Source organism: Budorcas taxicolor, chromosome X, assembly GCF_023091745.1.
Source record: "Budorcas taxicolor isolate Tak-1 chromosome X, Takin1.1, whole genome shotgun sequence".
Taxonomy (NCBI): Eukaryota; Metazoa; Chordata; class Mammalia; order Artiodactyla; family Bovidae; genus Budorcas; species Budorcas taxicolor.
The window spans coordinates 86,338,000-86,410,088 of record NC_068935.1 but is presented as its reverse complement, the minus strand read 5'-3'; the positions used below and the strand labels follow the sequence as shown (position 1 = coordinate 86,410,088).

At 41.4% G+C, this 72,089-nt stretch overlaps 2 protein-coding genes across 2 annotated transcripts; one reads left to right on the top strand and one right to left on the bottom strand.

Moving 5' to 3' along the window:
* Nucleotides 1-16,775: 16,775 nt before the first annotated feature.
* LOC128070582 (sperm acrosome-associated protein 5) lies at nt 16,776-18,932 on the bottom strand. Its single transcript, XM_052663873.1, has 4 exons — nt 18,797-18,932; nt 18,210-18,368; nt 16,976-17,054; nt 16,776-16,872 (listed from the first exon to the last, which is right to left on the bottom strand). Exons 1-4 carry the CDS (start codon nt 18,930-18,932, stop codon nt 16,776-16,778), a joined length of 471 nt encoding a protein of 156 aa, XP_052519833.1.
* A 6,162-nt stretch (nt 18,933-25,094) lies between these two features.
* On the top strand, nt 25,095-47,923 carry ZNF182 (zinc finger protein 182). The gene is made up of 4 exons (XM_052662702.1): nt 25,095-25,271; nt 41,105-41,231; nt 41,545-41,637; nt 46,296-47,923. The coding sequence occupies exons 1-4, from the start codon at nt 25,095-25,097 to the stop codon at nt 47,921-47,923; spliced, it is 2,025 nt and encodes a 674-aa protein (XP_052518662.1).
* The last annotated feature ends 24,166 nt before the right edge of the window (nt 47,924-72,089 follow it).

Below are 72,089 nucleotides of genomic sequence, written 5' to 3'. Positions count from 1 at the left end.
CTCCCGGACTCTATAGCACAGGCTCAATAGTAGTGGCCCTCAGGCTAATTTGCTCCATGGCATGTAGGATGTTCCTGGACCAGGGATGAAACCTGTGTCTCCTGCACTGGCAGGCAGATTCTTTACCACTGAGCCACCAGGGAAGCCTTCGCTGGCTTTTCAATGTGACAGAGCCCATTCCAGGCTGTCACTCACAGTGCTAGTGTCACATTGTCACTGTCTCCTGAGCCTCCCATTGCCCCTTCAGTAGGGCAGAGTCAACTCCTGCTTGCCACTTATAGCCCAAGCATAATTGTCTTCCAGGCCTTCCATTGTCTTCCCAGTGTCTATCCTTGCCTGTCACTTTCAGCCACTGGCCCCTCAAATGGGTACAGTTCACCTCTGCCTGTCAATCACGGTACTAATATCCTCTCGGCCTCCCATTGGCTCCTCTGAGATCTGCCAAGGCCAATCTTTGCCTATCACTTACAATCTTTCTGGGCTTTCCTTGTGGCTCAGCTGGTAAAGAATCTGCCTGCAGTACGGGAGACCTGGGTTCCATCTCTGGGTTGGGAAAATCCCCCAGAGAAGGCAAAGGCTACCCACTCCAGTATTCTGGCCTGGAGAATTCCATGGGCTGTATAGTTCATGGGGTTGCAAAAAGTCGGACACGACTGAGCAACTTTCACTTTCACTTTACAATCTTTCTGCCCCTGGAATACCAAAGTCTCTGACAGAGTTAACAAAAGTCAGAATAGATTCAAGATACAGATTCAAGAGCACATTTGATCAATACTGATGGTGTAAAAGGGACTCATAATTTGAAACCCATACATTAATTACAAAAGAATTAACATAGTCACAGTTTTATGATCCATAGCAGAGTCATTGATTATGAAATGGTTGTATGAGATCTACCTTTGATACTCAGGCAAGAGGAACACTGCTGATAGAAGGGTTAAGAGAAACCTGGACACTCTGAATAGTCAGGAGGAGTAGTTAGAGGGAGTAGTTATATCAATACCAAAGATGCAGTTTAGACCTCAGGGATGTTGATCGTAGAAGTAGTAACAGATTCATGAGTCTAAGAAACAGAGAAGCATTGGTGGTGGAAGAATTAATAGCTAATTTGATTTAAGATCTAGATCAGATGGGCATTGGTATTGAAAAAATTAGCAGGAACATTATTTCTTTGTCACATGCAGTAAGTTTAAAATGGCCACAATCCTTTTCATTTTCTCCCATTCTTACATTGGGCTGGCCTGGTTATTTACTTTGACTAGAACAATGTCAGAGAAGGCACTGGCAACCCACTCCAGCACTCTTGCCTGGAAAATCCCATGGATGGAGGAGCCTGGTAGGCTGCAGTCCATGGGGTCACGAAGAGTTGGATGTGACTGAGCGACTTCACTTTCACTTTTGGAGAAGGAAATGTCAACCCACTCCAGTGCTCTTGCCTAGGGAATCTCAGGGATGGGGGTGCCTGGTGGGCTGCCGTCTATGGGGTCGCACAGAGTCGGACATGACTGATGTGACTTAGCAGCAGCAGCAGCAGTACAATGTCACAAAAGTGATGTTATGCTTGTTATAGCCCAAATCTAAAGAGTTTGAGATTTGCAGTTTCTGCCTTCCTCTTGCAGAATTCTTCCTCCATTATGCAAAGAAGTCTAGGATGGAAATCTAAGTGGAGCAGAGAGGCCCAGCCATTTTAGCCATTACAGTCACCCCAGGTAAGGCCCCTGACACGAGAGAGAGGCCTTCTTGGACATTCCAGCTGACTGCAGCTGCATATGTGAGCCCAGGTGAGAACAGCAGAGGAATCACCTGGGCAATCCTCAGACTCCTTAAAATAATACATGGTTGTTGTTGTAGGTCACTAAGGTTTGTGGTCATTTGTTACACAGCAATATATAACTGAAATCTCATATAAGTTCAGTTCAGTTCAGTCACTCAGTCATGTCCGACTCTTTGCAACCCCATGAATTGCAGCACGCCAGGCCTCTCTGTCCATCACCATCTCCCGGAGTTCACTCAAACTCACGTCCATCGAATTGGTGATGCCATCCAGCCATCTCATCCTCTGTCGTCCCCTTCTCCTCCTGCTCCCAATCCCTTCCAGCATCAGAGTCTTTTCCAATGAGTCAACTCTTCACATGAGGTGACCAAAGTATTGGAGTTTCAGCTTCAACATCAGTCCTTCCAATGAACACGCAGGACTGATCTCTTTTAGGATGGACTGGTTGGATCTCCTTGCAGTCCAAGGGACTCTCAAGAGTCTTCTCCAACACCACAGTTCAAAAGCATCAATTCTTCGGCACTCAGCTTTCTTTATAGTCCAACTCTCACATCCATACATGACCACTGGAAAAACCATAGCCTTGACTAGATGGACCTTTGTTGGCAGAGTAATGTCTCTGCTTTTGAATATGCTATCTAGGTTGGTCATAAGTTTCCTTCCAAGGAGTAAGCATCTTTTAATTTCCTGGCTGCAGTCACCATCTGCAGTGATTTTGGAGCCCCCCAAAATAAAGTCTGACACTGTTTCCACTGTTTCCCCATCTATTTCCCATGAAGTGATGGGACCGGATGCCATGATCTTTATTTTCTGAATGTTGAGCTTTAAGCCAACTTTTTCACTCTCCTCTTTCACTTTCATCAAGAGGCTTTTTAGTTCCTCTTCACTTTCTGCCATAAGGGTGGTGTCATCTGCATGTCTGAGGTTATTGATATTTCTCCCAGCAATCTTGATTCCAGCTTGTGCTTCTTCCAGCCTAGCGTTTCTCATAATGTACTCTGCATCTAAGTTAAATGAGTAGGGTGACAATATACAGCCTTGATGTACTCCTTTTCCTATTTGGAACCAGTCTGTTGTTCAATTCCAGTTCTAACTGTTGCTTCCTGACCTGCATACAGATTTCTCAAGAGTCAGGTCACGTGTTCTGGTATTCCCATCTCTTTCAGAATTTTCCACAGTTTATTGTGATCCACACAGTCAAAGGCTTTGGCATAGTCAATAAAGCAGAAGTAGACGTTTTTCTGGAACTCTCTTCCTTTTTCCATGGAGTTTTAATGGTGGAATAGTTATCAGAGGACAAGGACAAACCAGGGTCCATTGATGGTCCAGAAAGGCATCTGTAACAGTGATAAGAGCCTAAACTGAACAGCAAAGGTTTGATTTCAAGATCACAGGGGTAATGATTATGGATGAATTAACATACAACCAGGTTGAATTTCAACCAAGTGATCACCAACAGTGGAATAATTTTAAAAGGCTCAAGTTCAAGTTCAGACCAGAAGAGCAGATGGTAGAACATTTAGGAAAGCCCCAGGACTCAAGATCTCTACCAGTGAGATATTAATGTGGAAAACATAACAGTAGCCCTGACTCAAGGTGAAATCAGAAGGACCTTAATGGTAGAAGAGTTAATAAAAATCTAATTTCAAGGTCATTCCAGAGAGATTTTTATTTTAGATGATAGTTTAGATTTCTAATGTACAATGTGAAATAATTTTTAAAAATAAACACTTTGAGTATTTAACTTTTATACTGTAGTATAATGCTCTTCAACTTTTAAGCTTCAAAATAAATGGTAAATATAGTATTTACTTTAGAAAGTCCTGAAAAATGAAAGTTAAAGTGGCATAGAGAGTTTGGAGAAGGCCTTCTTTGAAAGTTTTGATTAGTAGCTACTATCCAAATAATAGGCTTCCCTGGTGGCTCAGCAGTAAAGAATCTGCCTTCAATTTAGGAGCCACAGGAGATGTGGGTTCAATCCCTACGTCGGGAAGATCCCCTGGAGAAGGAAATGGCAACCCACTCCAGGATTCTTGCGTGGAGAATCCCATGGATAGAGAAGCCTAGTGGGCTATAGTCCATGAGGTTGCAAAAAGTTGGATATAACTGAAGTGACTTAGCACATACACATGCATCCAAATAATGTCAAGAAGTTTTAAACAGGGCGAAAGATGAATAAACTAAGGGAACATATGCATAAAGCAAAGGGTTATGATTAGATATGCTGCTAAGCTGCTGCTAAGTCACTTCAGTCATGTCCGACTCTGTGCGACCCCATAGACAGCAGCCCACCAGGCTCCCCTGTCCCTGGGATTCTCCAGGCAAGAACACTGGAGTAGGTTGCCATTTCCTCCTCCAATGCATGAAAGTGAAAAGTGAAAGTGAAGTCGCTCAGTGGTATCCAACTCTTAGCGACCCTATGGACTGCAGCCTATCAGGCTCCTCCATCCATGGGATTTTCCAGGCAAGAGTACTGGAGCAGGGTTACATTGCCTTCTCCGGATTAGATATGAACAAGGCATTATTTGTAGGGAAGAACTAATTATAATACAATGGAACAGCAGCAACTTTATTTCACCTAATTTACGGTACCATCAGTTGTAAGATGTAACATTATTTCATGTACCACTGAGGATAAAAAAAGCCTTTGCCAATGGAGTCATTTCTTCCCATTAATAGTAAAACAACCTGATTTCACAGATGTTTCATTTTGAATAACAATGGATGTCCTTAATAGAATGAAACATGACATTTGTTGGGAACTTGTATAATGCAAATTTAGATGCATGGGTGAAGCTTGACTGTGTAAGGCTTTGTTTGTCAGGCTGATCACTGTAAAATTTTTCTCATTCAATATCATTTAGAGATATGAAAACTAAGATCTAAAAGTAGAGGTTAAAGTGTGGGGGATCTTTTAGTTTTGGCCATAATGGAGTAGCTTGTATCGGACTTACTCTCTTGGTGAAACAACTATATAGGCTGAATAAATATATATAAAACTTGTTTGAAGGCACTGGAAGCCTACTAATGCATACAGGACTTGAGGAGCTATAATTCTTGAAAGAAGGGAAGCACAGGGAGTTCTACTTTTACCTTGATATTTTCCAAATGGCAGTGCAAGACAATAAGAGGGAAGAGGGACCATTAGAAAGTGACTACCTTGCCAAAGCAGTTGGAAGTAGGAGTTAAAAAACCTCAGAGAAGAAGGGGCTGCAGACAGAGAGAGAGCCAAAGTGTCTGTGTACAAATACCCTTTTGTCTAAGTTCTATGTGTGCAGGGTAAGATTCCAAGAAACCCAACAGAAAACTATATCTTGGATAGTAAAGAGATGAGTGGAGCTTTTGGTAGCTATTTGGTGCTAGAGAAACAATGGAGTTCAAGCCCCATCAAGGTAGAGAGGCCCTGGCAAACACTCTAGGCTTTCAGTTGAGACTCAAAAGAGCCGTGTCCTTGGAGTAAGAGCTACAATTTAGTACTAAGGGTTACACCCTATGAGTGAGGGTGTAAGTGGAATAGACTAGCTTCAACAAAGCTAAAATCAAGTCTCAATGGGATCAGTGTGATTTCACCAGACTCTATATGCAGCCAGAAGAAACTATGATTAACAAGTTCAAGAATATGGAGGGACGGATGGACAAATAAATGTAAAGATATAAAAATTCAACAGAGAACTACAATCACTAAAAGAAAAAAGGATCAAATGGAACTGCTAGAGCTCCGAATTCTAATATCAGATGTTAAGAACTCATTGGAAGGGCTTAACTTTGTATTGAACACAGCAAAAGACAGGATTAATGAATTAGAAGATAGGACAATAGAAAAAAAAAGTAACACAAAGAGAAAAAAGTAAAGCATAACAATAATCATGATATAAATAATATAAGACCTGAACGGAAGAAAGCTATAGTGGAAGAGTTCCTCTACCATGTACTGGTGGCCTTGTATGTATCCACATGAGCCACATAGAGCAGGTTGGAATTAGAGCTGAGTTGATGTCTTGGCAGAATGCTGTGTTGTTCCTGGAAAATGAGAGCATGAGAGGCTTGTGAGGAGCTTCTATAGACTCATTTCCTACTTGCTTCCCTGTCACCTCTGGGAGACCACTTCTCTCTCCTCTGAGCTTCTAATGAGCTATGAGATTTTCTGCCTTATTCTCTTAAAGTAGAACTGCAGCCTATAAAACTTCTTAGCTGCAACGTGTTTCAGTATCAGAGGGTCCTATCATTTTTGTTGCATTCATCAGGCCCCTTTGTTTTGTTGCTGCCCTGCATAGGGTTTTAGGGAGCTGTAATCTTTGGTTGATCCTTTTGTTTGCTACTTAAGTCAGTAATAATAAACAGTCTGAATCTTAAAAAGGGTTCATTGTTTCTTTACCAGCTGAATCTGTCAAGCTTTGGCCTGGCCTTGCTTTGTGCTTGACAAGAGGATAGAGCGAATAGAGGAAGAAGTCTTAGGTTAGTGCAAGTAATTGCAGTTTCAGACTGTGAATTTTAAATCATTATAAGTAGGCTCAAACACATCTTTATTAGTAAAAAAAAAATAGGAACCAGTACAAGCAACACATTTTTGCCAATGAGAAATAAGTTTGTTTATTCCTGTAGCATAAAAATCTGTGCTTTGGGATTCAACTAACTCTTGGAAAGCATTTTCTTCATCCTGTTGGTTGTGGAAGTGTTTTCTCTGCAAAAAGTTGTTGAGATACTTGAATAAATGGTAGTTGATTGGTGAGAGGTCAAGTGAATATTGCAAATGAAGCAAAACTTTGTAGCCAAATTTGTTCAACTTTTGAAGCATTGGTTGTCTGATGTGCAATCGGGCATTGTTGTGGGAAAGAATTGGGCCTTTTCTGCTGACCAATACTGGCTGTAGGCATTTCAGTTTTCAGTGCATCTTATCAATTTGCTGAGCATACTTCTCAGATGTAATTGTTTTGCCAGGATTCAGAAAGCTATAGTGGATCAGACGGGCAGCAGATCACCAAACAATGACCATGACCCTTTTTTGGTGCAAGTTTGGCTTTGGAAAGTGCTTTGGAGCTTCTTCTGGTCTGATCACTGAGCTGGTTTTCACTGGTTGTAGTATATAATCCACTTTTTGTCACACATCACAATCTGATTGATAAATAGTTTGTTGTTGTTGCATAGAATAAGAGAGAATGACACTTCAAAATGACAATTTGTTTGATTTTCAGTCAGCTCATGAGGCATCCACTTATCGAGCTTTTTCACTTTCCCAATTTGCTTCAAATGCCGACTGACCATACAATGGTTGATATTGAGTTCTTCAGCAACTTCTCTTGTAGTTGGAAGAGGATCAGTTTTGATGATGGCTCTCAACTGGTCATTGCCAACTTCTGATGGCTGGCCACTACACTTCCCATCTTCAAGGCTCTCATCTCCTTTGCAAAACTTCTTGAACCACCAGTACACTCACTATACTTTCATTAGCAGTTTCTGGGCCAAATGCATTGTTGATGTTGCGAGTTGAGTCTGCTGCTTTACAACCCATTTTGAACTCAAGAAACTTGCTGCAATTTGCTCTTTGCCTAACATCATTTCCATAGTCTAAAATAAATATAAAATAAATAACAAGTAATAAGTCATTAGCAAAAAAAAAATTAAGTGAGAAATGCACATGAAAATGATGTATAATATAGCCACATTTATTTAAGAATGTATTCTAATATCAATGGCAAATTTCAACAATGCAAAAACCGCAGTTACTTTTGCACCAACCTAATTTGTAGAAGTACTGTTTGAGTATTTTACAACATTAATAGAAGTCATCAGGGAATAGTTTCAAGAACCACACCAAACTGTAAGTACTATAAACACAAATAATACCACATCTAAACACACCATACTCAAATTGATGAAACCCAAAGTTATAAAGAAAACCTTAGAAGTTGTCAGAGAAAAAAGGACAAAGGAAAAACAATAAAATGGATGGCTGGGTTTTCAAGAGAAATTCTGTTAATCAGAAAAAAAGGGAATGATATCTTTGAAGTGCTGAAAGGAAAAAAAAAATTGCCAACTGAGAATTCTACACCCAATTCTATACTGGTATTCCAAAACAGCAGGTGAAATAAATACAAATATTTATTACAAAATTTAATACAAAGCTAAGAGAATTCATCACCAGTAGACTTATACTACTAGAAATACTAAGTGGAGTTATTTTAATCTGATCCCAAATGAAAGCAAGAAATATAGAAAGGAATGAAGAGGCACAGAAAAGTTGAACATAAAAGGATGAAAAAATATATACAATGAAATCACTAATAGAAAGCTGTTGTAGCTATAATAATAGCAAAGCAAGTAGGCTGTAAGGTAGAAGTATTGGTAGAGATAAAGAGGGAAATTTCATAATGATAAAAGTGATAAAAGCTTCAGAAGATTCAGCAGTTCTCGAATTTTAATCTACCTGCATTATTAGTTTTTGTTGCTGCTGTAATAAATTATCACAAACTTAACAGCTTAAAGCAACACCCATTTATTAGTTCACAGTTTCCATGGGACAGATGCCCAGGCAAAAATGTGGCTCAGCTGGGTTCTCTTCTGAAGGTTTCATATAAGGTTGAAATTATGGTGTTGGCAGGGCTGTGTTCCTTTCTGGAGGCTCTAGGGAAGAATATACTTCCAAAGTCATACAGTTTGTTGTCATAATTCATTTATTTTTTCACATAGTCCCCTCCATCTTTAAGATGACAATAGCATGGCAACTTCTTTCTATGCTTTGAATCATTGACTTTCCCTTCTGCCTTCCTCTTCCACCAGTATCTGCTTTTAAGGGCTCATACAATTACACTGGGCCTATATGGATAATCTAGGATGATCTCTCTAAATTAAGATCAACTGATTAATAATCTTAATTACATCTGTAATGTCCTTTCTGTCATGTCAAAAACATTCATGTGCATGGTAACTCATCATATTCAGTTTCTGAGGATTAGGACGGGACATCTTTGGGGGTTCATTATTTTGCTTACTACATCACATAATAGCATAGGTTCAAAACATATAAAGTGAAAGTTGATAGAATTAAAAAGTGAAATAGACAAACCCATAACATAGCTACAGATTTGAACACACCTCTGTCAGGAATAGAACAAACAGAAGAAAATCAGAAGTGATATAGAAGAGCTGAACATCACAGTTAACCAACTTCATATAATTAGCACAAATTCATATAATTACTACGCCTAATAACTAAAGAATTCACAGTCCTTTCAGGTGCATGAGGACTATTTATCCAAATAGATCCCATGTTGGTCCATAAAGAAAGTCTCAACAAATTTCAAAGGATGAAGTTATACAGTGTAAATTCTCTGACCATGTGGAATTAAACTACATGTCTATAATAGATAACTAGAAAATCCTGAAATGTTTGAAAATAAGTCACACACTTATAAATAAGCCATAGATCAAGAGCAAATTACAACTGAAACTAGAAAATATCTCAGCCACATGATACCATCTCATTGATGCATTAAAAACCATTTGACAAAATCTAACATCCTTTCATGATTAAAAAAACACTCAACAAACCAGGAATAGAAGGCAACTTCCTCAACCTGTTAAAAGGCATTTATAGAAAACCCATAGCTAATCTCATTCTCAATAGTGAGACTGAAAATATCCTCCTAAGATGGAGAACAAGACAAGAAAGCCCAGTTTTGTCACTTCTGCTAAATATTGTACTTGAAGGTCTAGCCAGAGCGATTTTCAGTCAAGAAAAAGAAATAAAAGGCACCAAAATGGAAGCAAACCTATTTCTATTCCAAGATGATATGATCACACACACACACATTCCTAAAGAATCCACAAAAAACCTATTAGTGCTTATAACTAAATTCAGCAAAGTGGCAATGTACAAAATCAACATATAAGAATCACTTGTATTTCTATATACTGGCAATGAACAATCTGAAAAGGAAATTAAGAAAAACAATTCTATTTATAATCTATTTTATTCTATTTATATTAATTTATGATCCATTTTATAGGATCAAAAAGGATAAAATACTTATTAATAAATTTAACCAAACAGGTACAAGACTTGTACACTTAAAAATACAAAGCATCATTGAAAGAAATGAAAGACTTAAATAATGGAAAGACTTCCAGTGTTTACAGAATGGAAGACTTAACATTGTTAAGATGGCAATACTCCCCAAAGCAATCTATAGATTCAATGCAATTCCTATCAAAATTCCAAAGGCCTCTTTTTTTGCAGGAATGGAAACGCAGGTACCAAAATTTATATGAAATTACAAAGGACCCTGAATAGCTAAAACAATCTGAAAAAGAACAAATTGGAGAACTCACACTTCCTGGTTTCAAATCCTACTACAAAGCTACAGTGTGATACTGGCACAAAGATAGATGTACCTGTCAATGGAATATAATTGAAAATCCAGAAATAAACCCACACTTTTATGGTCAATTGATTTCAATAAGGGTGCCAAGACAATTCAATGGGGGAAAGAGAAGTCTCTTCAGCAGTGTGCGAGGACATCTGGATTTCCACATACAAAAGAAGGAAATTGGAACCTAACTTCATATCACATGTGAAAATTAATTCAAAATTTACCAAAGACATAAATATAAGAAGTAAAACATTCTTATATGAAGAAAACATAGGGGTAAATCATTGTGACCTTGAATTTGGCAATGGTCTCTGAGATATGACACTAAAACCATAAGCAATGAAAGACATATTAGAGAAATTAGACCACATCAAAATTTAAAACTTTTGAGAACTCACTGGTGGTCCAGTGGTTAGGACTCTGGGCTTTCACTGCCAAGGGCTTGGGTTCAATCCCTGGTGAGGGAACCAAGATCCTGCAAGCTGCACAGTGTGACCAGAAAATAAAAATAAAAACTTTGGTGCACCAAAGGACATTATCAGGAGAGTCAAAAGGCAACCTAGAGAATCAGAGGAAGTATTTGCTAATCATACATTAGATAAGTGTTTGGTGTCCATAATGTATAAAGAACTCTTACAATTGACAACAAAAATCCATTTACAAAGGACATTTTTTTCCAAAGACATTTCTCCAAAGAAGACATACACATGGCCATTAAGCACATGAAATATTCTCACTGTCTTCAGGCATTGCATGCATGCTAAGTCGCTTCAGTCATGTCTGACTTTATGGACTGTAGCCCTCCAGGCTCTTCTGTCCATGGGATTTGCCAGGCAAGAATACTGGAGTGGGTTGACATGCCTTCTTTCAAGGGATCTTTCTAACCCAGGGATTGAACCTGCATCTCTTATGTCTCCTGCATTGGCAGGCAGGTTCTTTACCACTAGCACCACCTGGAAAGACCTCACTAGTCATTAGGAAAATGTACATCAAAACCACAATGAGGTACCACTTCACAGCTACTAGGATGCCTATAATAAACACAAACAGAAAGTGACAAGTGTTTGGGAGAATGTGGAGAAATCGTACACCTATAGTGCTGGTGTGGAATGTAAAATAGTGCAGCAACAGCGGAAAATAGTTCCTCAAAAAGTTAAACATAGAAATACCATATGATCCAGCAATTCTACACTTAGGAATGTACCCAATAAAATTAAAAACAGAAATTCAAACACAATTTGTACACAAATGTTCATAGCAGCACTATTCACAACAGCTAAAAGGTGGAAGCAACTCGAATGTCTATCAGCTGATGAGTGGATAAACCAAATGTGGTATAGCTGTACAATTTTTCCATGAAAAGGAATAATTACAGATACCATACCACCACATGGATGAATCTTGAAGACATGCTAAGTGAAATAAACCAGATACAAAAAGCCACATAGTGTATGATTCTATTTGCATGCAATATCCAGAATAGGCAAATCCATAGAGACATAAAGTAGATTAGTAGTAACCATGGGCTGGGAGTAGGAGGGAATAGGAAATGGGTAAGCACTTTTTTGGGGGGTGATGAAGATGGTCTGGAACTAGATAGTGGCAATGGTTGCACAGCATTGTGAATGTACTAAATGACACTGAATTGTACACTTTAAAATGATTAAAATAGTAAATTTCATGTTATGTGTATTCTACCACAGTAAAAGAGATGTTGACTGCCTCTCCCTTTCTCCACAGTTGTGGTGTGTGTTCGATTGATTCTGCTCCTCACTATGACTTTCTTCTCATAAGACTTTCAGGATCAAGTGATTCCTGGCCAAGAAACAAAAGCAGAATAGTCCCATTCCCTAATGGATTGGGAATAAACTGGTAATAAAATCAGGTACAACTCCAAGAGGAGACATTGGAGACTAACAAACCTGGGTCTGTAAGGAATTGCACATGAGATGGCACACATATTTATGCTGTATCAGAGTCACTAGCATCTTACCATACCAAGCTGAAAACATTACTACTATCTGGACATTTGCACAGGTTTTATTAGAAAAGTGATTTTTTCCCCTTTGTTTCTATGTTCTCTTTGTTTCTTCACAAGCAGATTAGTTCAGTAATAAATATGTGAGAACATTGTTTGAAATAAAAAGGTATTAGTATGAGGTACAGGACTTCTCTGGTAGTCCACTGGTTAGGATTTTGCCTGCCAATGCAGGGGGCACGGGTTTGATCCCTGGTTGGGGAAGATTCCACACACCATGGGGCAGCTAAGCTCGTGCACCACAACTACTAAGCTTGTGCTCTTGAGTCCACGAGTCACAACTACTGAGCCCACCTGCCCTTCAGCCAGTGCTCTGATACAAGAGAAGCCACCACAATGAGAGGTCCGTGCTCTGCAACTGGAGAGTACCCTGACACTCACCACAACTAGAGAAAGCCTGCACGCAGCAATGAAGACCCAGTACAGCCAAAAGTAAATAAATAAAATTAATTTATTAAAAAATAGTTCACTTAAAAAAAATGAGGTACAGAGTGTGTGAATAGTAGCCATGAAGCAGAGTAAATGAAAGTGAATAAACAGTGGTACTGAATGGGGTAAATCTGGGGCACAGTGAGAAGGAGTAGATTTAAATGATTGCTAGAGTCAGGAGGAATGGGAGCCATGAGGGGCAGAGTGAGCAGGAACGGAGGTGACTGGAAGTGTTGGACTTTATACCTGAGGGAGGCCTGTGCTTCTGGAAAGTAGTGAAGAAATCCCCCAACCCTTTTGTGTTCCTGAAAAGGGAACTACAAAGTTCCCTGTTTTAATCAGCTCAGGTTGCCATAACAAAATACCATAGACTGGGGGTCTTAAACAACAGAAATTTATTTCTCACAGCTCTGGAGGCTGGGAATTCCAAGATAAAGGGATGGCTGATTTGGTTCCTGGGGAGGGCTCTTCTTCTGGCTTCTCACTGTGCCCCGACACAGCCTCTTCCTTTCTGCAGTTTTCTTATAAGGGCACTAATCCCATCTGACCTGAGTCCCATCTTCATGATATAACTGAATGCTAATTACTCCCTAAGACCCTATTTCCAAATAATAGCACCTTGAGGGTTAAGGATTTAACATATGAATTTTAGGAGGGACACAATTCAGTCCATAGCAGTCCCCCATACTTCTGCATATTCCAAGATAAACCCTGTCCTCGTCCTTCCTCATGACTCACATATGACTCTTTTTTTTTACCTGCTTCTTTAGATAGCATCACTGACTCGATGGACTCGAGTTTGAGCAAATTCTGGGAGATAGTGAGGATGGAAGCCTGGTGTGCTGCAGTTCATGGAGTCGCAAAGAGTTGGACATGAATGAGTGACTGAATGACTGAACAATAACAACATAAAACCCTAGATTCCTTTCCTTGCCATTGAGAAGTTTCTCTTTAAAGAAAGTCTTCCCTATTGCAAAAGCCTGGAAAAAACAATGTCCTTTAGTGTCCCATGCATTTTGCCTTTCACATGACTAAGTAGTAGAGTATGATTAATATAGAAAGTGAAAGTGAGGTCGCTCAGTCGTGTCTGACTCTTTGCGATCCCATGGACTATAGTCTACCAGGCTGTGGGCAAAGTTATACGTGTGAGTATGGGCTTTGTAAAGACGTGAATTTACTGGGTGATTACTTGGAGGGGTGCTCGGATATGACCAATAAAAGTCTCTGGGGATACGTGGTGAGAGGTCTGTAAGCTGAGTGACAGCATCTGTCGAATGCGTGACAGGGTATGTGGGGTGAGTGATAGGGTGTGTAGGGTGTTTTTTTTGGGGGGGGTGTGTGATGACACATTTGTGGGGTTTGTGATGGGAAGTCTCTAAAGTCAGTGATGGGGGAATCTGTAGAGTGAATGATGAGGGTATTTGGAGTGATGGGAGGGTCTGTAGGGTGTGAAATGGGGGGCGGGTCTCTGGAGTCAGTAATGGGTGAGAATGAGTGTTGGGAGGTCCCGTGAGGTCCCTGATAGGGTGGTGATGTTGAATGATGGATGGAGGTCTGTGGGGAAAACATGTTCTTTCCCATTTTTTGGCTACAGGTATGGCCATTTTAGCTGGCATTTATGGACTTCTAGCCTGATGATTTGGTGAACTTTCAATCTAACTTTTCCATGCCATCTCCAACTCTTCTGTTTCCTTCACTCAGCTGTTCTGCCTTTTTAGACCACTGCCCTCACTCCACAAGTCAGACATGACTAAGTTCCAGGCAAGTTGTTATTTGCTCCCCTCCCTGCGACCTGTTAGGACACTTAGAGGTAAGGAACCAACAGTGATTAAGAACACAGACTCTGGAGCCAAAGTGTCCTTTATAGCTTTCTAACTTTAGGCAAGTCTCCAACTTCTCTGTGCCTTAGTTTCCCCATCTGTGAAATGGGGATGATGATGAAGAGAGTGGTAATAATAATACCTACACCATTATGGTTGCTGTGAAAATCAATTGAGTGTTTAAACAATACCTGGCACACATATAATAAGCCTTATGTTTTTAGTATATTATTCTTAGTTAGGACTAGAAAAGTGGGGCAAAAACCAAAGCAAAATTGAAATTGTATATATGTGGATCATAGGATCTTTCATAATTATGTTGAGCTAGTTATTTTCTGAGCTTCTTGGAAGCCATGACATAAAGGGATGGAAAAACATTTGCTTTATTTATCTCAACCATATAGAGAAAGTGAGCCACTTCTCAGAAGCAAAGATTTCCTGGCATTGAGGTTTGAAGACATTTTTCTGATAGTTCAGCCTCATCTGCAATCTTGTGATAAATGCAGGGATAACATTGCTCTATGTGTGACTTAAAATGTCTTCATGTCAGTCAAAGGTGTCCTGCTGGGGCAAAACTAAAGAGATGCAACTCTTCAGGAAACCAAAGGCCTGCCAGCACAAGGGGCTCTCTTATGTTCTGGCTCAATTCAGGGAGCACACCTTGATGGTCAGGAAGAATCAGTAAACCCCATGATATAAAATTAGAGATCTAGAGATAACCACTAAAGGAATAACAATGATATACTATAAATGTAAATAAATATAAGGGATACATGATCAGAACAACGTGAAGGAAACAGTAGAGCATCAAATCCAGTTTTCAAAAGTAACAACAATTGATAATGCCCGTATTTCTTATTTAGTTGCGCTCAGTATTAGTTGCAGCACTTGCAGTCTTTGATCTTCCCTTGGGGCACGCGGGATCTTTTCATTTACCGCATGTGGCATCGAATTTCCTCATCAGGGATTGAACCCAGGCCCCCCGCATTGGGAGTGCAGAATCATAGCCACTGGACCACCATGGAAGTCCCAGTGCTAGTATATCTGCCCCGACCTATTCTGTGGTCAAGATTTTGGCTTTTTCTGTGTGTGGACCTTCCCCCTTTCTGAATTTGATCATGCAATCTTCCCAGAAATACTATGAGCTACCTGCTAGGGTTTTAGATCTGCTTTTTACTTAAATTCACCAGAGTTTATCTATGCTTCATTTGATAAATAAGTATCTCATTCAGAAATTGGTATCCAGGGTGATGGTACCTTTTATTGGACCCTCGAGGAAATGTGAAATTTGGTTATCTAGGCTGGTTGAGGCTGAAGGCAGGGGAAATCCAGGTGGCATTAAGGAAGGGGCTCTGGCATTTCTCAGCATGCAGTACAGATAGCTGCCTTAATGATCATCTGTGCTTATCTTGAATGAAGTCAGCACTGAAAACAAGGCTTTGGGTAGCTGAATATCCACTGCAACCTAAGAGTACAAAGAATGTGAGAGACTGTTTCCTCATGGGGGTGGCTGCTTCCAATGGGGCTGGCCATCATAAAGGGAAAGAATGGCAAGTTCAAATGCCTAAATTCTCTGCTCAAAATGGACTGTAAAAATAATTATTACCTTGTGCAGCTGTTGAATTCCTGGCCTAAATTTCCAGTTTGTCATTTGCAACTTTGGTTATAGATCATGAAAGAAGGAGTTGGGGGCTGAGAGTTAGAATGGTAATATGTGAGAGAATGTGAATGCTTCAAAATCCCAATTCCTACTGAGCTTCCTGTACAAGCTGAAACCAATTCCGTTTCCCCCTGAAGATTCTGTATTTGCCTTAATTAAACATTCTATAGTTACTTCAACCAGGAGTGATACTTTTTAAGGGAAGCCAATTTTCATACCTCCCTATTCCACTCTTCTACCTCCAGACTTAGAACTGTTTTGTGTACCACTTTATGTAACTTACAAACATTAATTCATTTAATTCTCTCAACAACCTCAGGAGATAGTTACTACCACTATCATCCTCGTTTTGCAGATGAGGAAACAGAGGCACAAAGAAATTAAGTGCCTTACACAAGGCAACCCAGCTAGTAAGTGGTAGAGATGGTATCTGAACCCAGGAGAACCTATATTCTTAATCACTACATTATCTTCCAGCCCCACCCCAAGTGATCTCATGTCCCCTGATTAGAGCTTTGAATATATGGAGGGAGTGATTGAATAGGGGGCACCTTCAAGCACTGGAAAAATGAAGAAAGCCAGACATCAGAGGTTGTTTGCATTGTTTATAGATATCATCCTTTATTATATCCACAGAAGAAAGACCAGAAAAGGAAAATAAAATCTCCATTCCTGGGAAGCTGACTCATGAAATAACTTTTTTGTTAGGTTTTGCATTCATATGACATCCCCTGAGCCATTCAGATAAATCATGGCCATAACAGTGTTGGTTCCAAGAATCCCTGGGAAATGAAGGGAGAGAGGGAGGATGAAGTGGACAGGCTGATGGGGTGACAGTGGCACTATCCCAGCTCCCCAGGGTCCAAGCCATCCCCATGAACGTACCAAGCACTCATGCCATTCTCTGAGGACACTACCTTCTTGGCACACATGATGTCATCCAGAATATGGCGGTTGAGCAGTTCTAAAGGGAAGAGGTGACAGAGTGATCTGGGGTACTAGGAACAGGGTGACAGTATATGAAGGGACCAGGGGTTCTAGGTTTCTTGGTACCTGAATATCTTCAACCACTATATTGTCTGATTCTAGATGACCTTGATTTACTTATCAGCCTGTTATGAATTACATCAACTACCATGTTGACTGGTTCTATAGAACCTTAACCCATTGACTGATCCTAGGTGATTTTGACTGTCATGTTGGCTGGTTATATATGACCTCACCCACCATATTGACTGGTCCTGGACAACCTCAGCCTCCATGTTGGCCAATTCTGTATGACTTCAACTGTCTGTCATTTTGTGTGGTTATGAATGATCTCAACTGCAGTGGATGTTGGCTTGTTAGGAAACCACTCAACTGCAAGGTTGGCCAGTCCTGGGGACTTCAAACACTATGTTGTCAGGTCCTGGATAACCTCAACACCCATTCTTACTGGCTACGAGTGACCTCAGTCTCCATGTTGAGTAGTCCTGTTCAGCTGCAGCTACCATGGTGCCTGGTCCTAAATGATCTTAACTGCTATGGTGGCTGGACGAGGACGACTTTAACTGTAATTCTGACTAGTTAATGATCTCAACCACCATGTTGACTAGTCCTGGATGACCTCAACCTTCAAGTGGACAAGTCCTGGGTAACCTCTTCTGTCACTGTGGCAGGACTTGGACAGCTTCAACCTCCATTTGGGCTGGTCCCAGATAACCTCAGTCTCCATTTTGGCCAACCCTGAACTTCAGTTTTGTCCTTAACAATACAACACTCTTGTCTGGAAAATTCTCTCCTTTCTGCACAGAGGTACCTTGTTTCTGTTCCTACAGACAGATAGCAGCTTCTTCCCTCCAGGCCTGGACAACCCCAATCCCAAATCAGAACAGTTTCCCCCTCCTGATTCCTAGTCCTAGAAAATGGCAGCCTCCATTCTAGGTGAGGGTTGGGAGCTCTGAGTCCTCCTGACCTAGACAGCACCTCAAGGCAGTCTGGGTAAGGATACAGGCTGGTTGGCATCTGCAACAGTCCAGGCAACTCTGCTCCTTTCCCTATAATTCTTCTGCTTGTTACTCAAGATTATGGCTTAGACAGTCTTGCCCTCTGCATGTTGGGGAGTGGTGCCAGGCCTCACCATGACAATCCATGTGGCAGAGGTTCTCGGTGGGTGTCACACCATTGTAACACCACCAGGCGGAATTCAGCTGAAAAATGCCATATTCACTGCTGCCATCAGGATTGTGGTTCATAAAGGAAGTGTCAAAGCCACTCTCATAGTGTGCCATGCACAGCCCTGGAGCAGGGAGGGAAAAGGTAGCAGAGAGGCATGAGTCCTGGGAAGAGGGAAGAGGGTAGGAGGAGGGAATGGGGCAGGCATGGTTTTCCTCTCAGTTGTGGGAGTGATGATCTTGGTTTGGTGGCAGTGGTGATGTTGGTGATTCTGGAAAGGTGTCAGTAATGGCAGTGGTGATGGCATTCATGGTGATTTAAGCAGTGGTGACATTGATGGTAATGATGGTGGTGTTAGTAGAGATGAGGGTAAATGGTTGGGAAGGCAATGATGATGAAACTAGAGTTAAACTACTCATAACAGTCGGAGGGTGACCAAGAGGATCATTCCCTAGCTTGGGGAGACAACAGATAGCAAGGGGGTGGGGTCTGGGTCTGAGTGTGGTGGGCAGCTCACTGCATGGGTAGGATTTGGGGCAACTGGGGTCTCACAGTCTCCAATGGTATAGCCGTTGAAGCCATTGAGGCCTGCCGCTTCCAGCTTCTTTGCCAGGTCACAGCGTTCGTAGATCTTGGCCTCCACATTGGCAGCCATGAGGATCACCACAATAGTGCCTGAGACCTGCATTATGACAGCCACAAGTCTTCCTAACTTACTCCCCTGGCTCCAGACTCACCTTGCAGTATGCAGAACTAGGGGTTACTGGAACTCTGGGCTTTATGAGCAAAGAGCTAGGTGATAGATTCTAGAACACAGAGGCCAGAGAGAGGTTTGGGCATCTCACCATCTTCCCCTGTGCCAGCTCTCTTAAAGACACACACAAAGAAAAAAGAAAGATACTGATTTATGCACAGAGGTGGAAGGAGACAGGGACAGGGAGAAACCCAGAGATGTCAGAAAGGGATGCAGGGAGAGAGGGGCTTGGAACACCCAAGGGACTGACAGGACCCAAGTGCTAGACCTCACACTCAGCACATATTCCCTGATGTTCCTTAACGCTGTCCCACTCTACTCCCACTAATCATGCTCTACCACTTGGTCACCTCCATTTCCCCCACTCCGCTGAGTAGCCGGCTCTAGTTACTGCACCATGCCTACTACTACCTCAGATTCCTCATGCCCTATAAAATATGACTACTGTGCCCTCACCCTCTGCTCCACATTACCTCCCTTTACTCATTCTCAGCACCTCCTTCACCTCTCTTCATTTAATGTGCTCTGTTCCACCCTCATTTACTGGAATCTGCCCTACATTACACCCGTTTAATCAGACTCTGCCCCACATTATATATTACATATGCATGTTCACTCTACTGCTTTTTCACCCCCATTCTCATTCTGCCTTTTATTCCCTTGTCTCCTTACACTGTCTTGTATCCACTTATATTCATTCACGCTGGGCCTTGTGTTACTGTAATTCCGTAACCCTCTACTTGCTATAACCCAAGCTCTCTCACATGCTTTCCTTCTCCACCTCCTTTCACTCCCACTCAGACTCTCATTTCCTACTTTAACCTTCACTGCCTGACACTGCATCAAATGACTCCCATCCACTCTCATGTGGCCCATCCTTCAGCTTTATTCATTGACTCTGGGTCTCATTCCCGCCTCATTCACTCTCTTTCTGCCCCTTCTTCACTTCTATTTTCCCAAGGGCTGCCCCCATATTACTTGCATTTCCTGGAACTGTATTACTCTCAAACACTAGCCCAAGTTATCCACACATACTCACTCTACGCTTGATCCCTTCTGTTCTTTCTCATTTTTCATTGCCTCTATCCTCATTGCCTCCATTTACTTACATACTGCCTCTCATTATCTCATTCATTTAAAGTCCCTCCCAATGTAACTCCTGTTTCCACTCATCACTCTTGTTCTGCTCCTGATTCATGTTGAGTTGCTCCCACTTCATCCCATAGTACCCTCATTGAGTCATACTCTGTCTCAGATATACCACTTTTTACTCACATTGGGCCTCATTTCCCCCACTTTACTCACCTTGGGCCAAGTGACCTGCACCCTCTCTCCTTTTGCTGTATAATAGCCAGTTCTTCACCTTCTTCTGCTCTTTAATTCCATCCTCTATCACTCTGACCATCTTCACCTCTATTCACATACATGCTTCAGCTCATTCACCTGGGCTGATTCTCACTGGGATCCCTACCCATTACTGGAATGCTACCCTGCATTATCCCAATCTAATCCCAGTCAGTCCAATCTAATCTAATATGCCAGTAAATTTGGAAAACTCAGCAGTGGCCACAGGACTGGAAAAGGTCACTTTTCATTCCAATCCCAAAGAAAGGCAATGCCAAAGAATGCTCAAGCTACCACACAATTGCACTCATCTCACATGCTAGTAAAGTAATGCTCAAAATTCTCCAAGCCAGACTTCAACAATACATGAATCTTGAACTTCCAGATGTTCAAGCTGGTTTTAGAAAAGGCAGAGGAACCAGAGATCAAATTGCCAACATTTGCTGGATCATCGAAAAAGCAAGAGAGTTCCAGAAAAACATCTATTTCTGCTTTACTGGATATGCCAAAGCCTTTGACTGTGTGGATCACAATAAACTGTGGAAAATTCTGAAAGAGATGGGAATACCAGATCACCTGACCTGCCACTTGAGAAATCTGTATGCAGGTCAGGAAGCAACAGTTAGAACTGGACATGGAAGAACAGACTGGTTCCAAATAGGAAAAGGAGTACGTCAAGGCTGTATATTGTCACCCTGCTTATTGAACTTCTATGCAGAGTACATCATGAGGAACGCTGGACTAGAAGAAACACAAGCTGGAATCAAGATTTCTGGGAGAAATATCAATAACCTCAGATATGCGGATGACACCACCTTTATGGCAGAAAGTGAAGAAGAACTAAAGAGCCTCTTGATGAAAGTGAAAGAAGAGAGTGAAAAAGTTGGCTTAAAGCTCAACATTCAGAAAACAAAGATCATGGCATCTGGTCCCGTCACTTCATGGCAAATAGATGGGGAAACAGTGGCCGACTTTATTTTTGAGGGCTCCAAAATCACTGCAGATGGTGACTGCAGCCATGAAATTAAAAGACGCTTACTCCTTGGAAGAAAAGTTATGAGCAACCTAGATAGCATATTCAAAAGCAGAGACATTACTTTGCCAACAAAGGTCCATCTAGTTAAGGCTATGGTTTTTCCAGTAGTCATGTATGGATGTGAGAGTTGGACTATAAAGGAAGCTGAGTGCCGAAGAATTGGTGCTTTTGAACTGTGGTGTTGGAGAAGACTCTTGAGTGTCCCTTGGACTGCAAGGAGATCCAACCAGTCCATCCTAAAGGGGATCAGTCCTGAGTGTTCATTGGAAGGACTGATGTTGAAGCTGAAACTTCAGTACTTTGCCCACCTGATGCAAAAAGCTGACTCATTTGAAAAGACCCTGATGATGGGAAAGATTGAGGGCAGGAGGAGAAGGGGAAGACAGAGGATGAGATGGTTGGATGGCATCACCGATTCAATGGACATGAGTTTGGGTAAACTCCGGGAGTTGGTGATGGACAAGGAGGCCTGGTGTGCTACGCTCCATGGGGTTGCAAAGAGTTGAACACGACTGAGCGACTGAACTCAACTGAATCCCAGTCTGCCTCTCATTCACCTCTGGCCAGTTTCCTTCCTCATAGTATCCTCACTCAAACAAACTCGACCCAATTCACTTATTTACATTCTACCACATATTCATTTCCATTTCATTTTATTCTCTCCCTTGTGCACCCCATTCTTCCTTCTGTGCCTCACATGACTTTCATTCTCTGCTACTTTTCCCCTAAATTAGCCTCTTTTTACTCATACTGTGCCCCATAGACTGTCATTCATGTATACTTCAATCCTTGGTACTCATATCAACTTGCACGCTCTTGCTTTATCAACCCCATTCACATTCACCACCTTTCATTGCCCCATTCACTCACAGTCCCTTTCCAATTTCACTTTTTGTCCCTTAGATGGTACCTCATTTTCCCATCATTTACTCAGTGTCATCCATAAATTGATTCAAATTGATTCAAAATTGAATGCATAGTCATTCCCTCATGCCCCACACTACCCACATTCACTCCACTCTACTGCTCATTCACCTCCCTGCCATCATCCTTTGTCTCTCCTCACCCTTTCATTCCCAATTTGTCCTTCATCATTATTCACCCCTCCTGCCCCCACAGGTCCCATGTGTCTCTGTTTAGTGACACATCTGTCAAGACAGAAAAGTCTGATATATTGTTCAGGATTCAGTTTGGCTGCACATACAAACACCACTCTAAATGGATGGAACAGGATGGAAAGTGATCATTCTCTTGGAGGCGGGCAGTTGAGGGCTAGAGTGGCAGCTCCAAGATCACCAAAGAGCTGGCTGCTCCTGTGCTGTACCTCTGCCAAACTCACCTGCTACCTCATGGTCCAAAATGACCACTCACAATAGCAATGGTTTTGAGAAAATGTATCTTAAGAGCAATTGTAATGACTCACCAGTGAGGCGGGGCGGGGGCTTTGAGTGAGCGTGTCACATGGTGCAGATTCTGTGGTGGGACCAGCTAGCTGTCACATTTCCACACCCCTTCACCTAGCTATCTGGTGCTTAGGCTACTGAATGAATTTGTACCCATAAGGACTGATGGTAGAGGATGCCTAGGACAGAGAGTGGGCATCCTAGCTCCATAGCAGAAAAATTGGTCTCACATAGTTTGTGGATATGCACTCTGAATCCTGGGACAGTTTCTGTAGGTCTGTATCACTAGTTCAGGGACATTTTTGGATCTGGCAGTCACTGTACTCCAAGACCCACCAACTCTGTAAGATTTTCCTCTCTATGTAGGGGTGTGTGTATGTATGTATAAGTGCAAGGTGGTAGAGACATTATGTTTACAGGCTGGAAGAGGCCAGAATAACATGGGCCCTAAAGGTCCAGATCCTCCTATTTTCCACCTTCTGATGCATTCAGAGAGTTGACAAGTTTTGTATCTAGGAGGTGCAAATCCTTAAGAGTGCAAGAGACCTGAGTTACTTCTCTGCTTTCTCTCTTTGCTTTGTCTGTTAGGAAGCTCCATATGTATTCCTAGCAAAAAAAAAAATTTGTTGCCTTGTTTTTAATTGTTCTGGAATAAGGACCCTCAGATACTTTCCAGAAGTTCTGTGGTATACCAAATAAACAAAGTATTATTGGATAGAAGTTAAAGATCTGATCTTGGGAACCTGTGTGACCTCGGGCAAGTTACTTAGTATCTCTGGGACTCAGTTTCCTCAACCGACAAGAGGGAGGACCACAGGATTGTTCACAGAAAATGGGGGAGTATCTGAGGCAGATCATATGTGCTTCACACAGTGTCTGGCACACAGGAGATAATGAGCTAGGTCTGAGCCTCCATTATCACTTACTGGGCCCATTGGCAGAAGCCTCCTCACTATTCTTCCTGTTTTCATCCTTGCCCTCTGAAATCTGTTATCCACAAAGCAGCCTGCAGGTCATCTTTTTATTTTTTCCTTCTTCTTAGTAAAAGTTTTATACAGACACATGTCTAATTTTATCTTAATCATCAGTGTGTCATCATCAGTTATATATTAGCACTTGCTATGTGCCAGGGATTGTTCTAAACTATTTACAATTAACAGTTCATTTGTCACCACAGTCTTATAGGTAAGTGCTGTCATTATCCTCATTTTATAGATGAGGAAATTAAGCCCAGAGGAGTTAAGTCCTGCCCTAGATTACGTAGCTGTTTCTATCATTTTATTTGGTTGATCGGTTCTGTTTTCTTCCCTGCTATATTCCCAATGTCTAGAACACTACCAGGCATACAGGAGGAGCTACTGCGCAGCTCATATTCTAGTGGTGCAATACAGGCAATAGAAAAAAAGAGTCAAATATACATGTATTTTAAAAGTTAATATATAATGCTAGATTGCTTCAGACTGGACTTTAAAAAATCTGACCCCCCTCCTGTTAATGGCATCCCATTATGTCCAGAAGGAAATAGGAGCTCTGTCCCTGGCAGGGGAGGCCGTAGGGCATCTGCCACCCATTCACTTCTCCCTTGCCCACAATTCCTACATTCCCAACACACTGACATTGTTTCTGTTCCTCCAATATGCCAAACCAGTCCTACTTCAGGCAGGGCCTTTGCAACAACCTCACCTTCCACCACAAAGCTCTTTGATTCAGATATTTGTGTGGCTAGCTCCTTTGATCAGCGTAACTGTAACCTCCGACAAAAGGAGATCGTTCCTGCCCATCCTGAGAAAACAGCCTCCTAGCCACTACTTAACAGATCCCCTTCATCCCGGTGTGTGTTTATGTACTAGGTCGCCGTTTATTTGTTCTTCAGCAGCTTGTTTGGCTGTACACCGTCCTTCCAACGCTAGACTGTAAACTCCCAGCCTTGGCCACTGGATGGAGCCAGTGACTCTTTCCTACTCTCAGCCTTTGTGCACGCTGAACAATTCTGCCACGCATCCCGACTTCCTATTCAATTACATCTGCACACCTGATGCTGCCCTCCAGGTTCAAGACATCAAATTCCCGCCTGCTAGCGTTTTCCTTAATTGGGCATTTCCCCTCCCGCAATAAGGAAACCGGTCTTTGGAGTCTTAGGAATGACGGCCTCTGTAGATCATAAACACCTGTTCTACAACTGCATCCCTAGAAGGGAGAAGCGGTAGGCGCGGCCATCCCGTCAGAGCAGTGACGTCACCGGAGCGGCCATTTTCTTCTGCGCCTGCGCTGTGGCCCCATTGCGTTAGCGTCCGGCCGGCGGGAGGGGGCCCCATGTTGACTATTGGCGGACGTGGGCTCAAAGGCCCCACTGAGCGTGCGCACACCCGGCTGCTGCAGCCCTTTGGGCTGCGGAGCCTGAGTTGGTCCCAAAGCGGAAGTGCTTCTCCGGCGCTAGTTCTCGTAACTGTCTCCTTTGCACCGAGCAGAAAATCTGTTGTCGAGAAAGAGGTTGAGGGAGCGAGTGGTAGGGATGATGGGCTGAGTGATGGGGAGTTCTGGAGAACGAATGAAGCGGGTTTGGGGGGGTCATTGACGTGGGAGGTTGTGGGGTGAGTGATGGTGGACCAAGAGGTCAGCGAATGAGGGTTTGTGGGCTCAGTTGTAGACAAAGTTATGGGGCTAGTCAGGGTTGAATGGGGCTTACTAAATGTTGATTTTTACACATTTTCTAGCACAGTGACCTGCGCTAAGGGTTTATACGCATCCTCAAGCTTCTGCCTAGGCGCCCCCATCTCTCCTGCCCATATTCCCTTTTCTGAGCCCCCTAGGTAGGGGCCTGTTTTGAATGCTCCAGTTGAAGTGAATTTGCACCCGAGGGCTTCCTTCTGACTCCTGGGCTAGACGGCCCCAGTGAGGTGAAGAGAAGGAAGAAGAGGCACCAGAGAGTACACACCCAATAAAGGGCCTCGCCCAGAGTTTGGGGCTTGGGAAGGTTGGGCAGGGACTGGTGGTGTGGATTCTGGGGGGGATCTGGCTTAAAACGCATGGGAATAATAATTTTAAAGTTCAATTTCTTTTTGGGATTTAAAAGTAGGTAACATTTGCATTGTAGATTGATTAGCAATGAGAGGAGAATAAAAAGGAACTAATTTTATGCCCCTATATTTATATTGTAATTCTTAGACATTTTTTAGTGTGTATAAGGTGTATGCATTTTTAAACATTTAACGCATGGGTTCCTGCAGTTTCATAACTTAGCTTTTTTTCATTTAGAAGTTACTATGATTCAGCTTAAAAATTTATCGTGTAACATTTAAAATACTTGTAATTTAGAAACGTACAGAAAAACAAACATAATAAGTGTACAGTTCCATACAAGATTATTTTAATGGCTACATAGAATTTAATCCCTTATTATGGATCATAAGTTTGGCATTGTTAAAAGTCAATGCTGAGATGAAGCTACTTAAGGAGAAATTGTGATCCATTATTTATTTCATTAAGGAAAATACCTAGAAATACAATTTCTGAGTCAGTACACAAGTATATATACAGAAGAAAACTTTTGTTTTTGCATGAAAAAAGACTCAAGAATACACAAGTGGTTGTTAAAACCACATGGTTTCCCAAACTTCCACAGAGCAGCCATGTGCCCAGCTGGTGTGAGGGGATTTCTAGGCAGATATTTCTGGGCATTGGAAGCCTGATGGGGTCTCTCATATGCTCTACACTTCTCCACTCTTCTAGCTCAGTCTTCACACATCTCTTATTTTTTCCCAAGAAGAGGAGGGAATGGCCGAACCCCAGGTAAGGATGTTGTCTCTTCCTTTTATTTTACTATGGATGTGTTCAGCAATGTTGGAATCTGAAACATAAAATAGATTATTTATAAATAAGTGTTAATATCAGGGAAAATGAGAGACAGCAAAGGCCAAATTAAAATGTAGACACATGACTTAGGGTGTAACAGACAGTTACACATTACAATATTAGTTGAGTTGCAAATTTCTCTTTGAGCCTCTGGCAGCCAGAGGAAATCTGGCTCCATTTACTCTTCCAAGAGAACACATCAAGTCCTAAGGGAAGTAAAAGTTTCCTGCAATTGCCTTTCAAGTCATTTATTTGCTGAATCTTCCTTTGGGTGGTGGAGTTGTCTTCAATCACAGAATAATCTGCATTTCTCTAATGGCCAGTGATGTTGAATATCTTTATATAGGCTTATTTACTTTTTGCATATCCTCTTTGGTGAAGTGTCTGATCAAGTCTTCTGCCCATTTTTAAATTGGATTGTTTTTCTCACGATTGAGTTTTGAGAGTTCTTTTTATATTCTGTGTACAAGTCCTTTGTCAGATATATGGTTTGTAAATATTTTCTCCAAGTGTGTGGCTTGTCTTTTAATCATGTTGTTCACAGAGCAAGAATTTTTAATTTTGAAAATGTCCATTTTATAAACTATTTCCTTTATGGGTTGTGCTTTTGGTGTTGTTGCAGGAAGGGGGACCCCTTCCAGGGCCCGAAACTGGGCTCTTGTCTAAAACTCGGAAATGAATTGTCCAAGGAGATACATGTGCTGACAAAGCAAGAGATTTTACTGGGAAAGGGCACCCGGGTGGAGAGCAGTAGGGTAAGGGAACCCAGGAGAATAGCTCTGCCACATGGCTTGCAGTCTCAGGTTTTATGGTGATGGGATTTTATGGTTTCCGGGTTGTCTTTAGCCAATCATTCTGACTCAGAGTCCTTTCTGGTGATGCACGCCTTGTTCAGCCAAGATGTGTGCCAGAGAGAAGGATTCTGGGAGGTGGTCGGACATGTGGTGTCTCCTTTTGACCTTTCCCGAACTCTTCTGGTTGGTGGTGGCTTATTAGTTCCGTGTTCCTTAGCAGGACCTTCTGTTGTAAAACAGCTCATGCAAATGGTTACTATGGTGCCTGGCCAAGGTGGGCGGTTTCAGTCAGTGTGCTTCCCCTAACAGTGTCAGGTCTAAGAACTCTTTGCCTCAATTAAGGTGGAAAAACTCTAGTCTTGTATCTCCTGTGTAGAGAAAAGCCCAGTTCTTTCCTACTGTGTCACTCCCATAAATTTTCCTTTACTCTCACAAATAACACTTCTGATATTTCTGGTCACCAAATGTGTGGCGGTTTCCCCCCACAACAAGCAAATCTCTGTGACACCAGCTGGGTGTTCTACAACTTAATACTGACACTGTCCACCTGGAGATAGTGTCAGATTCTATAGGTTAAGGGCTCAGTTCCACAAGACTGCCCCACCTCCCAACTTAAGATGCTGGTCAAAAGCCCAGTGCTTATCACCTGTGCTTCTGTGCAGCCAGCTATTGATCAGAGCTTCCAGTGACCCCCTCTTCGAGTTAGATTCATATGCTACAGTGGCTCACAGAACTCAGGGAAACATGTTTCCCAGTTTATTAAAGGATATATTAAAGTATACAGATGAACTTGCAGATGGAAGATATATGTAAAGGCAAAGTATATGGGGAAGAGCTTCCACACCTCCAGGTCCAGGTGTGCCACTCTCCTAGTACCTCCATGTGTTTACAATTCAGAAGCTCTCTGAATCCAGTCCTTTTGGATTTTTATGCAGACAGGGAAGCCTGGCGTGCTGCAGTCCATGGAGTCACAAAGAGTTGGACACAACTGAGCAACTGAACTGAATTCTTTACATAGGCATGATTGGTTAACTCATTGGCCATTGGCTTTGTTGTTGTTATTTATTTAGCAATTAACTTTTGATTTAAACTCCAGTCCCTCTCCCCATCCCCAAGGTTAGGGGGTGGGAGTAAAACTTCCAGTCCTTTAATCACGTGGCTGGCCACCAGCTCCCCCTCCTTAGGTGGGGTCCTAAAGTCATCTCATTAATATATCAAAAGACACTTTTATTGCTTTCCTTGCTTGAGATACTCCAAGGGTTTCAGGAGCTCTTTCTGCCAGAATTTGGGAGCTAAGACCAAAAATTAATTTCTTATTATGAGTCACAATATCACATTAGGTCATGAAGATTTTCTCCTATAATGTTTATAATTTTAGGTTTACTCAAGATTTAGACTCAAGATCCATTTTGTGTTAATTTTTATGTAAGGTGTAAGGATTAGGTCATGGTTCATAATTTTGCAAATGGATTTCTATTTGTTCTAACCCCTATTTGTTGAAAGGACCATCTTTTCTCCATTGAATTGATTTTATGGTTTTGTCAAAAATCAGTTGGCCATATTTGTGGGATCCATCTCTGGACTGCCTGTTCTATTGATCTGTGTATCTAATCCTCCGCCAGTACCACACTGTCTTCATTACTGCAGCTTTATGATAGGTCTTGAAATCAAGTAGTATGGTTTCTCCAACTTTATTCTACCTTTTCAACATTTTTTGGCTATTCTTGTGCCTTTGTCTTTATATGTACATTTTAGAATAATCTTGTTTACATGTCTAAAAATGATCTTGCTGGGATTCTGATAGGAATTGAGTTAAACCTGTAGATCAGTTTGGGGAGACTTGACGTCTTTATTATGTTGCGTCTTCCAGTCCATGAACACAGTATTTATTTACCTCTCCATTTATTTATTTAGATCTTCATTTACTGACTCCATCAACATTTTATAATTTTCAACATACAGATTCTGTATATGTGTATCAGTCTGCTCAGGCTGTCATAGAATGCCACAGACTTGGTGGCTTAAACAACAGAAATTTATTTTTTCACAGTTCTGGAGGCTATAAGTCCCAGATCAGAGTTGGTTTTGGTGAGGACATTCTTCCTGGGTTATAGCCAGCTGCCTTCTCACTGTCCTCACATAATCTTTCCTTTGTGCATCTGCAGAGTGAGAGGAAGCTCTGGTGTTTCTTCCTATTTTTAGGACACCAATCCTGTTGGATCAGGTCCCACTCTTATGACCTCATTTAACCTTAATTACCTTCTTAAAGACCCTCTCTCCAAATACAGTCACACTGGGGGTTTGGGCATTCAGCTTAAGAATTTTAGGGGGGGGCACAGTTCATTCCACAACAATATGGCATGCTTCATTTTTTAAGCCTCTGTAAATGGTTTTGTTTTTAAAAGTTCAGTTTCAAGTATTCATTGCTAGTATATAGAAATATGATTGATTTTTGTTTGTTGACCTTTGCTATGGTCTGGATGTTTGTGTGCCCCCAAACTTCACATGTTGGAATCCTAATGCCCAAGGTCAGTGATGGTGTTAGGAGGTGGGGCTCCCTCTCCTTTATTTATATCATTAATACAGAATTTTAATTTTTATGGATTTTAACTTTTCAGTAGATTATAATCTGTTATAATTGTCATTATTTATTTTGCTGCTCACTTGCCCCTGAGTTATCCAGGGGGGTCCCCTAGCTGGCTTTTGTGTCCTTTTGTCACATTCTGATACTTTCCTGAGCACTACCTTAGTGCCGACATAATAAGCTGTTCCAGCTTCCATTTTTTACTTTTCCTACCCCAGGCCTAGAATCAGCCATTTCTCCAAGCAGCACTGGTTCCTGTTAGTAAATAATTATATATAGAAATCAAAATCTGGATGGTAGTTGTGCTCATTGCTTTTGGGGCATCATTACTTCTAGGTCTTTTCAGTGAATTGTGTCTCTGTATGTCTGTGTATACACACACATACATACATGCACAGCTTGAATTTATGCAATATCCCAGGAATCTTCCTAGACCTCTCTTACTCCATATTTGCATCTCCCTTCACCAACAGTGAGAGCACTGGCTCCTAACATCAATATATTGATTCATTTTCTTAGTCTTACAATATACAGAAGATAGGCTCAGAATTCCTACACACCTGTGAAAAATCAACCTATTGAGTACAGTACACGAATTGTTTGCATGCCTTTTATACTGAGGATATGTAATCAAAGTACTCTGTTTAGAAGTTACATGAATTAATTTTTCCTTTTGATTTTTTTCCTATATAGTGTGGTTATCTTATTTATTTGGTATACAGTTAGGTTCATTTTTTCTGTTTGTATTCCATTTTGATTTTATTTTTTTCCATCTTTGTTGATTTAACTTTATCCTTTATACTATATATAAAATGTTAATATGATTTGAAGACAGAAATATATACATAGAATTGTCACCTCTTCCTGTACCTAATTCCTAATTCTCATTCTACCTTGGAGATAACCAGTCTTGTTAGTTTCTGATTTATGCTTATAATATTTCTTTTTAAAGGAAGCAGATAAAGGTATATTTTAAAAATTTCCCCTTTCAGTTCAGTTCAGTCCCTCAGTTGGGTCTGACTGTTTGCGACCCCATGGACTGTAGCATGTCAGGCTTCCCTGTCTATCACCAACTCCTGGAGCTTACTCACACTTATGTCCATCGATTCAGTGATGCCATCCAACCATCTCATTCTCTGTCGTCCCCTTCTCCTCCCGCCTTCATTCTTTCCCAGCATCAGGGTTTTTTAGTGAGTCAGTTCTTTGCATCAGGAGCCAAAGTATTGGAGTTTCAGCTTCAGCATCAGTCCTTCCAGGGAACATTCAGGATTGATTTCCTTTAGGATGGACTGTTGGATCTCCTTGCCGTCCAAGGGACTCTCAAGAGTCTTCTCCAACACCACAGTTCAAAAAAGTCTCAATTCTTAGGTGCTCAGCTTTCTTTATAGTCCAACTCTCACATCCATACATGACTACTGGAAAAACCATAGCCTTGACTAGATGGAGCTTTGTTGGCAAAGTAATGTCTCTGCTTTTTAATATGCTGTCTAGGTTGATCATAGCTTTTCTTCCAAGGAGCAAGTATCTTTTAATTTCATGGCTGCAGTCACCATCTGCTGTGATTTTGGAGGCCCCCCCAATAAAGTATATCACTGTTTCCCCATCTATTTGCCATGAAGTGATTGGACCAGATGCCAAGATCTTCATTTTCTGAATGTTGAGTTGTAAGCCAACTTTTTCACTCTCCTCTTTCACTTTCATCAAGAGGTTCTTCAGTTCTTCTTCACTTTCTGCTGTAAGGGTGGTGTCATCTGCATATCTGAGGTTATTGATATTTCTCTCAGCAATCTTGATTCCAGCTTGTGCTTCATCCAACCTGGCATTTTGCATGATGTACTCATGTGATGATTTCCCCTTTCATATTACTCAAAAAGGTAGTATACTTTATTTATAGACTCTTTTGCACTTTGCTTTTTTCCCTTAACAATATATCCTGAAAGTTGCTGCATGTATGTTTACAAATATTGTCCTCATTCATTTTAATTGAGATATGATTGACATATACATTAGTTTCAGATGTACAACATAATGATTCAGTACTTGTGTATATTCCAAAATGATCACCACAGTAAGTCAGTTAACAGTCATCACCATGGTTACTCATTTTTTTCTTATGATGAAAACTTTCAAGATTTCTTCTGTTAGCAACTTTTAAATATACAATACAGTATTATTAACTGTAGTCATCATGTTGTGCATTACATCCCCAGGACTTACTTACAGATATTTTATAACTGGAAGTTTGTACCTTTTGACCACCTTTACCAATTTTGTCTATCCCCACCCATCACCACCTGCGTCTTGCAACTACCAATCTGTTTTTTGTGTCTATAAGGGTTCTTTTGTTGGTTGGATTCCACATACAAGTGAGATCATATGGTATTAACTTTCTCTGACTTATTTCACTTAGTATAATGCCCTAAAGATCCATCCATGTTGTCACAAATGGCAAGAGCTCCTTCTTTTTTATGGCTGAATAACATTCCATTTGTGTATGTGTGTCTATCACATTTTTCTATATCTGTTCATCCTTCAGTGGACACTCAGGTAAAGTCCATGTCTTGGTTATTGTAAATAATGCTACTGTGAACACGGAGGTACATACATCTTCTCCAGTCAGCGTTTTTGTTTCCTTTGAATAAATAGCCAGGAAAGGAATGGATGGATCATATGATAATTCTATTTTTAATTTTTTGAGGGATCCCCATACTATTTTACATAATGGCAGCACCAATTTACATTCTCACTAACACTGCATAAGGATTCCCTTTTCTCCACATCCTTGCCAACACTTGCTATTGCTTATCTTTTAGATAATAGTTATTCTGACAGGTGTGAAGTGATAGCTTATTGTGGTTTTGATTTGCATTTCTCTGATGATTAGTGATGTTGAGCATTTTTTCATGTGCCTGTTGGCCATCTGAATGTATTCTTTGGAAAAATGTCTCTTCAGATCCTCTGCTTATTTTTGTTTTGATTTAAAAATATATTTATGACTGCGTCTTCATTGCTGCACCCGGGCTTTCTCCAGTTTTGGCAAATGAGGGCCACTGTCTAGTTGTGATGCATGGGCTTCTCATTTCAGTGCCTTTTCTTGTTGTAGAGCAGGGGCTTTAGAGCAAGGGTTCAGTAATTGTGGTGCATGGGCTTAGTTGCTCCACAGCATGTGGAATCTTCCCAGACCAGAATTGAACACATGTTCCCTGCATTGGCAGGCAGACTTAACCACTGGACCACCAGGGAAAAGTCCCCGCTTATTTTTTAATTGTTTTTTTTTTTGATACTGGGTTTATTTTTGATACTGAGTTGTGAGTTCTTTATATATTTTTGATATTAACCTCTTATAATTTATATGATTTGCAGATGTTTTTTCCCGTTTGGTAGGTGGTTTTTTCATGTTCTTGATGGATTCCTTTGCTGTATGGAAGTGCTTTATTTTTATGTAGTCCTGTTTGTTGAATTTTGCTTTTACTGCCTTTGCTTTTTGGTGTTAATCATTAAACCAATGATTTTTTTATTAACCAAAATAATCATTGCTGAAACTGATGTCAAGGAGCTTACCACCTATGTTTTATTCTAGGAATTTTATGGGTTTGGGTCCCATATTCAAGTCTTTAAACCATTTTGAGTTAATTTTTGCATGTAGTATAAGATAGTGTTCCAGTTTCATTCTTTTGCATGTAGCTGTCCAATTTTCCCAACAGAATTTATTTTAGAATTTATTGAAGAGGCTATCTTTTCCACATTGCATATTCTTGGCTCCTTTGTCATAAGTTAATTGACCATATATGCATGGGTTTATTTCTGGGCCTTCTGTTCCATTGATCTGTGTGTCTGTTTTTATGCAAGTATTCTGATTACTGTTTTGATTCAATCAACTCAAGCTATTTTGATTACTATAGCTTTGAATACAGTTTATTTGTAATTACGGAGTGTGGTTCCTGCAGCTTTGTTGTTCTTTCTCAAGATTGCTTTATCTATTCAGGTCTTTTGTGACTTTTATATGAACTTTAGGATTGTTATATTTCTGTTTCATTCATTTCTTCGGCTGCATAGTATTCCATTGGTGGATGCACCAGTTTGTTCAGTCATTCTCCTATGTATGTGTGACTTTTGGTTGTTTCCAGCATTTTGCAATTAAGAATAATGCTGGGGACTTCCCCAGTGATCCAGTGGCTAAGATTCTGCACTCTCAGTGCAGCGGGCCCTGGATTGATCCATGGTCAGGGAACTAGATCCCACATGCCACAACTAAGACCTGGCACAGCCAAGTAAATAAATAAAATTTTGAAAAGAATAATGCTGAAATGAAATGTATTGTGCATAAATTATTTCCTTTTCATTCAGGTATATCTTCTATATAAATTTCTACAGGTGGCATTGCTGATCAGAGGGTAAATACAGTTGATTACATATTGCTAAATTCCCTTCTATATGAGTTATACTGTTTTATATTCCTACCAACAATGTATGATAGTGCCTTGTTTCTCTGTGACTATACCAATAGAGTATGTTGTCTGGCTTTTAAACTTTTTCCAATCTGCTAGATAAGAAATGGTATCCCTATTTAGTTTTAATTGCCATTTCTGTTATTATGAGTAAAGTTGAATATAATTTCATATATTTAAGAGATATTTTTATTTCTCTTGTTAATTGTCTTACATTTTTTGCCTGATTTTCTGTCAGGTATTTGTCCTTTTTTCCCCCTTCATTTTCAAGAGTTCTTTATATGTTAAGGATATTAATCTTTATCTGTGATATATGTTATACCAGTCTTTATTTGTGATATATGTTGCAACATATTTCACCCCTGCTTTGTCCTTGGACTTACCAAAGTGTTTTTATATTGTATTTTGTGGTTATGTTTATTAATCTTTTATTATATCTGGATTTTTATTCATATTTAGAAAGTTTTTCCCTGCCCCTGGTGGCTCAGCAGTAAAGAATCCTCCTGCAGTGCAGGAGACTTGCAGGAGATGTGGGTTTGATCCCCTGGAGAAGGAAATGGCAACCCACTTCAGTATCCTTGCCTGGAAATCCCCATGGACAGAGGAGCCTGGCGGGCTACAGTCCATGGGGTTGCAGAGTCAGACACCACTGAGTGAGTAAACAACAACAACAACATCCAGGTTATATGGACATTCACCCATGCTTTCTTCTAGTACTTTGTGTAGTTTCTTTTTTTTTTTTTTACATTTAGGCCTCTGATCCATTTGGTGTTTATACCTTATGCAATGAGATCCAATCTAGTCTTTCCAAAATGGCTTTTGAGTTAACTCAGCACCATTTATTAAAAAGTGGGTCTTTTGAACCCTGTGCTTTGATAGAATGCCTGTATCAAAATATGTTTTGGTATCTGGTAGGGCTGCTTCCTCCCTAGACAGTTTTTCTTTTCCAGAAATTTTCTAGCTATTCTTGCATATTTATTTTTTGATATGATCTTTAGTACTACCTTGTTTAGTACCATTAAGAAGCTTGTGTTTTAAATTGGGATCTCATTACATTTATAAATTAACTTAGGGATAACTGCATCTTTGTGACTTTGTGTCATTCTATCTATGAAGAGTTTGACAACTCTGAAGTTAGAGAAAACTGTCCTGATAAGAGACCACCCTCACTTCTGAACACCACTTGCAAGTTTGGGGGTCCCCAAGGTCACTTTTAGGTTTGACAGTTCATTGGAGGAAGTCAGAGAACTCACTGAAAGCAGTAATACTCATAGCTATGGCTTGTTACAGGGAGAGGACACAGATTGGAACCTACCAAAGAGAGAAGTATATAGGGCAGATCCCCAGAAAGTACCAAACATGGAGCTTCCATTTTTCTGTCCCCATGAGGTCAAGATGCATGACTTTGTGTAATTGGTATGATGTGTGGTAGTACACATGGAATTCTGTCAACCAGAGATGCTCTGGTGAGCTTCAGTATTCAGAGTTTTTAATTAGGGCTTCATTTTATAGACTTCCCTGGTGGCTCAGACGGTAAAGCGTCTTGTCTACAATGCAGGAGACCTGGGTTCGATCCCTGGGTCAGGAAGATTCCCTGGAGAAGGAAATGGCAACCCACTCCAGTACTCTTGCCTAGAAATTCCCATGGACAGAAGAGCCTGGTGCAGGCTACTGTCCATGGGGTCGCAAAGAGTCAGACACGACTGAGCGACTTCACTTTCACTTCCACTTTTATAGGCGTGATTGTCTATGTGGTTGCTCTCTCTGTCCAGCCCCTCTGAGAGTGACCCAAAGCCCCTACCCTAAATCATGTGGTTGATCTTTCTGGTATAGCCAGCCCCAACCCTAAATCACATCATTACATTATCCATGGTGATCCAAGGCCCCTATGCAAAACATACATTCGGTCCTTCCTTCCAGTCCAGTCCATCCCTCTGTCCATCCGTTCTTTTCTTCCATTCCAGTTTGCCTTTCCTTCCTTCCTTTCCTTCTTCCTTCCATTCCTACCTTCAATTCTAATCTTTCCTTCATTCCTTCCCTCCTTCCTATCTTATTTACCAGTATTTATCTATCTTTGGTTATTTTAAGGAAATTATCATTTATTCTAATCTGTAGTTTTCATTGATCAGGATTGGGTATTGAATTCTGTTTCAATATTTTTGTATTAGCATTTCTTATATTAGTTATATTCATATAAGTTTTTTCTTTAGGTCTGTTTAATGGTGATTTATGTTAATGAATATTCTAATATTGAACTATCATCGTATGGCTGGAATAAATCTTCATTGGTCATGATGTATTATTGTCTTAATGTGGGTCTATTGTTTGCTTATGCAGCTGACTTTTGAACAAGGTGAGTTTGAACTGTTCAGGTCCATTTACATGTGGATTTTTTCAATAGTGAGTACTACAGTACTACACAGTCCTGTGGACTTGGTTGAATCCATAGATGTGGAAGAACCTCTGATATGGAGGGCCAATATAAGTTATACGGGGATTAACCCTCAGTTGTTCAAGGATCAACTGTATTTTATTTAGGATTTTTGCACTGTTGTTCATAAGTGAGATTAGTCTGCATTTTCCTATTTCGTACAATCTTAAATAAGTTTATGTGTCAATTTTACATTCAATTCCTGTAAGAATTTGGAAGCTTTTCATTTTTCTATGCTCATGAAGAATTAGAGCAGTTAGTCTTCTCACATCTTTTTTTTTTTTTTTTTTTTGAGCCAAAGTCCTATCCTGGGCATGTATGTGGTTTTCTACCTTTCCCTGTATGTGGGTATTTTTGAATATCCCAACTTCCTACAGAATCTCAGGCCTTAGGCAGTCTGTTGTCTGTCTGGACTGTAATTTTTGGCCCCAGGCATCTGTGGGATGTTAGTTTGCCTTGCAGTCTTTTAGAGCAATGCCTACTGCTTTTTGGCCTGAGTTCTGAGTTAGGCGAAACAGAGAAGAGCACCTTACATCAGTCTTTCTGGTTAAGGCTCTGAGTTTTCACTGCTGAGGGCCCAGAGTTCAACTCCATGGCCTGGAACTAAGATCCTGCAAGCCACATAGTGTGGCCAAAAAAAAAAAAAATCTCCTTATGCCTATGCAAGGATAGAACAGTATCTACATATATACTATTTTTTCAAGACTTTTTCTTAATATTTTCTATATTTCTCGGGCACACAGTTTATCTGTGAGTTTTTCAAATTGTTGCAAATCTCCAAAAATTTGCCAATATATTTAATTGAAAAAAATCTGCATATAAGTGGACCTATGTAGTTCAAACCTGTGTTGTTCAAGGGTCAACTATATTCCCCCTTTGTAGTTCACTCCTTGCCACACCCTGGCCTCTAGTAATCATTGATATATTTTTGGTCTCTATAGTTTTGCCTTTTCCATGTTGTAGAAATGAAATCATATAGTATGCTCAGATGGTGAAGAATCTGCCTGCAATGCAGGAGACCTGGGTTCAATCCCCAGGTCAGGAAGATCCCATGGAGAAGGGAATGGCAACCCACTCCAGTATTCTTGCCTGAAGAATCCCGTGGACAGAGGAACCTCATAGGCTACAGTCCGTGAGGTCACAAAGAGTCAGATATGACTGAGTGACTAACACTACTTACTACTACTATATAGTATGTAGCTTTTTGAGTCTGGCTACTTTCACTTAGCATAATACATTTGAGGTTCACCGATGTTTTTGCATGTATCATTAGTTCTTTCATTTTTATTGTCGAGTTGGATTACATTATGTGTATTACAGTTTATTCCTTCACAGGTTGAATAACATTTGAGTTATTTACATATTTTGGTGATTACAAATATAGCTGCTTTATAAATGTTCATGTACAGGATTTGGGATTTACATAAGTTTTCATTTCACTTGGGTAAATATACCTGTGAGTTGGATTGCAGATACTATGGAAGTATATGCTTAACTTCATAAGAAACTGGAAAACTGTTTTCCAAAGTGTCTGTGCCACTTTGCATTTCTATCTATGATAAATGAGACTTTGTTTATTCCACATCATAACCAGCACTTGCCATTGTCATGTTTTTTCCCATTCTAATACGTATGTAGTGGTAGCTCATTGTGGTTTTGATTTGGTTTCCTCATGGCTAATGATGTTGAGCATCTTGGTATGTGCTTATTTGCCATTTAACTTTGATAAAGTATGTCTCTTGGCTTTTCTTTAAGTTTTGAGAGTTCTAGTTCTTATGTATTCTCAATACAGCTTCTTTGTCAGATGTACAGTTTGTAAATATTTTCTCCCATTCCATGGGTTTTTATTCTTTTAACAGTGTCTTGAGTTTTGGTGTCACATCAGAGAAATACTTGGCAAATCTAAGGTTAAAAAGATTTTCTCCTATATTTTATTCTAAAAATTTTGTGGGTTTAGATTTTACATTTAGGTTTGTGATCCATTTTGAGTTAATTTTTATATATGTTGGAGGTATGATTGAAGTTCTTTTTTTTTTGCATATGGATAGTCAGTTGTTCCAATACCATTTGTTGAAATGGAACTCCCATTTTCCATTGAAGTGTCTTTGCATTTGTCAAAAATAATTTTAGGTATACAATTATAACATACATGAGGTATGGTTTTTAAGTGTACAGCTTGATGAATTATGACAAAGTGAACACCCTGTGGAGCCACTCCTGGAAACAAGGTCAAGATTAGGACATAATCAGGACCTCCAAATCCCCCTTCATGCTGTTCCAATCAATACCAGCCCCAAAGGTAACCACTTCCTAACTTCTAACAGCATGGATTAGGCCTGCCTGTTCTCTTCCTGTATATAAACAGAATCATGCAGTATGTGCTCTTCTGTGTTTGGATTCTTTTGCTCATTAGTACATCTGTGACATTCATCTGTGTTGGATATGCAGTTGTAGTTCATTCCTTTTTGTTACCACATAGCATTCCTTTGAAAGATTGTCCCACAATTTGCCCATTGTATTGCTGAGGGACATTTGGGTTTTCCCCACAACTTAGCATTAGAAATAGTCCTCCTGTGAACATCCTTGTACTTGTTTTCTAGAGTACATGTGCCTGATTTTCTCTAAGGTGTTGCTGGATCATAGTATTTGCAGTCATTGACTTTAGTAAACAATGCAACTGTTTTCCCAAGCAGTTATACCAGTTTTTATATTCCTGTTAACAGTGTGTGAGAGTTCCCATGTCCACACAGTTTTATGGCATTTTAATCATGTAATTATAATGTTTCTGGTGAGTGCCAAGTGGTGTCTCAATGGGGCTTAAATTTTCATTTACCTAAGTGCTAATGGGGTTAAGTACATTTTTTTCTGTTCACAGAACATATGTCCATATGGTTTTCATTTTAGTATTCATATCTCTTGTCTATTTTTCTGTGCTGCTTGTGTTTCTTTTGATTTGTAGGGGTTATTTTATATGTTCCAGATAAGAACCCTTTATCACTTATGAAAGCTAAAGATAATCTCCCCATCTATACTTACCTTTTTACTGCTGTATTTTTTCTAACAGTACTGTATATTCTTTTTTTAAGATTTTTGGTATGCATTTTAAAATTTTTATTTCTTTGTGGCTGTGCTGGGTCTTTGTTGCTACCCACGGGCTTTCTCTAGTTGCCGTGCATGGGATTCTCATTGTGGTGGCTTCTCTTGTTGCAGAGCATGGACTCTAGGTATGCAGGCTTCAGGAGTTGTAGCAGGTGCGCTCTGTAGTTGTGATGCACAGGCTTACTTGCCCTGTGGCATGTGGAATCTTCCTGGACAAGGGATTGAACTATATGGATCTTTGTTGGCAAAGTGATGCCTCTGCTTTTTAATATACTGTCTAGGTTTGTCATAGCTTTTGTTCCAAAGAGCAAGCTTCTTTTAGTTTCGTGGCTGCAGTCATGGTCTGCAGTGATTTTGGAGCCCAAGAAAATAAAATCTGTTACTGTTTCCAACTTTTTCCCCATCTATTTGCCATGAAGTGATAGGACTGGATGCCATAATCTTCATTTATTGAACATTGAGTTTTAAGCCAGGTTTTTCACTCTCCTCTTTCACCCTCATCAGGAGGCTCTTTATTTTTAGTTCCTCTTCTCTTACTGCTGTATTTTTAATCTTGTAACATATATCTTTTCCTTTATGAGTAGTGCTTTTCATGTCTTTGTTTTTGATTTTCCCTACCCTAACCTTACAAAAACATTTTCCTATAGTATTCTCCAGATACTTCATTGCGTTTCCTCTCATGTTAGATTTACAATTTACCTGTAGCTGATTTTTGTGTATGGTGAGAGTTAGGGGTTAAATATAATTTTTTTGGTCCACATAGATATCCAGTAACCCATCTATATTTATTTGAAAATACCATCCTCCTCACTATTTTGCAGTTTCAACTTTATCATTAGTCAGGTGTCCCTACACATTTGGATTATCTTTTTAGTTCTACTGGACTACTTGTCCATCCTAATACAACATTGTCTTAAATATTCTATTATTTAGTATGATAGTTTCTCAACCATGACTTGTGATTTTTTCCCCCCACCAAGTAGGTCAATAACTTGACAGACATCCTGTATTGTCATCATCGTGAACTGGGAACCCAAACAGAAGTTCCCTTACATTTATCCCATTCTTATCATTCAGTGGTCAGCGTTTTCAAATAAAAGAATATACAGTTACAGGGACTCATGACATTTGAGGATGTGGCTGTGGATTTTACCCAGGAGGAGTGGCAGTACCTGAACCCTCCACAGAGAACCCTGTACAGAGACGTGATGCTGGAGACCTACAGCAACCTGGTCTCTGTAGGTAAGAATGGCTTCCTCAGGTAATTTTGCTATTTATGATTACTCTGTCCAACAGAATGCCTTTTCCTTGCTCAAGTTGGAAACTTGTTAGGCCTCTGAACTATAGAAGAGTTTGACATTAAATTCCAAGGATCAGAGTTCCTTTTCCTCCTTTGCTTTCCTGACAAGGTGTTTGGGAACTCAAAACCCAGGTGAATTGGTTTGACTACCATTGTGTCAAGTGATACATCCCTTGTACTGCCCCACACTCCACCTTCCTTTTTCTCAGAATCTCTGAAGACCAAGGAGGTATTGCTTTCATTTCTCATTAGCAGGGTATCATGTTACCAAACCAGATCTTATCCTCAAATTGGAGGTGGAAGAGCAATGCCTGCCAGAAGGAAAAATTCCAATTTGGAGCTTTCCAGGTAAGTGGCATTGACCCAGGCTATGGGGGCAGGAGATCCCAGCTTGTCAGTCAGGGGTGCTGCTGCTGCTGCTAAGTTGCTTCAGTTGTGTCTGACTCTTAGTGACCCCATGGACTGCAGCCTACCAGGCTCCACTGTCCATGGGATTTTCCAGGCAAGAGTACTGGAGTGGGGTGCCATTGCCTTCTCCAGAAGTCAGGGGTGAGGGTCTGTGAAATGACTTTCAGGAATATCTCAGGGATGGTTTATGGAGGACAGGGATATCAACACCTAAGACTAACACCTTCTCCCCTGTTCTACACCCACCAGGCCACTCTCCTTAAGTTGGTGCTCACCCATAAGTTTCTGCACAGTCCCATTTCCCTGTAATACAGGTGTCTTATAAGTGCCAGCCCCCTGGCCCCAAGCCCTGCCTCTTCTGTTGTTCTCATTTCCCACTGCTCATCAGAAGCCATGCCCACATTAGTCACAGGCTAGGCACTAGTGGTCTAATTCTGGATTGGATTACCTGATTCTATCCAGTTTAGATATTCCTATCAGATTTGGTCTCCTAAAGCATCTTGATTCTCTTAAAAAATATCTTTATTAAGATATAATACACATACAATAAAATTCATGCTTTTGAAGTGAAACTCAAAAACTCAGTGATTTTTAGTATGTTCACAGAATATTCTATCTAACTCCACTATCTATTTCTAGAACATTATTATCACCACTCAAAGAAACTCCTGTCCCTTATCAGTCAGTCTCCATCCCCCATCCCCCATCCCCTGGCAAGCACTAATCTAGTTTCTATCTCTAATTTTGCCTATTCTGGACATTTCATATAAATAGAACCATACAAAATGTGGAATTTTATGTCCAGTTTCTTTCATTTGTATGTTTCAAGGTTCATTCATATTGTAGTATGTGTCATCCCTTTTTATGGTGGAATGATATTTCATTATATGGATATTCCACATTTTGTTTATCCATTCATCTGTTGATGGGCATTTAGGTTATTTTCACTTTTTCTGTATTAAATATAATGCTGTTATGAATATTCATGCAGAAGTTTTGAAATGTACATTTTCATTTTTTGTGAGTACATACATAGTGGAATTGTTAGACTATGTGATAACTGTTTAACATTTTGTGGAACTGCCAAACTCTGAACATCCTGTTTCTCAAAAATTTTTTACCCAGTGGTTTTAATGTTCACTGATGATTCTTGCCTGAATCAATTACAGTAAGTCCCGTACATATGAACAGGTTCCTTTCTGAGAGTGCATTTGTAAGTCCAATTTGTTCATAAGTCCAACGAAGTTAGTCTTGGTACCCAACTAACACAATCAGCTATATGGTACTACTCTGACTTACGTGAATGGACATGTGAACGCACATTTGCATCTTTTGAAAGTTCGAAACTTCAACGTTCATATGTAGTGTGCTTACTGTATTACTAAGATGGTTGGAAAAACTATGCATTTTCTATCATTCGTTCTACATTTGTAAGTTGGCACTTTTAAGGACTTCCCTTCTTTGTTGATTAGCTGGAATACTTCCATAAAGAGGGATTGCCCTCCATCTGTTACAGTTGACCCTTTAACAACATAGGTTTGGAGCATGCAGGTCCACTTTTATGCCTTTTTCAGTGCTAATAGTACCGTGCTAGACAATCTATGGTTGATTGAATCCACAGATATGGGACCACAGACTTGGAGGAGGAACTGCCTGTATGGAGGGCCAATAAGTTACAATTGGATTTTCAACTGTGCAGAGGGTCAGTGCCCCCAACCCCTGTGTTGTTCAAGGGTCAACTGTATTTGATTGTATATGAGTTATATATATTTTTCCATTTATTTACCAGTTTTCAAAATGAGTTGGTTTTGTTGCATCATTCAAAGGTGCCTAATATGTCTTTTTTGAGTATCATTTATGGACTTATGGATTTAAACACTTTTATGTTTTGATCCATTGCCTTATCCTTATTATAAATGAAACTGCTCCATCTCTGGCCAGTGGATTCCCCTTTAAGTTGGGTCCTGAGTCTTTGGTAGCTTTCTTGCTTTCTGTTGTTACAAGATATTCCAGGCTCATATTATGTATTTCCTGTACCTGCCCTGAAATCAGCCATTTCTCCAAGGAGCTTTGGTTTGTTCTTTTTAGTGGTAATGTTTCGTGACCACAGTTTGGATAGTAGGGAATTGTTTTCTAGGCTTTTTATTAAATTGACATAGCTAGGAACTATGCAAAAGATTTTTTAAGAGAAAATACATCATATATTCAAATGTATATTTCCAAATCAAATTCTGAGCTTAAATTTTTTTAATTTATTAATTTTACATCTGATGGTAGTATTGTTAGTATTCTGAGACTGCTGAATGTGTACAGTGGGTTGATTCACTTGAGCTCATCATGTTGGTGCCATTGAGAATCAAGAATTTTTAGCATGGTTGTTAGGAAATACAGAATGAGTTGATACTTATTACTATTAGGTAATCCTTTTATTTTCAGTTTTGCTTTATGATTATATAAAATATTTGTAAAATATTTACTTGATTCCAAAATCAAATCTAGAAAACAATGTATATTCAAAGAAGTCCAACCTCTTTCCCTCTCCATCCTACTCTTTCCTTACCCCATAGGTAACCATTTATTAAAATTTGAAAGTTTATCCTACTGTTTTTTACAGAATGAGCCCATATTGTTTTAAATATATACTTAATACTTATTTCCTCCATAGAAAATGGTAGTCTACTGTGCATATTTTTATTCATCTTTTTTCATTTAATTCAAGAACATATTAAATATCCTGAGACAGTCCTTGTTTCTTTTTATAGTATAATAATTCTTAACATAATAGTAGTAGCTATTATTATAGTAGTAGTTGTTCTAGTAAACATTTGAAGTGCTATACATGCCCTATTGTAATTAATTTAATCCTGTAGACATACATTTTGGTGGATACTGTTACAGTTCCTGTTTTCTAAATGTGAAAGTAAGATAAAAGTAGATTAGCTAATATGCCTAAGGTCACAGAACATGTAAAAGTCTGATCCAGGGTTTGATCCTGGGCTAGAGAACTTACAGCCCTAGCCACATGTGCTGTGTTGCTTCTTAACACCTAAGGAGGTCCAGATTCAGCAGATCCTTGGTGGAACTTGGATCCCATCAAATGTATTTTGTAAAAACTTTTCTTTATGATGTTCCCACCCAGTTAAGAACTAGTGCTTTACTAAAGAAAGAAAGGAAGTCATAGGAAGAGAAGCCACAGCTGCATGATCCATTTTAAAATCCAGTATTACTCTTAAATGTTGCTGTTAAATCTAAGTGGTAATATGAGTAGTTACTGTACTCTTCTTTCAACTCTTCTGTATGTTTGAAATTTTTCATATAAAATTTTAGGAAAAGGTGAAAAGAAAATTAAACTACAAAAAATAAAAATTCAATATATGTGCAAAAAGTATTTACTGACCAAGATACCATTGATTTTAAAACACACCACTGAGAAAGAAAATTTGCTACCAATTAATGACATGTCATTGATTGTAAGGTGAATCTGGATTCAGGGATATTAAAATGTGGAGTAATATGCATCTTGTAATTGATATATTAAAAGCAAGCCTTTGTGCTTTCAACTATCTAAATGAGTGGTACAGATGACTACTTTAGAAGTTAATGAAAGTTAAAGTTATATAAAATCAGAGTAAGCTTTTTTTGAAAAGACTAAACTGCTTCTTGAAAGTTTAATCTAGATTATGAATATAGCAAAACATGAAGGACTGGGCTATGTGGGTGATGAAACATGAGGAAGGATTTGGATTAATAATAGATGTAGTTTTTAGTGGAAATAGTATAGGCAAAAGTAGAAGTTGGTATTGAAGAACTGTGAATGCAAACTTGGATGAATGCAAAGATCATTAGGATGAATGAAAAAATCCAAATTCAGCAAAGATCATTAAGTTTCTTTGTTTTTGTAAGGTTAATTATTCTGAATCTTTCTCTCACATTTTACTGAAAATGTGGATTTCAGGATTGTTGGAAGATTTGAGTCCATGAGTCACAGTGTTGCATTTCTATCTAGGTGCAAGTAGTATATCAGGAGGAGAAGGCAATGGCAACCCACTCCAGTACTCTTGCCTGGAAACTCCCATGGACAGAGGAGCCTGGTAGGCTGCAGTCCATGGGGTCGCTAAGAGTCGAATATGACTGAGTGACTTCACTTTCACTTTTCCCTTCATGCATTGGAGAAAGAAATGGCAACCCACTCGTGTTCTTGCCTGGAGAATCCCAGGGACGGGGCAGCCTGGTGGGCTGCTGTCTGTGGGGTCGCACAGAGTCGGACACAACTGAAGCGACTTAACAGCAACAGTATATCAAGAATAGTTAAGAGTTCATATGATAAATGAAGATAAAGGGTGATAAGGTCCCCAGAGTGATATAAAAATAGAAGTAAAAAAGACTGAAGTGTTAGGATAAGATTGTTCTTGGTAACAAAAAGGCTAGCAAGTGGGAGTTAAGTAAAAGAACAGGATTTGATGGTCAAGATTCTCTCTCCAGGAACTCTGATAAAATGACATATCAGTATCAGCTTTCATATGGCAAAACATTTCTAAAGACGGTCCATTCCATAATGTCAAAGTATAAAGGTGGTTTATTGTACTTCTTTCTAGAAGAAGCCTGCCAGGTTGATGAACAGATTGAGAGACAGCATCAGGATGACCAAGATAAATATCTGATGCAAGTTGGATTCCCTGACAAGAAAACAATTACCAGTAAGAGTGGCCTTGACTATAATGAACTTGGAAACATACTTTATCTGAGTACAAACCTTTTTGCTTCAATACAAAGGCCCCATAAATATGAATCATTTGGATATAATATGGTTGATAATTTAGACTTATATAGTAGAAGTTCTGTGGGAAAGAAATATGATAATGGATGTGCAAAATTATTCTTCCATACTGAGTATGAGAAAACAACTCCCAGAGTGAAACCTTATGGATATAAAGAGTGTGGGAAGACCCTCAGGCAAAAGAAGGGTCTTAGTCTACATCAGAGAATTAAAAATGGAGAGAAACCGTTTGAATGTACTGCCTGTAGGAAAACTTTCAGCAAGAAGTCACACCTCATTGTACATTGGAGAACTCATACAGGAGAGAAACCCTTTGGATGTACAGAATGTGGAAAAGCTTTTAGCCAAAAATCTCAGCTCATTATACACCTGAGAACTCATACAGGAGAGCGACCCTTTGAGTGTCCAGAATGTGGAAAAGCTTTCAGAGAAAAATCTACTGTCATTATACATTACAGGACTCATACAGGAGAGAAACCTTATGAATGTAATGAATGTGGAAAAGCCTTCACTCAGAAGTCAAACCTCATTGTCCATCAGAAAACCCACACAGGAGAAAAAACTTATGAATGCACCAAATGTGGGGAATCTTTCATACAGAAACTTGATCTAATTATACATCATAGTACTCATACAGGAAAGAAACCCCATGAATGTAATGAGTGTAAGAAAACTTTCAGTGATAAGTCAACTCTCATTATACATCAGCGAACTCATACGGGAGAGAAACCTCATAAATGTATGGAATGTGGGAAGTCTTTCAATGAGAAGTCAACCCTCATTGTACATCAGCGAACTCATACAGGGGAGAAACCCTATGAATGTGATGTGTGTGGGAAAACCTTCACCCAAAAGTCAAACCTTGGTGTTCATCAAAGAACTCATTCAGGAGAGAAACCCTTTGAATGTAATGAATGTGAGAAAGCATTCTCTCAGAAATCCTATCTCATGCTACACCAGAGAGGTCATACAGGAGAGAAGCCCTATGAATGCAATGAATGTGAAAAAGCATTTTCCCAGAAATCTTATCTCATTATACATCAAAGAACACATACAGAAGAAAAACCTTATAAATGCAATGAATGTGGCAAAGCCTTCAGAGAAAAGTCGAAGCTCATTATACATCAGCGAATTCATACAGGAGAGAAACCCTATGAATGTCCTGTATGTTGGAAAGCTTTCAGCCAGAAGTCACAGCTCATAATACATCAGCGAACACACACAGGAGAGAAACCCTATGCATGCACTGAGTGTGGCAAAGCCTTCAGAGAAAAATCAACATTCACTGTTCATCAGAGAACTCATACTGGAGAGAAACCCTATAAGTGTACAGAATGTGGGAAAGCCTTTACTCAAAAATCAAATCTTATTGTACATCAGAGAACGCATACAGGAAAGAAAGCCCATGGGAAAGGCCATTCTTGGAAGTCCAAGCTCATTGCACATTAGAGAGTTGATGGTGCATTTGTGTTCATTGAAGGACATTTTTGTCAGTTTAATTAAACATTTAAAAAGTATATTCTGACTGCTGGTTTAAATATAAGGAGTAAAATCAGCCTTTTTTTTTTTTTTTTCTTTTCATCTCAGTCTTCACCCAGAAGCTACAAGGAGAAAAGGAAGGACTTTGTATCTGACAAATTAGGAAATAGCTGAAAACAGATGAGAGGGCTGCCAGAGGCAGAGGAAATCAAGCACCAGTGCAAGGAGATTTCAAAGGCTAGAGAGGAGTGGTCAAGGGATAGCACTGGTAAGGACTCTTCGCCAAGTTTTAGTCTGTACTCTAAGTGCAAGATCATATAGATACATAACAGTGGTAACAGAGCATGGGCAGGTGGGATGTTTCCTCAACCCATATGGAAGTCTCAGGAGAGACAGGCAGGGGCCTCAACGAGGAAGTACTCAGACAAGCCATATTTGCAGAAAGTAGTCTATACTTGTGAGAGGAGCAGTTGGTAGGGGTTAGGGAAAGAGAAGGGAGTGTTCTTGTGAAGAACCCAACAGCTGGCCCCTCTTTACTGACTCTGGAGAAGTCTGAAAGAACTACCAAATGGGAAAAAAAATTCCAGTTGTAAAAGCTCTTATCTGCCTAGAACATGGCCCCATTTCTTCCCCTACATGAACTTCCAGCAAACAGCAAGTCCAGGAAAACTTACTCAAGGAGGAATGATTCCAAAGAGTCAAAACCAAAAACACACATGGCTTTTGAGCCAGCAGTTCCACTTCTAGGACTGTATATACTCATGCATGTACCAAAAGACAGACATATAGAGGTATTCAGTGATGTACTGCTTGTGAAAACAAAAAGTTGGAAGCTTTCCACATGACTCATGAAATCCTGGAATGTTCATACAGCAACCTTTCAGGTAGACCAAAAGAAAAAAAAAGATAAAACTTGGACACCATTTGTGTAGTGATGTGGGATGATATCCAACATACATTATTGGGTGAGAAAAGCAAGGTGCAGGATAGTGAGAATACTATGCTGCCATTTGTATATAAAAAGGAGACTAAATGGTAAATACATAATTGAGTGTATATGCATAAACTATCTCTGGAAAGATACACAAGAAGCTGGGAACCCTGATTACCTCTGGGAAAGGGATGGGGAAGTGGGTGGCATGAGGGAAAGAATTGGGAGTGAGATAACTTCTGAAAATTATACTATGTGGATGTACTAGCTTCTCAAAAAATAACTTTTAAGCAACATGTTTTGTTCTGTTACTGTTTAAAGGAAGTCAGATTCCAGATACAGGATTTCATAACATTTAAATATAGATATGCTTAAGGTGGAGCTTAGGGCTTCCCAGGTGGCTCAATGATAAAGAATCTACCTGCCAGTGCAGGAGACACAGGTTTGATTCCTGGGTTGGGAAGATCCCCTGGAATAGGAAATGGCACCCCACCCCAGTATTCTTGCCTGGAAAATCCCATGGACAGAGGAACCTGGTGGGCTGCAGTCCCTGGGGTTGCAAAGAGTTGGACACAACTGAGTACATACAAAACAGACACAGAGAACAGACTTGGGGTTGCCAAGGAGAAGAGGGGGAGAGGAGGGACGGACTGGGAGTTTGGGGTTAGTAGATGCAAACTGTTACATTTACCATGGATAAACAACAAGGTCCAACTTTATAGCACAGGGAACTATATTCAATATCCTGTAATAAACCATGACTGACAAGAATATGAAAAAGAATATGTATCACTTAGCTATGCAGAAATTAACACAATATTGTAAATCAATTATACTTAAAAAACAAAAGGAAATTCATCTTCCTGCTGATAGAAAAATATTCCTGGGGTTTCTGGCCCATCAAAGGTCACCCTTAAGTAGGATGGGGAGGGGTGGTCAGGTCTTGCCACTTCAGGTTGATTCTGGACTCCTGCTTCCTGGAGCCCAGGTGGCAATCTGACGTGATGGGCCATGTAGGTAATCAGAGGTGAGTGAGGCAGGGACCCAGAGGCAAAGGAGTGGGGATGAACAGCAGAATGTGGATAAATGGAATGGAATTGGGGGAAAGACCATGAAGGGCTGAGTATGGGAATGGGTCGATGAGGGGCAGAGTGGGGGTGAACAGGGCAGGGCAGAGAGAAATGGAAGTATCCAATAGAGTGAGTTACTGGAGAAGAAACAGTTGAATGTAAGCAATGCCAGGGAGAATGGGAGTGAGTAGTTTGAGCAGAGGGTGGATATTGGAAATGTGGACCAAGTGGAGTAAATTGGGAATAATATGAGGCACAGTGGGAGTGACAGTGGTGAATGGGGCAAAGTGAAAAGCAGTCAGGCTCATGGCAAAATGGGGCAGAGTGTTTAGTAAGTGCATAGAGGAAGAGTGTGGGTGGGCAACGTGTGGCAGACCACCAGACCAGGCGAGTGCCAGGTGCTATGTGTGGTGAGTGAGGGGGATCTGTGGAGTTGGGCTGTAGGGTCTCAGAGTCTCAGTGATGGAGAAGCTTGTATTGATGAGAACTGAAGGGAAGGTGGTCTCAGAAGTTTCCCCAGGCCCCCCATTGGTGACCACAGGTATATGGGATGGGAGCAGCCTATCATCAGGACACACAGCTCAATGAACAGTTCCTCCATGTCAACAACATGCAGAGAGGGCAAGGCCCTCTGACAAGTGTATCCCTGACACCTTCCCCAGATCGACTTGACATTTACATTCCTGTATTTCAGTAACTCTTGTTTCTTCCATAGTAATTTCATTTATTCTCTTTAATGCATCCTACAAGCTATTAACTTACTTGCTGACTATATTTAACACATCTTAGGAATTCTGCTGCATCTCAAAAGCTGCTTGCTTACTCATCACCTGTACTTCACACATCTGCTCATATTTCAAGCTCCTAGCGTACTTACTACCTATGTTTAACACTTCTTAGGAGCTTCCTCCATCACATTTGTTTTCTTGTCCTTCAGAAGTGATGAAGCAATAGAGAAAATCACATTCTTTGAAGAGATTAATAAAGTGAGAAACCCTGGGCTGATCGAGGGAGGAAAAAGGAAAACACAAATTTTCAAATCAGAAATGATATAGTGGATATCACTACAGATTTAATTAAACATCAAGGAATTATGAAAAAACTCTGACAGTAAAGTTGATAATTTAATGTAATTAATAAAGGAGAAAAATATAATGACCTCTATAGATGCAGAGAAAGGATCTCATAAAACTCAACACCTTTCCAAATATAAATTAACAAACTAGGACTAGAAGAGAACTTCCTTAAGTCTGATAAAGGGTGCATTAAAAGAAACTGCGAAGACTTAATGGTGATATGGTAAAAACTTGTCTTGAGACAAGATACCTGCTATGCCCACTCCTATTCAACAATGTACTGGAGGCCTTGGGCAGAGAAATAAAGCAAGAAAAAGGAGTAATGACTGGAAAGGAATAAATAAAACTTTCAGTGTCTGCAGATGACATGTACACACAGAAAATCCCAAAGGACCTACAGATACATTCTGAATAAGTGAATTTAGCAAACTTGCCAAATATAAGCTGAAATTACAGAAAGTGTTTATCTTTGTACTGGCAGCAAACAACTAGAAAACTGACACCACAGTTTCAATTTTGGGGAACAGAGAAACAAGCAATGGGGCCATATAATGGAAGTCCTTGAAAGTTTAAATTTGGATGGAGTGGATTCTGACTAAAACACAGGGAGAAAAACACCTTGAGGTTTCTCACAAGGGTGAGAGAAGTAGAAGAAATGAAAAGTCACAAAGGTAAGGACAGCTCTTTAAGTGTCTGTGTAAGGAAAGGAATTGATGACAACTGGAGAGAGGGAAAGTAAAAAGGCCAGGGAAGGGGAGAATGGTTGAGAAAAGTTCATTTCAGCCTGAGGAGGCAGGGATAACATCCTGAGGACATGGCAGGCAGGCAGCATTCTTTTTTCTTTTTATATGTTGATTTTATATTATTTAAAATTTTGGTTGCACTGGGTCTTTGTTGCAGCACATGTGCTCCAGAGCGCACAGGCTACATAGTTGTGGCATGAAGGCTTAGTTGCCCCACAGCGTGAGAGATCTTAATTCCCCAACCAGGGATTGAACCTGAGTCCCCTGCATTGGAAGATGGACTCTTAACCACTGGACCACCAGGGAAGTCCCAGGGTTCTTTCTCAAAGCTAAGCAAAGAGTAGGGGAAGATACATGGAGAGGTCATTTAATCTAAGGAACTCCTATCCACGTCCTACCTCTTTTCCTTTGAGGAATACTGTTGGCATGTCTGTGGCACGTCAAAGGAACCTCTTCCTCACTAGCTGGAATCTTCCATCCACCATCCATTATCCCCAATCTTTCTAGTTCTCATTCATGTATGCAATTTTAGAGTTTTCTCTGTGCTCTTCTTTCCCAAACATGAAGATTAAGTCTGGTTTGGTAACTTGATACCCTGTTAAGAGGACATTCAGGATTTAAGGCACCTGCTTGGGCTTGGGGCCCTCTTAAGACTGAGGAAGGGGCAGTTTCAGTGGCTACACAACAAAGCTGCTCAATTTTATTTTGGCAAAGGCTGCCCATTTCCCTTGAAAGGTGAGAAAACAAATACCCACTCCAGGGTCTAAAAGGGATGAGAACATTTCAGTCCTGAATATGTTTAGCACTTCAGAGGTAAATAAGATCCCACATATCTTTTCCTCATCACCCAAGGATGATGTTGCTTCACAAACCAGCCCCTGTACACAGAGGGTGGCCAGGGGAAGTGCTGGGTATCTTGGCAGGGGTCCCCAGTGTGGCATATAGGGCTACAGGCCCTACTGGTTGGTCATTCAAATTTACTGAAGCTGGGGGCAGTACTTCGTTCTATGCAGCCAAAGTGGTTTTACCTTTGGTTAGCAATTTAATCTACTGCTTTAACATTGCATGCAGTCTACCAGCCCTGTTATAGAGGAGATGAAATCTCCATTCAGTGTCATGATCTTTTGCCCAGTCTTTCACATTGTGACCTTTGAAATGAGACACCTGATCACTGTCTAGTTGATGACGGTATCTATTTGGTACTGTTTCTCTAATCCCTTAATGGTGGCAGCCTGGTTTGTGCAGTGACAGGAAAGCTTGGGTTAGGCCAGATGCAGTGTCCACACAAACCAAGGCATTTTTAGAACCCTTGCTCAGAGGGAGGGAGTCAATATTATCAACTTGCCAATCCCTCACCACTTGGGAACTCCAGTGGATGGCCCCAGACCTCTTTGACAGCTGCCTTGGACATTGCGTAGAACACACAGGACATGCTGTTACTGCATTAACCAAGTCACTGCATTTCAAGGGCAATCCAGCGTCTTTGGCAATATGGCATTCTACCTGGATGCTATGGTAATGGCTTTTCCTGTGCACTCAATCAGTTGTGTCTACTGAAGGGTCAGTTACTATGTCACATACCTGAGCTAGGGCATCAGCTTCCTGACTGCCAAGGAGTGTCAGTGCTTTGCAAGCTGGGATCTGGAAGACAGTAAGGACAGACTCAGGCTCTTGCAGGTGAGCCCAAATGTCTTCACATATCCTGACTCCACAAGGGCTTGTTCATGATTATCTACCCCTCGGCTTTCCATTGTGCAAGTCATAGAGTTAACCCCTTTAGAACAGCCCAATTGTCAATGCAAAGGACTAAGAGCCAGGCATCATGAGTGATCACTAGCTGAACTGCTCTGAGTTCAGCCCACTTAACACTTCCCAAGGAGCATATGATTTAGTCTGGGGCAAGGCCAAGGAATCTATTTTTACTGTACTCAACTGTATTGCCCTCATGTCATCAGCAAATTAAACCAGTATCATGTGTGGTAATATCCACTTAATGGCACCAATCATAAAATAGATAACCAATGGGAATTTGCTGTATGACTCAGGGAACTCAAACAGGAGCTCTGTGACAATCTAGAAGGGTGGGATCGGGAGGGAGGGGACATGGCTGTACCTATGGCTGATTCTTGTTGATGCTTGACAGAAAACAAAATTCTGTAAAGCAATTATCCTTCAATTTAAAAAATTTAAAAAGTATAATTCATGTATCTTTTTGAAAAGAGATGCCTCGAGCTTTAATCTGCTTCAATAATATTTTTGGCTCTTAAAGGCAATTTGCTGCTCTGATCCCCAGTTCCACGTGGACTTGCTTCCACAGATCATGCTAGCCACCACTCTCCATCACTGCAAATGAGCTTTCCACAGAGTCCCTCTTATACTAACCACTCTAGGATCACTGGTTTGGGGGGCATAGAAACAGTATACATTTGGGACATCACATAACAATGAAAAGACCAGAGAGAGCTATGTCCACATAAACTAGCTGTCCATGAACTGGCACTTGACTGAATCTTACCATAGTTTAGGAGCCATGGTGTTAGATAACCACATAGCCCTAAATTACTTATTGGTTGCTTGTCTGGGGATGAGGGTGGGGTCCTGCATACTTGCCAATACATCTCTCTGCATGTGAGTAAATAACACCAAGTTTTACTGAAAGTCAAGGATATACACCATAGAGGTCATAATATCACTCTACTGACCAAACAGATTGAACAAATAAAATCTTTCCTGATTGATTCTCCTGGGTTTCCCTACTAAATTGGCAGACTTGGCTGTGAAGGGGCTTTGAAATCTGTTTGTGTCTTTATAGAATTCTGGGTCTTGAGGATGCTTTGCACTGACTCCAAACTCATGTGTTAAGAAATAACATACAGGGGCTTTCCTGGTGGTTGCGAATCCACCTGCCAATGCCGAGGACACTGGTTCAATCCCTGGTCCGGGAAGTTCCCACATGCCGCAGAGCAACCAAAGCCCCATGCACCACAACTACTAAGCCAGTTCTAGGGCCCATGAACCACAATTACTGAGCCCCTGTGCTGCAACTACTGAAGTCCACATGCTTACAGCCTGTGTTCTACAACAAGAGAAGCCACTTCAGTGAGAAGCCTGTGTACTGCAACAAAGACCCAGTACAACCATAAATAAATAAATCTTAAAAAAAAAAAACTAACATACAACTCAGGTTGCAAAACAACATGGGACCCGGGGATGAACTGTTACATAAATGAGACAAAGATGGCCCAAGTATACTAGCCCTATATTGTTCCCTTTTTCACAGCAGGCCAATACCCTTAGCTGAAAAGTTGCTGGTGCCAAACTCAAATTTTTACACATGCATTTGTTTTAAATATAGCTCCAATAAGCAGACTTTTAGCCATTTAGAGCCTGCCTGCTTTGTATACTCCTCAAAATTACAGGCAACATTTGCTAGCCATTTGAAAAGATAAATCCTAGGTCTATAAAAGATCCCAAACCACTTGTGCTCCTTAGGGTGCTTACACAGAGACTTTCTACCTTGATATAAGTCCCCTCTTAGATACCCCTCACACTGGAGTTTCCTTGTCCTCCCCTTCTGAGTGGCATGGTTCCTAGATGTCAGGAAACATTTAACAGGAGGCTTCCTGTGTGCTGTTTTGGATCTGTCATGAATCCTCTGTTTCTTATTAATTCCTGAATTAAGTGGAGTGGCAAACTGCTCCTGGGGCTAAGGAATACATGCATTTCCTTCGTTAGTTTTTCCATATGGTGATAAGTAACTATTTACAACCCTCTTCCTTTTTATGAACCATACGGTAAAAGTGATTATTTACAACTCTCTCTCTTTGATATGGATTGCCTTATGTTTCCTTGATAATTTGTAAGTCTGGACTTTTGATCTTTATCTTTGCTGAACAAAGCTACCTTGTAAGACAGTATATATACCCACATTATGTTGAATAAAACACCCTTGTTCCATAAGAGCTTGGGTCCCCGTGTCTTTCTTTCTCTGTCTCTCTCTGGCTAATTCTCTGGAGCGTAGAAACCCGTTGTGCTCACTCTCCTGCCTGGGCTTCTAAGACCCTCGAGAAGGCGCACTGTGCCTTCATCCCCTTGAGAGGGCACTCGGTGCCTTTGTGAGCGATGCAAGCCTTGTGTCAAGAGCTTTATTGGTTTTCTGCATAAACCAGGGTATATCAGCCTCTCTCTCTCTTTTACTTGCTTATCGTCGACTCTGGACCACCAGGTTCTGGTCCATTAAAGGACCTCAACACCTGGAAGGTCTTCAGCTATGAGGACATCCTCTTGCCTGTATCCTTTCAAACCATTATTTTAAAGCTGTTGTGTGCTTCTACCACTTTGTGGCCAGACTTTTTTCCCTTGACCAGACCTGAAAACTCTTAAAAAAAAAAACTTTATATTTTGTTCTGAGGCATAGCTAATTAACAAACAATGTTGGAATAGTTTTAGGCAAACAGCAAAGGGACTCAGCCATACATAAACATGTATCCATTCTCCCCCAAACTCCCCTCTCATCCAGGCTGCCATATAACACTGAACATAGTTCAATGTAGGTCCTTGTTGGTTATCCATTTTAAATATAGCAGTATGTACATGTCCATCCCAAACTCCCTAACTATCGCTTCTGCTTGACCCTCCTCCTCCCCTGGCAACCATAAGGTTTTTTCTAATTCTGTGAATCTGTTTCTGTTTTGTAAACAAGTTCAGTTGTATCACTTTTTAGATTCCATATATAAGGGATGTCATTTTCTCCTTCTCTAACTTCACTCAGTATGACAGTCTCTGGGTCCATCCATGTTGCTGCAAATGACATTACTTCATTCTTTTTAATGGCTGAGTAACATTCTGTTGTATATATGTACCACATCTTTATCCATTCCTCTGTCAATGGACATTTAGATTGCGTCCATGTCTTGGCTACTGTTAACAGTGCTGCTATTAACACTGGGGTGCATGTATCCTTTCAGATGATGTTTTTCTCCAGATACACGCACAGCAGTGGGACTGCAGGGTCGTATGGCAACTCTATTTTTAGTTTTTAAGGAACCTCCAAACTGTTTTCCATAGTGGCTGTACCAATTTACATTCCCACCAACAGTGTATGATTGTTCCCTTCTCTCCATCATTTATTGTTTGTAGATTTTTGGATGATAGCCATTTTGACTGGTGTGAGGTGATATCTTATTGTAGTTTTGGGTTGCATTTCTCTAATAATTAGCCATGTTGAACATTTTTTCATGTGCCTCTTGGCCATCTATATGTCGTCTTTGGAGAAATGTCTATTTAGGTCTTATGCCCATTTTTTGATTGGGTTGTTTTGATGCTGTCATGTATCATGGACTGTTTGTAAATTTTGTCAGTTACTACTACTACTACTAAGTCACTTCAGTCATATCTGACTCTGTGTGACCCCATAGATGGCAGCCCACCAGGCTCCCCTGTCCCTGGGATTCTCTAGGCAAGAACACTGGAGTGGGTTGTCATTTCCTTCTCCATTTTGTCAGTTAGATATTTGCAAATATTTACTCCTCATCTGTAGATAGTCTTTGTTTATTATTTCTTTCCCCTCTGCAAAAGCTGTTGAGTTTAAGTAGGTCCTAATTGTTTATTTTTGCTTTTATATCATTTATTCTGGGAGATAGATTGAAAAGATATTGCTGTGATTTATGTCAGAGGGTGTTCTGCCTATGTTTTCCTCTAGGAGTGTTACAGTGTCAAAAAGAGACATGACTATTAATGTGTGATCCTAGATTGGATCCAGGACCAGAACTGGTAAAAACAAATGAGATAATATATGATACTGATGTTAAATTTCCTGATTTAAAATTACTGCATTGTATTCGTGGTTGTTATGGACTGACTGTTTATGTCCCTCAACAAATTCATATGTTGAAGCTGTAACCCCATGGTGTGGTTATGTTTGGAGGTGGGGAAAAAGGGAGAACAAGATGGCGGAGGAGTAGGTGGACCTGGAATACATCTCTCTCCATGGATACATCATGAATACACTTTCAGACACAGAAGATATTGCAGAACACCATCTGAGAGTGGGCATGAGTACCTGGTTGCCAGAAAAGAATACATAGACCCATGCAAAATTTGGTAGGATGAAGGAAGTGGGAAAAAAGATGAGAGTGAGCAGGACTAGACCTGCACCTGGCAGGGGGTGGCTGTGTGTGAGAGGAACTGAAGCAGGGATTAGATCCCCACACTGGGGCATTGTTTGGAACAGAGAAGCATTTGAGGCTGAGAGTGAAGCAGCTGATCCTGTGACAGTCTGAATGGAATGAGAATCACACAATCCTTGTCACAGCCGCACATAATGTTGGACAGGGATGCAAGTCCCTTAGAAAGTACAGTGGCTGGGAGTTGGAGCATAGGTATTGGAGAGCAATCTCAGGGTGAGGTCTGCTGTTGACTGTAGGGAGATGGCCCGAGGGGATGTGAGGGAGGAGATCGTGGAGGGAAATGCTTCTGGAGGAAAACCAGGCAGCCTTGGAGGCAAGGCATTACTGCTGAGTCATGTGCAGGGGGTGGAACATTCACTGTAGCTTCTCTCTCCCCAAATGCCAGCACCAGCAGCTGAACAATAGAGAAAGACCCCAGAGAGGGTGGCCCGTTAAGTGCCTGATGCACAGAGTAACAGGGAAGGATCCTAGCAAGGGTGGCCATTTAAGCACCTGACACGCCAAGCAACAGAAAAGGATCACAGCCAGGGGGAACGTTTAAGCACCTGAGATGACAAGCAATAGACAAGGACCCCAGCCAGGATGGCCCATTAAGTGCTTAAGGTGCCGAGCAACAGAGAAGGACCCCCAACTAAGGGGGGAGGTGTCCCTTAAGCACATGACACGCCAGGCAACAGAGAAGGATCCTGGCCAGGGTGGACATTTAAGCACCTGACACACTGAGCAACAGAGAAGGACCCCAGTCAGAGGGACCCTTAAGTGCCTGGTGTGCCAATAGAAAAGGACCCCAACCAGGAGATGGAGAAGGGAATGGAAACTCACTCCACTATTCTTGCCTGGGATATCCCATGGACAGAGGAGCCTGGTAGGATACAGTCCATGGGGTTGCAGAGAATCAGGCACGACTTAGCGACTGAACAACAAAAACCAACAAGGAGGACGTTTAAGTGCCTGCTGCGCCAAGCAGCAGAAAAGGACCCCAGTCAGGGTGACCATTTAACCTTCTGATGCACGAAGTAATAGAGAAGGACCCTAGGCAGGAAGGCCATTTAAGGGCCTGTCATGCCAAGCAACACAAAAGGACCCCAGGCAGGGAGCCCTTTAAGTGCCTGACACGCCAAGCAACAGAGAAGGACCCCCCCAAACTGCAGGTGGGGGGCCATTTAAGCACCTGACACATCGAGCAATAGGGTTGGGACCCAACCAGGTGGGTCCTTTAAGTGCTTGATGCACCAAGCAACAAAAAAGGACCCCTACATGGGTGGCCATTTCAGCGCCTGATGCACTGAGCCAAAGAGGAGGAGCCCAGCCAGGGGCACTTATAAGTGCCTGATGTGTCAAGTAACAGAGAAGGATCCCCAGCCAGGGGGCCCTTTAAGTGACTGACACGAAAAATAAGACATGGATGCCACCCAGTTTGGCCATTTAAGTGCTTGATGTGCTAAGCAACAGAGTAGGACCCCAAGCAGGGGGCCCCTTATGCCCCTGACACAGAGGACACAGAGAGCAGTAGGGAAGGACCCAAAACGGATGGGGGTGGGAGGAAGGGGATGGGCTTTAGTGCCTGATGCACCAAGCAACAGAAAAGGAACCCAGACTCCAACGGGGTGGGGGGGGCCTTAAGCACCTGACACATTGAGCAATAGGGAACGACCTCAGCCAGGGGGTCCCTTTAAATGCCTGATATGCCAAACAACAGAGAAGGACCCCAGGCAGGGTGGCCATTTAAGGGCCTGTCATGCCAAGCAACACAAAAGGACCCCAGGCAGGGGGCCCCTTAAGTGCCTGATGTGCAGAGAAACAGAAAAGGACTCCAGACATCGTCCCCTTTAAGTGCCTGACATGCCAAGTAACAGTGAAAGACCACAGTCGGGGGCCCTTTAAGTGCCTGACATGCCAAGCAACAGAGAAGGCGCGCCCCCCCCCCAACTGCAGGTGGGGGCCATTTAAGCACCTGACACATCAAGCAATAGGGAGGGACCAAACCAGGTGGGCTCTTTAAGTGCCTGATGCACCAAGCAACAAAAAAGGACCCCAACATGGGTGGCCATTTCAGTGCCTGATGCACTGAGCCAAAGAGGAGGAGCCCAGCCAGGGGCACTTATAAGTCCCTGATGTGCCAAGTTAACAGAGAAAGACCCCCAGCCAGGGGGGGCCTTTAAGTGACTGACACGAAAAATGAGACGGATGCTTGCCAGTCTGGCCATTTAAGTGCTTGATGTGCCAAGCAACAGAGTAGGACCCCAAGCAGGGGGGCCACTTATGCCCCTGACACGGAGAGCAGTAGGGAAGGACTCAAACTGGGTGGGTGGGGGGACGGGGGCGGTATTTAGTGCCTGATGCACCAAGCAACAGAAAAGGAACCCAGGAAAAAAAAATAAAAAAAAAGAAAAAGAAAAGGAACCCAGGGAATGTGGCCATTTAAGCTCCAGACACACCAAGCAACAGTGAAGAACTTAAGCCGGGGGCGGGGCTGTCATTTAAGCACCTGATGAACTGAGGAACAGAGAAGGACCCCAGTCAGAGGCCCTTTAAGTGCCTGACACGCCAAGTAAGAGAGAAGGACCTCAACCAGGGTAGGCATTTAAGTGCCTGACACTGGAAGCAATAGAGAAGGACCCTAGCTAGGGTGGCCATTTAAGTGCCTGATGCACTGAGCAACAGAGAAGAACCCGTCAGGGGGCCTTTTAAGTACCTGACATGCCAACTAATAGAGAAGGACCCCAGCCAGGGTGGCGATTTAAGTGCCTGTCCCGCCAAGCAACAGAGACGGACTCCAACCATGGGGACCCTTTAAACACCTGACACACTGAGCAACAGAGAAGAGTCCCAAGGGGGTGGGGGCGGCCCTTAAGCACCTGACACATTGAGCAATAGGGAACGACTCCAACAAGTGTGACCATTTAAGCACCTGACAAGCTGAGCAACAGAAAAGGACCCCCCCCCCAGCCAGGGGTCCCTTTAAATGCCTGATATGTCAAGCAACAGAGAAGGACCCCAGCCAGGGTGGCCATTTAAGTGCCTGATATGCCAAATCATAGAGAAGGACCCCACTGCCTGAATGGGCCAAAGCAACAGAGATGGACCAGACAAAGAGGCTCTCTGATTGCCAGCTGCTAGAAGCTAGGAAAAGAGTAATAGGGCCATCGTTCCTTTGGCTTAGGCAGTCCATGTGCCTGCACACTTGGTGCCACCAGGGTCCCTGTGATCCAAGCATCTGTGCCACTTCCATGCTCAGTTCTCACTGTAAAACAGCTGCCAGAGACTAGAGAAAAACCTAATAGCAGCACATCTGCACCAATAGCCATTGATGCCCCTGCCATACGCAGTATAGCCAGGGTCCCTGTGACCCAAGGAACCATACCACCACCATGCTCGATCCTCATTGGGACAGAGCTGCCAGAGGCTAGAAAAACCCTAAGAGCACCATATTTCCTGCTGCCCTAGCTGCTGGCTCCCCTGAGTACCTGGTGTTGCCAGGGCTCCTGCAATCCAAGCAGCTGCACCACCTCCACACCCAGTCCTCACTGGGGCTGACTCAAGTCTTCCAGGGCAGCCTCAGGAGCAAACCCCTGTAGATGACTCACATGCATAGATGCACATAAAACCACAATTTAAGTCCAGAAGCAGTGTGGCTAAGGAAGAGGACCCAAAACTGTCCCACCAGCTGTACAAGCTGCAGATGAAATCCACACTATTAACTAGGCAGACTCTGTGTCTATGGAATATATAAAAGGACAGTGAGCATTCCCACAAAAGAAAACACAGTAGCTCTGGCAGCTGTGGACATTGGAGGCAAGAGCACTCCGGAACAGGACCAATCAGAGTCTGAGCTGCCCCCACAGCAGGTCCCAAGACCAGCCCAGTATTGGAGGGCATCCTAAGGAGGTGAGGTGGACTTTGACTCACAGCAAAGGAAAGGATGCTGACAGCTGAGATCCAAGAAAATATTTATTATTTTTTTTATATTTTGATTTGTTCTGAAGTTGTATCTGGATTTTTTTCTTTTTTTCCCTCTTGCTGTAGTTGTTGGTTTTTTTAGTACTACTAAAGTCATTTAAACTTCTGAGAGTTTTTTAAATCACATTTTTTATTTCCTTTATATACTGCCTCTGCATTGACCTTCTGTGGCTCTGTGGGTTTTTTTCTTTAAAAGGTTGTTCTAAATTTATTATTTTTTATATTTATTATTTTGTTTGCTTTCTTACTGTTCTTTATCTGGTGTAGTTATTCATATATACAAATCTTTTAAATCTACACTCTATTTAAGTTTGCTTTTATATTCTTTCTTTTTGTCACCATGTTTGTTGTATTTTCATAGCTGTATTCCCCAGTTGGCACCTTCCTTTGGTTTTGTTTTCTGGTTTGTGCTTTAGTTAGTTTTGTTTTTAACTGGATGATATCATTTTTGGTTTCCTTTGCTTGCCAGGTCAATCTCTTGTACTTTCTTTTTTGGACTGTTTTGATTCTTTTTATATGTGTGTGTGTATTCCATTATTTTTGTTAATATTTGCCTGATTTTGTTTGTACTTATCATTTGTCTGGGATTAGTCTTTTGTTTCTTGTTTTGTTTTCTTGTGTTTGTTTTAATCCTCTTTAATGCCATAACCGGCCAATGCATTGTGCTCATGTTAGTCTTTGGAAAAGGAAAATGGCAACCCACTCCAGTACTCTCGCCTGGAGAATCCCATGGAGAGAGGAGCCTGGTAGGCTACAGTCAATGAGGTCACAAAGAGTCCGACATGACTGAGCAACTTCACTTTCACTTTCAATCGCATAACAGAAAGTGAAGACGAACTAAAAAGCCTCTTGATGAAAGTGAAAGAGGACAGTGAAAAAGTTGGCTTAAAGCTCAACATTCAGAAAACTAAGATCATGGCACCTGGTCCCATCACTTCATGGGAAACAGATGTGGAAACAGTAGAAACAGTGTCAGACTTTTATTTTTCTGGGATCTAAAATCACTGCAGATGGTGACTGCAGCCAGGAAATTAAAAGACGCTTACTCCATGGAAGGAAACTTATGACCAACCTAGATAGCATATTCAAAAGCAGAGACATTACTTTGCCAACAAAGGTCCATCTAGTCAAGGCTATGGTTTTTCCAGTGGTCATGTATGGATGTGAGAGTTGGACTGTGAAGAAAGCTGAGCGCCGAAGAATTGATGTTTTTGAGCTGTGGTGTTGGAGAAGACTCTTGAGAGTCCCTTGGACTGCAAGGAGATCCAACTGGTCCATTCTGAAGGAGATCAGTCCTGGGTGTTCACTGGAAGGACTGGTGCTAAAGCTGAAACTCCAGTACTTTGGCCACCTCATGTGAAGAGTTGACTCAGTGGAAGACTCTGATGCTGGGAGGGATTGGGGGCAGGAGGAGAAGGGGACGACAGAGGATGAGATGGCTGGATGGCATCACTGACTTGATGGACAAGAGTTTGAGTGAACTCCGGGAGTTGGTGATGGACAGGGAGGCCTGGCGTGCTGCGATTAATGGGGTCGCAAGGAGGCGGACACGACTGAGTGACTGAACTGAACTGAACTGAATGCTGTAACAAACCACTTGTGGAATCTCAGTTCCCCAGCCAGAGACTGGGCCCTGAGTCTGTGGAGTGGGAGTGCTACTTCCAAGACCCTAGACTGCCAGTGAACTCCTAACCCTCAGTACAGTTCAGTTCAGTCGCTCAGTCGTGTCCGACTCTTTGCGACCCCATGAATCGCAGCACGCCAGGCCTCCCTGTCCATCACCATCTCCTGGAGTTCACTCAGACTCACGTCCATTGAGTCCATGATGCCATCCAGCCATCTCATCCTGGGTCGTCCCCTTCTCCTCCTGCCTCCAATCTCTCCCAGCATCAGAGTCTTTTCCAATGGGTCAACTCTTCGCATGAGGTGTCCAAAGTACTGGAGTTTCAGCTTTAGCATCATTCCTTCCAAAGAAATCCCAGGGTTGATCTCCTTTAGAATGGACTGGTTGGATCTCCTTGCAGTCCTAAGGACCCTCAAGAGTCTTCTCCAACACCACAGTTCAAACGCATCCATTCTTCGGCGCTCAGCCTTCTTCACAGTCCAACTCTCACATCCATACATGACCACAGTAAAAATCATAGCCTTAACTAGACGGACCTTAGTCGGCAAAGCAATGTCTCTGCTTTTGAATATACTATCTAGGTTGGTCATAACTTTTCTTCCAAGGAGTAAGCATCTTTTAATTTCCTGGCTGCACTCACCATCTGCAATAATTTTGGAGCCCCCCAAAATAAAGTCTGACACTGTTTCTACTGTTTCCCCATCTATTTCCCATGAAGTGATGGGACCAGGTGCCATGATCTTAGTTTTCTGAATGTTGAGCTTTAAGCCAACTTTTTCACTCTCCTCTTTCAATTTCATCAAGAGGCTTTTTAGCTCCTCTTTCTGCCATAAGGGTGGTGTCATCTGCATATCTGAGATTATTGATATTTCTCCTGGCAATCTTGATTCCAGCTTGTGTTTCTTCCAGTCCAGCGTTTCTCATGATGTACTCTGCATATAAGTTAAATAAGCAGGGTGACAATATACAGCCTTGACGTACTCCTTTTCCTATTTGGAACTAGTCTGTTGTTCCATGTCCAGTTCTAACTGTTGCTTCCTGACCTGCATACACATTTCTCAAGAGGCAGGTTAGGTGGTCTGGTATTCCCATCTCTTGAATAATTTTCCACAGTTTATTGTGATCCACACAGTCAAAGGCTTTGGCATAGTCAATAAAGCAGAAATAAATGATTTTCTGGAACTCTCTTGCTTTTTCCATGATCCAGCGAATGTTGGCAATTTGATCTCTGGTTCCTCTGCCTTTTCTAAAACCAGCTTGAACATCAGGGAGTTCACAGTTCAAGTATTGCTGAAGCCTGGCTTGGAGAATTTTGAGCATTACTCTACTAGCATGTGAGATGAGTGCAATTGTGCGGTAGTTTGAGCATTCTTTGGCATTGCCTTTCTTTGGGACTGGAATGAAAACTGACCTTTTCCAGTCCTGTGGCCACTGCTGAGTTTTCCAAATGTGCTGCTATATTGAGTGCAGCACTTTCACAGCATCATCTTTCAGGATTTGAAACAGCTCAATTGGAATTCCATCACCTCCACTAGCTTTGTTCGTAGTGATGCTTTCTAAGGCCCACTTCACTTCACATTCCAAGATGTTTGGCTCTAGATTAGTGATCACATCATCATGATTATCTGGGTCATGAAGATCTTTTTTGTACAGTTCTTCCATGTATTCTTGCCACCTCTTCTTAATATCTTCTGCTTCTGTTGGGTCCATACCATTTCTGTCCTTTATCGAGCCCATCTTTGCATGAAATGTTCCCTTGGTATCTCTAATTTTCTTGAAGAGATCTCTAGTCTTTCGCATTCTGTTGTTTTCCTCTATTTCTTTGCATTGATCGCTGAAGACAGCTTTCTTATCTCTCCTTGCTATTCTTTGGAACTCTGCATTCAGATGCTTATATCTTTCCTTTTTTCCTTTGCTTTTCGCCTCTCTTCTTTTCACAGTTATTTGTAAGGCCTCCCCAGACAGCCATTTTGCTTTTTTGCATTTCTTTTCCATGGGGATGGTCTTGATCCCTGTGTCCTGTACAATGTCATGAACCTCATTCCATAGTTCATCAGGCACTCTATCTATCAGATCCAGACTGGAGAAAATGCAAGAATCAATTAACATATTTAACAAGGACTAAGAAAAAATAAAGAATAAACAGACGAACCACAGAATTACTGATATTAAAAATAGTCTATAAGGAATCAGTGGCAGAATATTTGAGGCAGAAGAATGGATAAGTGAGGTGGAAGATAGAATGGTGGAAACAGCTGCCAAAGAGCAGAATAAAGGAACAAGAATGAAAAGAACTGAGGATAGTCTCAAAGACGTCTGGGACAAAATGCACTAAAATTCAAATTATAGGAGTACCAGAAGAAGAGAAAAAGAAAGGGTCTGAGAAAGTTTTTGAAGAGATTATAATGCGTAAGAAATCTGTGGTACATACACACAATGGAATATTATTCAGCTATTAAAAAGAATGCATTTGAATCAGTTCTAATGAGGTGGATGAAACTGGAGCCTATTATACAGAGTGAAGTAAGTCAGAAAGAAAAACACCAATACAGTATATTAACGCATATATATGGAATTTAGGAGGATGGTAATGATGACACTATATGTGAGACAGCAAGAGACACAAATGTAAAGAACAGACTTTTGGACTCTGGGAGAAGGCAAGGGTGGGATGATTTGAAAGAATAGCATTGAAATATCATATGTGAAATAGATCACCAGTCCAGGTTCGATGCATGAGACAGGGTGCTCAGGGCTGGTGCACTGGGATGACCCTGAGGGATGGGATGGGGAGGGAGGGTCAGGATGGGGAACACATGTACACCCATGGCTGATTCATGTGAATGTATGGCAAAAACCACCACAATGTTGTAAAGTAGTTAGCCTCCAATTAAAACAAATTTTAAAGAATTTCCCCAACATGGGAAAGGAAATAGTCAATCAAGTCCATGAAGCAGAGTCCCATACAGCATAAACCCAAGGAGAAACATGCCGAGACAAATACTAATCAAACTAACAAAGACTAAACACAAAGAAAGAATATTAAAAGCAGCAAGAGAAAAGCAAAAAGTAACATACAAGGGCAACTCCATACAATTAACAGCTGATCTTTCAGCAGAAACTCTGCATGCCAGAAGAGAATGGCAGGATATATTTAAAGTACTAAAATGGAGGTGGGCCTCTGAAGAAGTGAAGTGAAGTGAAATTGCTTCAGTCATGTCCAACTCTTTGCGACCCCATGGACTGTAGCCTGCCAGGCTCCTCTGTCCATGGGATTTTCCAGGTAAGAATACTGGAGTGGGTTGCCATTTCCTTCTTCAGGGGATCTTCCCGACCCAGAGATTGAACCTGGTTCTCGCTCATTGCAGGCAGAATCTTTACCTTCTGAGTCACCAGGGAATTCCTTCTGAGGAAGTAATTAAGGTTAAATGAAGTCTAATGGTGGAGATACCCTTGTGATACAAGGAGATACCCTTGGAGATACCACACATCCAAGGTCAGAGAAACCCCAGCAAGAGAGTAGATGCTGGAGTGACTGTGAGGAGATACCCCACGTCCAAGGGCAAAGGAGAAGCCCTAGCAAGACAGTAGGAGGGGTGAATTCATGTTTAGAATCAAACCCCATTCCCACCAGAGATGCTCAGAGGGCTCAAACAAACCTTGAGGACCCAGGACCCCACAGAGACTGAGACAGAATTGTGTTTGAGCATCTCCTGTGGAGGTATGGGTTGGTGGTAGTCTGCCTCAGGGTCAGGGGCTCTGGCTGCAGCAGACTTGAGTATGGCATAAGCCCTCTTAGAGGAGGTCACCATTAACCCCACCATAGAGCCGCCAGAACTTACACAGGACTGGGAAATAGACTCTTGGAGGGCACAACAGAACCTTGTGCACCAGGACCCAGGAGAAAAGAGCAGTGACCCTACAGGAGACTGTAATGGACTTGCCTGTGGGTGTCTAGGAGTCTTCAGTGGAGGTGTGGGTCGGTGGTGGCCTGCTGCAGGGCTGGGGGCACTGAATATAGCAGTACATGCATGGGATCTTTTGAGGGAGGTCACCATTATCTTCATTACCTCCACCATAGTTACAGTTCAGTCAGTCAGTTCAGTCACTCAGTCCTGTCCAACTCTTTGCGACCCCATGAATCAAGCACACCAGGCCTCCCTGTCCATCACCAACTCCCGGAGTTCACTCAAACTCATGTCCATCAAGTCAGTGATGCCATCCAGCCATCTCATACTCTGTCGTTCCCTTCTCCTCCTGCCCCTAATCCCTCCCAGCATCAGAGTCTTCCACTGAGTCAACTCTTCACATGAGGTGGCCAAAGTACTGGAGTTTCAGCTTTAGCACCAGTCCTTCCAGTGAACACCCAGGACTGATCTCCTTCAGAATGGACCAGTTGGATCTCCTTTCAGTCCAAGGGACCCTCAAGAGTCTTCTCCAACACCACAGTTCAAAAGCATCCATTCTTCGGCACTCAGCTTTCTTCACAGTCCAACTCTCACATCCATACATGACCACTGGAAAAACCATAGCCTTGACTAGATGGACCTTTGTTGGCAAAGAAATGTCTCTGCTTTTGAATATGCTATCTAGGTTGGTCATAACTTTTCTTCCAAGGAGTAAGTGTCTTTTAATTTTCTGGCTGCAGTCACTGCAGTGATTTTGGAGCCCAGAAAAATAAAGTCTGACACTGTTTCCCCATCTATTTCCTATGAAGTGATGGGACCGGATGCCAAGATCTTCATTTTCTGAATGTTGAGCTTTAAGCCAACTTTTTCACTCTCCTCTTTCACTTTCATCAAGAGGCTTTTTAGTTCCTCTTCATTTTCTGCCATAAGGGTGGTGTCATCTGCATATCTGAGGTTATTGATATTTCTCCTGGCAATCTTGATTCCAGCTAGTGTTTCTTCCAGCCCAGTGTTCCTCGTGATGTACTCTGCATATAAGTTAAATAAGCAGGGTGACAATATACAGCCTTGACACACTCCTTTTCCTATTTGGAACCAGTCTGTTGTTCCATGTCCAGTTCTAACTGTTGCTTCCTGACCTGCATATAGGTTTCTCAAGAGGCAGGTCAGGTGGTCTGGTATTCCCATCTCTTTCAGAATTTTCTACAGTTTATTGTGATCCACACAGTCAAAGGCTTTGGCATAGTCAATAAAGCAGAAATAGATGTTTTTCTGGAACTCTCTTGCTTTTTCGATGATCCAGCGTCTGCCTTTTCTAAAACCAGCTTCAACATCTGGAAGTTCATGGTTCATGTATTGCTGAAGCCTGGCTTGGAGAATTTTGAGCCTTACTTTACTCGTGTGTGCTGCTGCTGCTGCTGCTAAGTCACTTCAGTCGTGTCCAACTCTGTGTGACCCCATAAGATGAGTGCAATTGTGCAGTAGTTGGAGCATTCTTTGGCATTGCCTTTCTTTGGGATTGGAATGAAAACTGACCTTTTCCAGTCCTGTGGCCACTGCTGAGTTTTCCAAGTGTGCTGGCATATTGAGTGCAGCACTTTCACAGCATGATCTTTCAGGATTTGAAATAGCTCAACTGGAATGCCATCACCTCTGCTAGCTTTGTTTGTAGTGATGCTTTCTAAGGCCGACTTCACTTCACATTCCAGGATGTCTGGCTCTATGCAAGTGCTCATACCATCGTGATTATCTTGGTCCGTGAAGATCTTTTTTGTACAGTTCTTCCGTGTATTCTTGCCACCTCTTCTTAATATCTTCTGCTTCTGTTAGGTCCATACCATTTCTGTCTTTTATCGAGCCCATCTTTGCATGAAATGTTCCCTTGGTATCTCTAATTTTCTTGAAGAGATCTCTAGTCTTTCCCATTCTGTTGTTTTCCTCTATTTCTTTGCATTGATCGCTGAGGAAGGCTTTCTTATCTCTTCTTGCTATTCTTTGGAACTCTGCATTCAGATGCTTATATCTTTCCTTTTCTCCTTTGCTCTTCACTTCTCTTCTTTTCACAGCTATTTGTAAGGCCTCCCCAGACAGCCATTTTGCTTTTTTGCATTTCTTTTCCATGAGGATGGTCTTGATCCCTGTCTCCTATACAGTGTCACAAACCTCATTCCATAGTTCATCAGGCACTCTATCAGATCTGGTCCCCTAAATCTATTTCTCACTTCCACTGTATAATCATAAGTGATTTGATTTAGGTCATACCTGAATGGTCTAGTGGTTTTCCCTACTGTCTTCAATTTAAGTCTGAATGAGCCACAGTCAGCTCCCAGTCTTGTTTTTGCTGACTGTCCACTTCATGACAAATAGATGGGTAAACAGTGGCAGACTATTTTGGGGGGCTCCAAAATCACTGCAGATAGTGATTGCAGCCATGAAATTAAAAGACACTTACTCCTTGGAAGAAAAGTTATGACCAACCTAGACAGAGTATTTGAAGAAGGCAATGGCACCCCACTCCAGTACTCTTGCCTGGAAAATCCCATGGATGGAGGAGCCTGGTAGGCTGCAGTCCATGGGGTCGCTAAGAGTCAGGCACGACTGTGCGACTTCACTTTCACTTTGCACTTTCATGCATTGGAGAAGGAAATGGCAACCCACTCCACTGTTCTTGCCTGGAGAATCCCAGGGACGGAGGAGCCTAGTGGGCTGCCGTCTATGGGATCTCACAGAGTTGGACATGACTGAAGTGACTTAGCAGCAGCAGCAGACAGAGTATTAAAAAGCAGAGACATTACTTTGCCGACAAAGGTCTGTCTAGTCAAGGCTATTGTTTTTCCAGTAGTCATGTATGGATGTGAGAGTTGGACTATAAAGAATGCTGAGTGCCAAATAATTGATGCTTTTGAACTGTGGTGTTGGAGAAGACTCTTGAGAGTCCCTTGAACAGCAATGAGATCCAACCAGTCCATCCTAAAGGAGATCAGTCCTGAATATTCATTAGAAGGACTGATGCTGAAGCTGAAACTCTAACACTTTGGCCACCTGATGCAAAGAGCTGACTCATTTGAAAAGACCCTGATGTTGGGATGCCAGGGTCCAGCCCAGGTGGATCCAGGGAATTCGAAGGTGGGGACAGTGTCGGCGTCCTTGGAAATAACTTATTTAATTACAGATAGAAAATTAGCAGAGAAAAAGAGGCTGAATAACTTGGTTCACATGGAGTACCAATCACCACCTACGTAGGCCGCAGGTATCTTCCCATTCTCCCGAAGGAGAGGAGGCACTGAGGCCCTCCCGGTCTGATCTTAGAAGCCCAGGCAAAATTAATAGGCTTGGTGGGTACCCATGCACCAGATGGGAATTCGGCCAGAAAATTGTAGGAGAGAAAAAGGGGCTGAATAACTTGGTTTACATGGGATACCAATAAAATTCCAAGACAAGGAATTTGCACCATCTACGTTGGGCCACCGGTGCCACTTGAATATCGGTAGGTGCCCCTCCTTGGGCTCCTCACGTGGGCTTGAAAACCGGGGCAAATAAGTAGGCTTGGAGGGCACCCATGCTCCAGATGGGAATTCAGCCAGAAAAACAGGGAGCAGAAAAGAACGACATGAGGGAATCAGTCTTTCCAGAAACTGGTGCGATTTCTTTAGTTTTGGGTTTGCTTATATACTTTTAGTTACATATAGGGATGAATACAGAGTCACGTGGAGGTCTGCAGTCCTGACCTTTATCAAAATCAGGTGCTTCACATAAAAAGGTCTTAGAGATTTTACATCATCTTCTGGCCATGAGATCTGCTGACATTTTATGATCCTTTCTTTCTGATAACCAAAAAACTTATTTTTTCCAAGGGTGTTTTTTCTTAAACCAGGCACCACCCTCCAAATAAAGTTACATTCCTATAGGATGAGGGTGTAGTGAGTTACAATCAAGAAAGGAATTTATTTAACCCAAGGTTAACATGATTAATCTTAAAGGTTAATGCTTATTTCTCCTATATGCTTAAAGGTTAATACTTATTTCTCCTAAATGCTAGTTATATTCATCATAAGGGCAGGGAACATGGAGATTTAGCAGCAAACATCAGCCCAACAAATGAAAATCCTTTCACCAATGTTCCCCTTAAGATCTATTTAGTCTTAAGATAGTGATAAAGTTACATTTTTACATAGCAAGGACACAGTGATTTATAACAAAGTACAGTGATCTATTACAAAAGAGAAAATTCATTAACTCAAAAAGTCTAGTATTGCTAACCTTAAAAACTACTATATTTCCTTTTCTATATTCCAAATACATTGATTAATATATTCCCAGGTGCCTAAGGATATGGAGGCCTGGCGGCAATCATTGACTCAACAATGAGAAAAGCCCTATGCTAATTAAGACTCTCAAAATACTCCAAAATTCTCTGTGTTTATGGTTGAGAGGTAGTAAACAATCATGTGCCTAGTGGCAGGAGTATGGATAATCCTGTCACACAAGCTAGTCTGTCAGTAGAGAGGTTTGACCTGAGACACCCTTGTCCCACCCAGGGCAGGGAATTAGCAGCAATTATTGACACAACAAATGAAGAACCCTTCACCAATATAATTCCTAACCAACCCACTATACTAATAATTTCTAACTTCCC

Excerpts from the sequence above, each read along its gene's own strand:
- LOC128070582 (XM_052663873.1), bottom strand. The coding sequence starts at position 18,932 with ATGCAGGTCTCAGGCACTATTGTGGTGATCCTCATGGCTGCCAATGTG. Across the intron at positions 17,055-18,209 it reads CTGCCACATGGATTGTCATG|AACTGCTCAACCGCCATATT; the intron begins GTGAGGCCTGGC and ends TCTTCCCTTTAG. Across the intron at positions 16,873-16,975 it reads GAGAATGGCATGAGTGCTTG|GGATTCTTGGAACCAACACT; the intron begins GTACGTTCATGG and ends TTCATTTCCCAG.
- ZNF182 (XM_052662702.1), top strand. The coding sequence starts at position 25,095 with ATGTTGACTATTGGCGGACGTGGGCTCAAAGGCCCCACTGAGCGTGCG. Across the intron at positions 41,232-41,544 it reads CAGCAACCTGGTCTCTGTAG|GGTATCATGTTACCAAACCA; the intron begins GTAAGAATGGCT and ends TCTCATTAGCAG. Across the intron at positions 41,638-46,295 it reads TCCAATTTGGAGCTTTCCAG|AAGCCTGCCAGGTTGATGAA; the intron begins GTAAGTGGCATT and ends TCTTTCTAGAAG.